This window comes from Cryptomeria japonica, chromosome 3 (genome assembly GCF_030272615.1).
Source record: "Cryptomeria japonica chromosome 3, Sugi_1.0, whole genome shotgun sequence".
In the NCBI taxonomy this organism is placed as follows: Eukaryota; Viridiplantae; Streptophyta; class Pinopsida; order Cupressales; family Cupressaceae; genus Cryptomeria; species Cryptomeria japonica.
The window spans coordinates 401,078,054-401,150,142 of record NC_081407.1 but is presented as its reverse complement, the minus strand read 5'-3'; the positions used below and the strand labels follow the sequence as shown (position 1 = coordinate 401,150,142).

Genomic DNA, 72,089 nt, shown 5'->3' with positions numbered 1-72,089 from the left:
AGGTATGAATTCATCTTACAAGGGTGGGTGTGATTTTATTGGTGTGTTTTTATCAACAAAATATTATTATGTAGTGGATAAACTCGCCATGTTATGATTAAAGACAAATTTGTTTGTAAAGATTACCTCCTTTGAGAAAAGCATAAACTCTTGAGAACCATTGTGTCTCTAAAAGAAAGTCACACTCCTTGAGAGAAATTTAAAGGTATTAATGGAGATTGGAGACTATGGTGAAGATTGTGTGTAGAGTATGTGAAACAAAATCTTATATACTCCACCAATCTTGCATGATTTAAATATACATATGATCAAGACTAGTTTATGGTGAATATATGCATTTAAGGGAGATTTGTATGAATTACTATCATGCCCAAAATTTAACTTAAGGGAAAAACACAACTACATTTTTTTTATCAAACATAAAAATGCACTAATCAAGGCTAATAAAGTAATAAAATCAATCCTCCTTATAATGTCAATTTGATCTTATACCTTAAAAGTTGATTTCAAACTATAATGGAAAGCTCACAATAGTCTAATTTTCCATTCGAAGTCGTTAATACAAAGTGACCAAGTTTATAATTATAAGTTCCTATCTTATCACATATATGTGCTGGATTTATTTAATGTTTCATTACTACAAATTAACACCCTTTATCAAGGGATTGGATTTTTGCATAATGTCAAACCTTTATCACAAGGAGGTATTTTTATTATCAACCAACATTATTGTACTTTATTTAGAAAGTTATCATTTAAAAATTTTGCACAACCACTTCCTTTAGATAAATGAATCAGGGATTTGTACACATCTCTAACCCTTATACTATAAATTCACATGGACTTAATATATAGAATTTATATTCTAACTAATAAAGTTGTTATCTATCTGCACGCACTCCCCACGATGATTCTCGATCAGAATCTGCACCATCCTTGCTCTTTCCTCCTAGCTTCAGAGCTCCAAATCTTCCAAATGGGAGAGTGAAAATGAGCTCTTTTTCACCCACCCACCCCTTTTATACCCCTTTTTTTCCCAAATGGATGTGCATGCTCTCCCTTTTGCACTTACCATGGTCATGTCCCCTTCCCAAGCTTGTATCTTTTGCATTCTAACTTCAATTTCACTTTCGTTCAATTTGTTGGAATCATGGCGTCATTTTCAACAAATTAACCTCTTTTTCTGATTTTTCGATCAATTTCTTGAGGGGGCACCCTTATACCCTATCGTATATGGGGCATGTTTAAATGTGATTTTTCATCAATATATTCTTTGAAACAACGTTCTAAATCACATTGTCTCAAAAAGGGGAAAAATTTAGACACTAATAATCTACATCACCTACATTCTTCATTTTTTAGCCTAATCACGCCTATGATATTCATTATTCATGTGATCCCGTCTCGTTTTGCCTTTTCCATTTTCTATCTAGATCATTCCCTTGTCTTCCCATTTCAAGTTTAGGGTTGCATTTTACCCTTAAATTCATCCCCCTTGCATCATATCTTTCCCTTGTCACTTTTACAGTGACGTTTCACCTAATTGCTTCCTGATTACGATTTTTGCTCCTAATTTGGTCCTCTTGCTTTGCCTTTTCCATTTTTTTTTCTAGATCATTTCCTTGTCCTTCTGCTTCAAGTGTTGAGGTTGCATTTTGACCTCTCCTTTATCCCCTTTGTATTGTATTTTTCCCTTCTCATTCTGGTGATGTCTGTTTTTAACCAAAAACCTTGTCACGATTTTAGGGTTTTTTGCTTTCTTTTTAGGGTTTCGTTGCTTCCCACTTTGCATTTTAGTTTCTATTGAATCCCCTTTCTTGTCTATCCTCATATTTAAGTTTCATATTGACCTCTTCTTCAATCCCATGGCATCGTATTCATCCCCTTTCCACTTGTTGACCCGCTTTGACTTAGTTTACCCACTATTGCTCAGTTTTGCCCAATTTACCCTAATTTTCTGATCTTCATTTAAATCTTCTCATTTTCTGTACAAACCTTCCCCTTCTTTCCAATTTCACTTACTTTAATCTAAATTGACTCAATTTGACCTACTTAAGGTCTCCAGACGTCGGTTTTGCCAATTTGCCCTTTTATGTTTAATTAATTATTCTTTCTCACTAATTATTTTGCATCTTAATCAAACCTCTTCCCCTTTTAATATTAATTAAGTAATATTGCATTATTTATTTAATTTTTATTTATCCCCCTTAATTAAATAATTTTAATTGATTATTAAGGGTTCATTTCTAACCTATAGTTGAATAATTCATTTAAATTATACAATTATCTAATTATGTCTTTGAAATTAAATAAATATCTTTATTTATTTATTTAGTTTTCCCAATTATCTTTTCATTTGAAGATAATATCCACTTTTTTAATTTTAAATTAAAAATATCCTCCTGATTTTTGAAAATGGCAACATTATGTCAAGATTCCTCTTTGCTTTTCGAAAATCTTGATTTTTGGAGAGATCTCATTATTTTTCAATTTTAAATTTGAAAATGAGGTATGTGTCCCAAAAAATATGTTTTTTGCTTATTCATCACTTTTTCCTCCATCTCTTTCATCCTTCCTCAAATGGCAACTTTGTCATGTGTTCAATCTGGTTCGTCTAATAAAAACTCTTTTTGATCTCACCCATCCGTCAAGTCTCCAGTTTTCTATAAATCGGGACCTCTCCTTCAATCATTTCATCTAAATTTTGCATTGTTATTTTGTCAATTTATTTAGCAATCATTTATATTAATTACTATTGTTTTGTTGAAGTAATTATTTAGTTTTAATAATTAATATTGCATAATCATGCATTCCTAGTAAATCTCGCATATAAATTCCTTGTTTTCATCTATTTCATGCACCTGGCATCATGAGAGCGACAACATTATTAGAGATGAAAGGAAGAGCAATGGGGCATCATTGAATATTGGAGGTTTGCATTCATGTTTGCATTTCATTTTTATTTCAATGGTCCTGTTGGTTAGATTAGGAGGGTTTTAGCACGCAATTCTAGTTTCGTGATTAGCTTAAATAAGTTGCATTGGTGTGTTTGGTTTTCAAATTGACTAACCCCCTTTCCTACATCTACAACAGGCATTTACAATATAGTGGCTACAACATTTACATCATAGAACTAAGAGGCATATATAAAATTGTGGTACGATAATTGCATCTTATAGAACATATAGGCATTTATATGTATGTGGTTAGAGTAGAGTTGATACAACATAACAAATAGGAATTTATAGTGTAACTAAAAACTACATATATGCACTTAGTTTAGGACCTTGTTAGTTAGGCTAGCATTAGTAGATTGCAAGAGTTAAACTTGCAAAAGAGAGAGTAGATGAATTTGATGTTTTTGTTACTAATAATGTTGAATTCAATGATTTTGTTAGCAAGAATGATGATCGACTTTGCTTTCTACAAATTGTTTAATTGATATGACATGGCCTTAAACATGTATAAGTATTGTACATCCACGGCAAACTATGGTTTTAATTGATAAAATGATCGATGAAAATGACAATAATTAAAATTCCTTAAAAAATACTATAGACTCATACTAAACCAGCACACAAATGTTTGTTTATTGATGTTTAGGACCATTTAAAGATAAGTTTTAATGTTGAAAGAATCTTACACAATTTGCAAGCACAACTTCAAACCATTGAAAGAAAAAACTTAATCAAGATGCTCTAGACTCCTAGTAATGCCACATAGAAGCAGTCCAATACTTAAACACTGTTGTAGATCACCAATTTAATGGGTTTAAAATTCCATGAAGATGCTAGAAAGCTCTCTACAAAATCTCCCACTATTAAAAGTTTCAAAACTAACTTAACGAACATAGATTTTCTTCAAAGATTTGTTGGTTTTAAAAATATAATAATACCAATGTAGGAAAAATAATATATTTTGATCTCTTAGACAATAAGAGAACATGAAACAAACCAGACTATTGTGGCAAACAATAAGAGAACATGAAACAAACCATACTATTGTGGCAAACAATAAGAAAACATGAAACAAACCAAATTATGTGTTCAATTCTTCCCATGTAAACAGAGTTGGATGTACAAAAGCCCCCATTATTATCTTTGTGTAATCCTGACATTGGGTGAGATCCATTACCATAGAAGCCAACCTGGAAGCAACCAATTTTGTAGTAGCCATCGGATTAGCTGCTATCCATTCATCACCAAGGATAGTCCTCACTGCAAACTCACTATTTGCACACGGTATTGCCAATGAGTCAAATAATCTCAGAGGATGAGTGATAGCATTCTGCCTCGAACCATGATGATCTCCCACCAAGTAGATTCGAAGAGCCATAACCGTCGAATGAGATATGCCAAAAAGGAAAAAATATGCATTGCCAAATGAGATCCAAACCTGAAATTCTGATGAAACATGCTATGAATGACCAGTATATAGAGAGTCGATGAGGGAGTGATGCGATGTATTTTTTGTAACTCATGTAAACCATCACAGATGTATTCATTCCTTGTCCTTAGACCTCCATGAAATTCCTCTGCAAGGGCCTTAATTGGTCACATGTATTTCATGAAATGATGTGAAAGCTTTCAAATGTGTGGGAACCCTGATATTTTTTGTGTTTGAGATCCTACACAGGAATGAAGAGATTGGGAATGCAGCAAAGAGAATCCATGTGTCATGTTTTTCAATTCCACATGTTTATAGTACTTCGACCTTTCCCAAGAAAAGGGATAATTGACCTCTCCCCATGTATGAAGATATCGGTATGTTACCTGGAGCGTGCAAACTTCCAATTTTGACAGACTGATTTCATCTCGTACTTTCGTGCCATCATTATTGAATGTTGAGATGATAAATCCCTCCCACTCTATAGAAATGACCCGCCAGGTTGGAGGTGTCATCGCAACACAATTAGCAATGACTTGGATCACCCTCCAAATAATACAAATGTTTTTAAACCTTTGGCACGAAAGTCTGCCCACCACCCATACCACAAGGCTAATCTGAAGAGAACGTTTAAATTTAAACAACATCTAGTTTCATAAATTGGGGCTTTGGTACAAATTCTGAATTAATCCAATGTTGTGGGGAGTGAGGAAATCTTGCATGCATAACAAACCAAACATTAAACAAATCAATCGGACTAGGAACAGGGTCCCGCATCAGAAATCATTTTTAATCTAAGACACTTGTCTTCCTGGACCTGCACAGGTGATAGAAAATTTCCTCCTCATTTGACTCACATCCCATGTTAGCTAATAAGTCTACTAACTGATTTGCTTTCCTATAATAGTGAACAATGCTATATCCTTGAAAACAAGAAATCTTATCTCTAGCTTCCTGAAGAATATAATTTATATTCCAATTGGGGGCTTGGAATTTTTTTTAAGCTGATATAATATTTGGGGAATCCCCTTCAATTTCTAAATATTTAACCTGCTCCTCAATGGCTAAGTTAATACCAAACAACAAAGCTCTAGCCTCTGCCACGTTATTTGTGCCATCTGGTATTCTTGCATAACCTGCTCAATACTTGGCTTGATTGATCCCTGAGCACACTTCCAATTCCAGACACTCCAAGGTTACCCCTCACAACCCCATCAAAATTTTTCTTAACAAATTTCTTCGAAGGGGGTCTCCATCTCATTCCTTTTCTATTGATTTTCTTTTGAGTATTTACCATCAAACTTCCTTTAAATGGGATTTGCAGGAGTTTCCAACCTGTCCTTAGATCCTTATCCCATGAGGTGAAAGGGGAATCCAACTTTTTGAATTTAGCTATGTGAGCATTGACAAATTCTGAGATTGTTAATTCTAATTTGATAAGCATGTCCTACACACTGTGAAATTCCTTCCTAAAAATGCCCCTATTCCTTTCCCACCAAATGTTCCAAATGAGTATGGTATGAGCCATATCCCAAATAACTGCAAAAAAAAGTATGCAAAGAGCTTTGGCCATGATTCAAAAACTTCTGGTAAAGTAGCTTGTAATGGAGAGTTCCATCCTAGTTTGTTAAGTAGTCATTTCCAACATTCTTGTGCCACTGCACATTCTAAAAGAAGGTGACTAGTTATTTCAATGGACTGTTTACACAACACAATCAAAGGGTTGAGCAATCTTAAGTAGAGCTAACCTATCACTAGTTAGGATTCTACCCTTTAAGGCTAGGCAGGGAAATGATCCTGCCTTTTGTAATCCACATCCCTTCCAACAAAATGATTTGGATGGTTGGTCTATCCCCTGAGATATCAGCTGCTTAAAACCCTCCTTTACTAAATATGCCCCTGATTTAGAAGGAAGCCAAATCAATTTATCTAGTTTCCCTTTGAATAAAATCAATCTATTTCTTAATTCCATGGTTAACAACTATTTTTGCTGAAGTGGGGCAAATATATTGTCTAAATCTTTCCATTTCACCTTCCAAAAGCCATTAACCAGTGAAGGATGGAAATAGTTACTTACAAAATGTCCCCAAGAGGTCTGTAAAACTTCCTTAATGACATCCAAATTTGGAATACTATCCAAAGGCGGATAGCTATTCCATGAATCCTCCCAAAATCTTATTGACCTACCATCATATACAATCCAATTTAAATTAGGCAACAAACTCTCTCTACATTTCAGTATGAAATTCCACATCTTTGACCCTTTTGGAGGATCCAAAACTGTGAAAATTCTTTCTGGTTCTTTTGAATCAAGATGCTTAATTCTGATAATAGCAACCTGGATAGAGGAAGCGTTCGAATACAACTTCTACACAAGCTTAGCCCCTAGAGCAATGTTCCTATCTTCGAAATTAGGTGTACCTGTCCCCCCATAAACTTTGAGAAAATAAACTTTTTCCCAGGCCAATAACTGTATTTTATATTTTGGATCTCTACTGCCCTTCCATAGAAATTTCTTTAGGAGAGATTTCAACTGCTCTTGGATCTTGAATGGCATGGGGAGGACTAATATGATGTAGTTTGGAATTGTTGCCAAGACAAATTTGATCAACAAAATTCTCCCAGCTAGTGATAACCAATTGTTCTTCCAAGAAGTTGCCTTGTTCTTGATAAATGAGACTATAGATTCCCAATGGAAGCCTTTTATCACTCCTGAAAAGAGAGGAACTCCAAGATACGTGCACGGTAAACTAGCTTTCTTGAAGCCCAGAGTATTTATCATTTTTTTTGACAGAAGTGGAGAGCAATTAAATAAGAATGTTTTTGATTTAGTCTCACTCAATTTTTGACCTGAAACCTCACTGTATAAATTGAGGGCTCTTTTAATAACCTTAGCTTCCCTAATTGTAGCCTCCCCAAACAGGACAGTATCACAACCAAATAACGGATGTGTGATAATTATTTGAATTTGAGGAATTTGTATTCCTTTCCATAGGGACAAACCCTGAAAGGCTGAGATCAATCTACTTAGAGCCTCTTCCATGGTGATAAAGAGAGACGGGAACAAAGGATTGCCTTGTCTGACTCCTTGGGAGGACGGAAAGAAACCAACTAGACTACCATTAACCAAAACTGAAAATTTTGCCCCTAACAGACAAGAAAGAATCCATTTACACCATAATTTGGAGAAGCCAAATTTGAGAAGGATTTGATTCAAAAAACTCCAATTGACCCTACCATATGCTTTCAACATGTCAAGCTTAACCATAATTGCTTCTATCTTATGAGTCATTATTGAATGCATGAATTCATGCACTACCAAGGATCCTTCTATTGTTTCTCTACTTGGCACAAAACCTCCTTGCTGCTTGGATATGATCTTAGGAACCAAATGAGCCAATCTGAGAGAGATGGGCTTAGTAATAATTTTGTAGACTGTGTTACAAAGAGAAATAGGTCTAAAATCTGCAAAGGCCTACGGATTAGATAGCTTGGGAATTAATACAATGAGGGTAGTGTTAAATTGTTTTAACATATTACCATGTTTCCTATACTCCTCCACCATCTTCTAGACATCCGACCCCAAAAAGTTCCAACATTTTTGAAAAAATAGGGCAGGGAACCCATCCGATCCTGAGGCTTTATCCGGGTGCATGGAGAATACTGCATTTTTAACTTCCTCCAGAGAAAAAGGTTTCATTAATGATATATTGTCCTAGTGTGTGATTAAGAAAGGTATATGCTGAAGAATGTTTTGAGTCTTTCTTCTTAAATCTTCATCCTCAACAACTGAATTTGAGAAAAGGGAAGAGAAAAAATGAACTGCTTCATCTTGAATTTTCAGAGTATCCATAAGAAATTCCCCTGCATAATTTATAATTTGTGCTATTTGGTTGTTTGGTCTCTTCATTTTTACTGAAGCATGGAAAAACTTTGTGTTCCTGTCCCCTTCTTGTAGCCATGTCTCCCTATATTTTTGTTTCCAGAAAATTTCTTCTCTTTTCAAAAATTCTTGTAATTGAAAATTCAGGAAATTTTGTTGCTTATAAGACTCCTCATTTATGCCATTTTTAATAATGTCTTCATTTAGCAGTTTAATAATGTCCTCCAGCTGATCCTTAGAATGGCAAATATTCTTGAAAACTGAAGTATTCCATTCTTTGATTCTTGCTTTGATCCATTGAAGTTTTTTTTAAAACTGAAACATCCTAGAGCTTGAAGTAAACAAAGCAGTCAGCCACCATTTCTACAACTGAGGAAGGAAGGAGATATCTCTAAACCACATCTTTTGGAATTTGAAAAAAGTAGAACCCTTATTTGTGCTTATAAACAAGGGAATGTCCAGTTGAAGAGCAAAATGATCAGATCCTGATAAAGGTAGGATTTTGGAAAATGGAGTACTAAATGAAGCATTCCAAATAGGATTCACAAAAACCTATCTAAACGCTCTGCAATATGAAAAAAATTGTGTCTTCTGTTTGACCAGGTGAAAGAGCCATTGGTTGGCATATAATCTATAAGGGCATTGGAGGAGATAAAATCATTAAAATATTGCATTGACTTTCAAGGTGGGATGATGCCTCCGGAATTATCCCTTGAAGAAAGGATAGCATTAAAATCCCCTCCCAAGATAATCGGATCCTTTGGGAAATCGAGATAGATTTGGGCAAGATTGTCCCAAACTACTTTCTTCCCACACTTGGCTTCCACAGTATGGCAAGCCCTCCAGAGGCCCCAATGGACTGGGATGCAACATACTTCCACTTTTTCCATCCTTTAAAAGGTTGATCTTCAATGGTTTCTGAGAATTTAGTTTCTTGTATTAAGAAAATATCAGCCCCACAATTCTCTATTTGAGATTTGATAAGGCGCCTTTTGTTAGGAGCATTAATGCCCCTAACATTCCAAGACACTATTCTCATTATTGTCTCAGAGAGTAATCCACTCTCCAAGATCCAAGTTGATCATCTAGTGTAGTCTGAATTCCTACTTTGACCTCCTCTTTGGTTTTTTTGGCTATTCTCTTCTTCTTTGGTGGTCTACCCACTCTCCCTTTAGGCTTGATCATCATAACTACTTTTCTGGATCTCATATGATATATAGAAGATACTCCTACAAGGAGATCTTGATTTTCTCCCTCCTGCTATTCTTTTACTACACCACTACTTTGTTGTTGCAAGTTTCCAAGGATCTCCTCTATTGCTAATGTTGCAAGAGCAGTAAACTTGTGATCTACTATATGCTTGAAAAAACCCTTTAGTAAACTGCAAGAGCATGCTTTTTGGAGCTGATCTATTACAAATTGGTCAAAATGGTCTGGATTACCCTTTAGGAAAGAGGATTTGTAATGTTTTAAAAACAACCTATTATCTTCCAAGGGAGAGATTGGGATTGTAGATATTACATTAGGGCAACAGAAATATGTTATTGACTTATCCACTGAGATGTGATGAAGAAAAGGCTTTGTATCCATGGTATAGCGCTTAGGGGCACTGAGACCCTTCTTCATCTAGAAGCAAAAGTGAGAGAGTTAATGAGACTTTGAAAAAGAGAGTTTGTAATTTCCACCACTTGGCCTTTCTTTCTTATTGTTGTTTTTCCCATCTGAGTATTACTCACCAAGGGCTGAAATATGCCTATTTCATTATTTGGAATCTGACTTCTTTGAACCTCAACCTCCCCTGAAGGGCTGAGAGCGAAAGTGCTGCTAAGTCCTTTCTGCATTACTTCCCCATCTTTCTAACTTACTATTTCAAGTGGGGACTTCTCCTTATTTTCCTCCAGTAAGGGCTCCAATTGTGCTATTTCATTATTTGGATTCTGACTACTTTGAACCTCAACCTCCCCTGAATGGATGCAAGCGGGAATGCTGCTAAACTCTTTTTGCTTTACTTCCTTGTCTTTCTGAGTTACTGTCTCTAGCGGGCGCTTCTCCTGATTTTCCTCCATTAAAGGCTCCAATTGTGTCCCCGCACTATTCAATTTTGAATCAGAAGGAATTTCCTCAACAACTTTTAACGTTTCTAGTATTACTCCTTAAGATTTAGAGGTCAAAGACTCTAGTGTGGATGCTCTATCATGTGGTGGATTTCTACAACACTGAATCACAAGAGAAGAGTGATCTTCACAAACTCTTATATATTGGCAATGAGATCCTTGACAATCTGTAGTTAGATGACCCAGGGAATCTGAGTGCAAGTCCACTATTTTTGGATCCTGAAGAATGAGTTGTTGGTCCCTGTAAAGCGGAAAATCGCGATCGAACCCTAGTTGCTCTCCCCTCTTCCAACTCCAAGGAGAGAGAAGGGAGATTCACTAGGGTTGATGGTTTTCACTTAGGGGAGAGACTTTACATTCAAAAGAGGGGTTGAAACCCACAAGATCCAATCCCACGCAATGCAATATTGGATGCTAAATGCGTTTCAAGGGTTAAGACAGCAAGGCTACCCTCTTTTGTAAAGAATGTGCATAGAGGAATTAAGCTAGGAATGCATAGAAAGTGAGAAAGATTCGCTTATAAACTGAGATAGGAATACAGTATGAAGCTGCGGACCTGGAATTAGCAGTAAAATGTCGATACGGCGCTGTCCTGCAAATTTGAGCGAAAGTTGTCAGGACGATGGCGCCCGGCGCCACGGTCCTCCGAAAAATCAGCGAAACGAAGGGCGATCTGTTCGTCTCTGCACAAGGATTCCAGATCTTCAATTTCAGCCGCGTACCTGCAACCTACACACAGAAAAGCGAAGACGATTGGGGGCTTAGGGATTAGGGGTTTGCCTTTAGGTCAAACCCCGGTTTTGGAATTAACCAAGAAATGAGCAAGAGCTGTAAATGTAAATGACTGTAAAACAAGTACTAATACCTTGTTCTAAGGATGTTTGTATCCTTATGTGCGAAGGTTTAGATGTTGTATGTTGTATGTTGTAGTATTATGTGATCTCCTCTTCAATGGTTGAATCCTTGTCTTGAATGCAACACTTAGCCTTGAATGGAGACTTGAAATGATCAATTGCTTGAAGGAATGCTTGAATGCTTGAATGCTTGAGTATAGTTTCCACGCCTTTTCCATCATATCGAATGAAAGAGGAAAATGTAGTTTATATACTTGTCAATTAGGGCTAATAGACTGATTTTCTCGACCTTAGGCCGACCAGGGAAGATAATTTCCAATTTGCAAACAAAAAGACCCGAGACCCCTTAGGAGACCGGGCCCAAAATAGGACCCAGGGACCAGGGCGCTGGGCGCCATGGTCCTGGGGACCAGGGCGCTGGGCGCTCTGGTCCCACCTCCCGGGACAGCAGGGTGCAAGGAGGTTCAGGCCAGGGTGCTTGAAAAATGCAGTTTTTAGTGTCATAATCAGGTTTCGGGGTCTCCATTTAGGTTGCGTGTTGTGTCACCATCATGAAGACCGAAATGCAGTCGAAATTGCAAGTGTCGCAATTTTAGGATGCTACATTTAGCCCCCACTTTAGCGGGAGTATAGGCGTATGCTCATACTTCTGGTAAAGTACAAGGAAACAATATTGAAAGACTTTCACCACGTCAAGAAGGCAAGACACACCAAGCCCCCAGTGGACTAAGGATCTTACGACTTCGATTGACAAAGTAAAAGGGAAGATCACGAGGGAGAACCATGACTGTTAGTAGTAAGGTTCCCTCACTATGAGTCATGCAAGAAAGATATCAAAAATTTTCAAGGCAAAGCTAAATTTGTCAAGAAATTTTCAAGTATCTTGAAAAGATATGAACGGGATGTATGCCCCCCTACGTTAAAGCGATCGCACACGCCTCACCGGGGGTGATTGCTTTAAAGTAGTGATACATATAAGAAATGAGAAAGGAGCACGTTATCACAAGGTTTTAGCCCCCAAGTGTGAGATAAGCCCAAGGATAATAGACACAAAACACAAAGCACGAGGTGACTTCGCTTTCCTCGGGGTCAGTATGCTGTATGATAAGTCATGTATATATATCATATGTATGTATGCATAATTGTTCTTCATTCCCCAATCAAGGAAGGTCACCTAGAAGAAGGGAACACATGTGTCTTTTGAGTCAACATGAGAGAGACCAAAAGAGATCTCAATGCTTTGCATCGTCCTCAAGTAGACAACACTAAGGACAACAAATAGAAGAATGAGAATAGCACATAGAAGAAGTAACGAAAGAGAGGAGGAGAGAATCTGCTATGCTAATGTAACTAGTCTAGCACGTCATCTACCCCCCGATCTTGCTGATCAATGTTTCAGGAAGGCAGGGAACACGCTAGAGGAGGAACATTCAACACAGCAGATGGAGCTATCACAAGATCCAAACAAGGGCTATGTTCATGTTCCAAGCCACGTTGTTCTTGTCTAGGAGCTAGGATAAGTGCTTTAGAAAATTCAGTAGATAAATGGTTATCAATATCAACAAGTTCATATTCACTATCAGAATGAACAGGAGTAACATTTTCATCATGAATAACATTTTCATCTATATCATCATCAAGATTTATAAAAATAGGATCTTTAACTCGCACAGGATCAAGACCATCATGCATCTTATGTTTAGGAGATTTAGGCTCAATGTCCGGCTGAGGAGAAAATGGAATAATGCTTGTTGAAGGTGTTTTTGGAGATTGCAAAGTTTGAGAAGCAGCTGCTTGAGCCCTAAGACGACGTTTTCGTCGGCGTTCACGTGCAGAATGATTTCGTCTAGTCTTAGTAGGAAGTAAAGAAGATTGAGGAGGAGGAATGTTCTCATCCCTATCACTTGGGTGTTTAGGTTGTGGTCTCTTAGGCTGGATAATAGGAGAAGAAGGTGGTCTCTTCTCTCTATAAAAAGAAGGAGGAACTGCTCCATATAAGGGAGGAATATTTGGTTTAGGAAGGAGACCAAGTCCATCATGACGAGGAGGGATAGGTTTACTTTTAGGAAGTTTATTAGATATAGACATAGTCACATCCATAGGGATGGGTTGGGAATCTTCTTGAGGAAAGACATTAGTTTTATCTTTCAAAGGAAGAACTTCCTTCTCAAGAATGATAGGAATGTCAAGTTTAGGTGTTCTAGGTTCACTTAAAGATAGGATCATATCTGTTTTCCACTTTTGATAAGATTTAAAAAGATGATCACTTCGCGGGAGAAGAGATTGGAATTGTTTAGGCCAAAAGTAATCAAGAGGAACACTAGAGGTTCTTTCAGCTGGTTTAAAGAGGCTATGATTGACAGTAACAACTTCACCATTATGGGGAAATTTCAAACACTTATGAATAGGAGAAGCAATAGCTTTCATGGAAGATAGCCAAGGATAGCCAAGCTTCACACTAAATTGTTCGGAAGATGGAATAATAGCAAAGTTCACATCAAGGGATTTGTTATAGACCTCAATAGGCAATGTAATAGAACCAATTGCAGGAGAAGAAAATGCATCAAATAGTTTCACAACCACATCTGTTTTGTCATAGATCACTTGATTCAATTGCAAAGTAAAAAGAAATTCTTCAGTAATAACATTAACCATGCACGAAGGATCAATAAGCACTCCACGGCAAGGTGTATTCTTGTCTTTTGCAACTATGTATAAAGGACCATCAGGTGCCCTAATGGTTTCACTGGAATCAAATGTGATGGAAGGTTCTTTAGGGTTTTCTTGCTGCTCTACAAAGTTAATCACATTCGGAGCCATGGACACAAGACCATCAGATGAAAAAGAGGAATCATTAGTCTCAATCGCATTAGAGGTATGAGAAGGTAATGGATTAGTGAAAATCTGAAGATTTTGATTAGGAGGAGCTACAGATGTGTTGCCTTTATCATTCACTCCAGAAACAGAGATAGTATTATTATCAATCAAATCTTGAATTTTACCCTTTAAAGAAAAACATTTTTCAGTATCATGCCCAGGCTGACGATGAAATTGACAAAAAGCTTTATTATCAAAATAAGGTGAAGTAATCTTTGCAGGATCAATTTGCCTTATAGGAGGAAGAGTAAGCACATTTTGTTCCAATAACTTATTCATAATACTATGCAATGATTCATTCAAAGGAGTATACTTTCTTTCTTTCTTGAAAAATTTAGAAATAGGAGGCACACCTGATGCTGCATTCACATTGTTGTTGATGATGTTTTCATTGAATTTGATGGAATCTTTGTTCGGTTTAAACTTCCCAAATGGTTGTTGACTGCTATCACCCTTATCACTCGGAGCCATAGGATGTGATTGTTCCATTTGACTCACAGTCAGTTGATAATTGTGAAGAGTTGCACACAACTGTTGGAAAGAAGTAAACTCAGAAAACAGAAGTTTGTCTCGAATATCTTTTTGTAAATTAGAAATAAAGATTCTTTGAATATCATTGTCAGGCACTGGAAAAGAAATTTGAGCATACAAATGCTTATATCTACCAATGAAATCAGTCACTTTTTCTTTAACACCTTGTTTACAATGCATTAAATCAATCAAAGTAACTTTAGGACTTATATTGTTTTGAAATTGTTGAATGAAAGCATTTGCAAGTTGTTCGAAAGAAGTAATAGAATAAGAAGGCAACGAGCAATACCATTGTAGGGCTTTGTCTCTTAATGTTCTAGTGAACAGTTTTGCAAGCAACCTTTGGTCATAAGCAAAATCAGTACAAATTGTTTGAAAGGTCTTAACATGTGTTAGAGGATCACCCTTACCATTATAAAGCTCCAAATGTGGAATTTCAACATGTTTAGGGGGAATAGCTCGAACAATGTCAAGAGAAAGTGGGCTCGCAACATCAAATGTGGGCACACTAAACTTAGATTGATTCATAGAGGCAATTTGTTGCTGTAAAGAAGAGACAGTTTGTGCAAGATTGTTAATGGTCGCTTCAGTCGAAGAGTTCATATTAGATGTGTTAGATTGAGATGGAGGTGTTATGTTATTGAAAGAAGGCAAAGAGTAAGGTGGTGGGACTCTATGATAATTAGTCATAGGAGATGATTGGACAGGAGGAACACTACAAGGAGGAATGGAATGGTTAAACGAATTGCCCCCTTGCGTCATGTTCATTTGTGAAGATGTAATAGGAACACTCATTGAAGGAGTGAATGAAGAAGTCGGATTGAATGAAGGAAGAGGGTTAATTGAAAAGGAAGGATTGCCCCCATGACTAGTGATCACAGGAGGAATGTCTTGTGTAGAAGTAGCCATTATGTTTGATGTAAAGGTAGGTATGCTAGCAATAGAAGTCATCAAAGGAATAGAATGATTGACTTGAGTAGGAGGTTGTGTATAACCTAAAGTTTCAGCACAACTCTTCATAGGCATCACATTCGAATCCACGATGTGTGCAATACCACGCAAAATATCAATTCCATTCTTATCACTTTGAAGCATACGTTTTAGACCCTCAATTAAAGGAAGAGTTTGACTATCGGGGTATTCATGAGACATCCATTGGTGAAAATCATCAAATTGGTTATCCAATTTCGAAAGTTGTTCTACAGAAACCTCATGGAGAGCTTCTTCATCATTAGGAGGATTAGAGGAATTACCCATGTCCTCGTTAAAAAGGCTATTCAAATTAGGTTCCATCTCCTCGGTAATTAAACCTCGGAAAGACTTAATTCTACGGCTTTGTCTAACGGGAATAGTGTAAGTAGGACTTATTGTTGTAAAACTCATGCACTAGAAAGAGAGAGAAGATTTTGAATTTAGAGGTAGCAATTTTCAGTAAAATCAGCCAATCTTCTGGATTTAAGCTGTTAAATGCAATCACAACAGTCTCCCGAAATTTCGGAAAAAATGTCCGGGACCGTGGCGCTCGGAGTGCAACACGGTCCTTGCAACTTTTTTCGAAATTTGCAGGGATGAAAGGTATGATGATTTTAAAGCCAATCTGAAAAAAATTGAGTGATTTTACGATCTGTAGATAGGCCAAATTAAAGTTGCAATCTCAAAATTGAACCCTACCCAGATTGTCGAAAAATGCAAAATTTGAATTTTGAAAAAGAGAGGGAAACTGAAATTTTGAATTTTATGATTTTAGAGGGAATGTCAAGAGCAATGCAAATTTTGAAATTTAAAAATTGACTCAATTTCACGCAAAATTCAATTTTGAAAGCGGAAATCAAAGTTGTTGTAATTAAGCATTTAATTTCAAAAGTCACAAAATGCAAGAATTTGAATAAAGCACTGAAATTTTTAATGAATGCAAACACACTTTTCAGATTTAGGACAGTAAGAACACAATTTTGACACAAAATTTCAGTTTCAATGATTTTTGAATGTGTAAAAGTCTTAATCCAAGCAATTACAAGACCAACTTTGACTGTAATTTTGAAGGTGTTAAAATTGATAAAATCAGCCAAAATTCTGGATTTTAGCAGGAAAATACAGTAAGATCTCGCTCCCGAAATTTTGAAAAAAATGTCAGGGACGATGGCACTCGGAGTGCACACGGTCCTCGCAAATTTTTTCCAAATTTTCAGGGATGAAAGATATTGTGATTTTATTGCGGAATCCAAAGTTACAGCTGATTTGGAGATGTTTTGATCAGTGAAATTGTCGAACAAAGGTTGAATCAAGAAGGTTTCAAAAATTAGGGTTTTGACACTTAACCACTTAATTTTCAAAATTAAAGCACAAATATGAATTGATAATTTGTAATAGAAGGATAGGTCTGAAACAAGCATTAACATTTAAACATTTCACAAGCTTAATTACTAAAAAGAAATTTTAGGGTTTTTATGCAATCACCTCTAAAATTTTGCAAAAGATCAAACATGGAAATGTAATCAATTTTTTCAGATCTAAGCATGAAAAATCAGAAAGGATGTTCACGTCGGGTTCACCAAAATGTAAAGCGGAAAATCGCGATCGAACCCTAGTTGCTCTCCCCTCTTCCAACTCCAAGGAGAGAGAAGGGAGATTCACTAGGGTTGATGGTTTTCACTTAGGGGAGAGACTTTACATTCAAAAGAGGGGTTGAAACCCACAAGATCCAATCCCACGCAATGCAAGATTGGATGCTAAATGCGTTTCAAGGGTTAAGACAGCAAGGCTACCCTCTTTTGTAAAGAATGTGCATAGAGGAATTAAGCTAGGAATGCATAGAAAGTGAGAAAGATTCGCTTATAAACTGAGATAGGAATACAGTATGAAGCTGGGGACCTAGAATTAGCAGTAAAATGTCGATACGGCACTGTCCTACAAATTTGAGCGAAAGTTGTCAGGACGATGGCGCCCGGCGCCACGGTCCTTCGAAAAATCCGCGAAACGAAGGGGGATCTGTTCGTCTCTGCAAAAGGATTCTAGATCTTCAATTTCAGCCGCGTACCTGCAACCTACACACAGAAAAGCGAAGACGATTGGGGGCTTAGGGATTAGGGGTTTGCCTTTAGGTCAAACCCCGGTTTTGGAATTAACCAAGAAATGAGCAAGAGCTGTAAATGTAAATGACTGTAAAACAAGTACTAATACCTTGTTCTAAGGATGTTTGTATCCTTATGTGCGAAGGTTTAGATGTTGTATGTTGTATGTTGTAGTAGTATGTGATCTCCTCTTCAATGGTTGAATCCTTGTCTTGAATGCAACACTTAGCCTTGAATGGAGACTTGAAATGATCAATTGCTTGAAGGAATGCTTGAATGCTTGAATGCTTGAGTATAGTTTCCACGCCTTTTCCATCATATCGAATGAAAGAGGAAAATGTAGTTTATATACTTGTCAATTAGGGCTAATAGACTGATTTTCCCGACCTTAGGCTGACCAGGGAAGATAATTTCCAATTTGCAAACAAAAAGACCCAAGACCCCTTAGGAGACCGGGCCCAAAATAGGACCCAAGGACCAGGGCGCTGGGCGCCATGGTCCTGGGGACCAGGGCGCTGGGCGCTCTGGTCCCACCTCCCGGGACAGCAGGGTGCAAGGAGGTTCAGGCCAGGGTGCTTGAAAAATGCAGTTTTTAGTGTCATAATCAGGTTTCGGGGTCTCCATTCAGGTTGCGTGTTGCGTCGCCATCGTGAAGACCGAAATGCAGTCGAAATTGCAAGTGTCACAATTTTAGGACGCTACAGTCCCATTCCCTAGCTTTCAAAATGATTGAGAAATTCTTAGGAAATGGTTTAGAAAGATCCAATAATAAACATAGCCTTAAAGGAAGTTGTGGATCTTCAAATGGAATTAAATCGTGCTTAACAAAAATCCCCAAATGATTTGCAAAGATTTCTATTAGGTCTAAATCTCTATATTCTATTGGGATCCTTGGGAAAGATATCCAGAATGGCACATATTTAATATCTGTGCCCTAAGGATTAAAATTTGGAGACCAAGGCAATGTGTATAGACCAAACCCCTTGTAGAACCATCCCTTAGATCTATGGATCTTATCTCGACACAACTTTGTAGAAAAAATGGCAATAAAAAACTAAAAACCGTGATCTATAAAAAATATTTCCTTCACTCCCTCCCAATGTTTCTTAACCCATATACATAAATCATAAGATTGAGGAGATAAACCCCAAAACTTACCTATCAATGCTCTTTCATGCAGATCTGAGCTTTGTGAGTCAATGAGGTGATCTGACAATTTTATAAAGACCTTTCCTCTCGCCAGGTCTGAAATCCTAGTCGACTGTACTTCTCCCTTTCTTGATCCAGTTTGATACTCCATTCCATTCAGTTTAGGATATGCGGGAATAGTTATTTCCTTCGTCTTATGGGAATGATTCTTCCTCCAATATTTAGTAAATCCCCTGACATTCTGGATCGGCCTATGAATATTTCCATTTCTATGAAGGCTGTTGTTTAAGTTGAAATCCTCCCCACCATGTCTAGCACTATATCTCTTCGATTGGTTGAAATAGGGTGGATTGAAACTCCCCCCTCCAGATTTGAAATGGGAATCCCATGCCATATGACCAATGGTCGATTTAGGAACACCCATCGAAGGAGACGGTGATTTTTTCTACAAAGGAGTTCTCAAAGAAATATTATTTGGGAATGTGAGTACTCTAGGGTCACCATGTGACATAGAAACCCCCGATCCCCAATGCCCATATCTGTTGTGTAAAGGAATATTGTTAGGGGTTGTCAGACAACTTTGCTTCCTACAAAAAACCTCAGAGCTATCAATGTAGAGACGGTTTAAATACTTCAAATGTTTTTCCTAATGTCAAGGGCTTGTTTTCGTATGGATCTAACTATTCTCGTTAGGATGTCTGTCTTCTTCGCATATATCAAAGATTTCTTGTTTCCCCTTGTTCAACTTTTTCGGCCACATGAATGGTTTCTAGTTTGGTTTGGAAAATTTGTATTTGGTTTGAAATTTTCCGTGGGCCCGATGAAAACTGTCCTTCCTTTCTATATTGCCCTTGTTCTGCCACTGTAGATCATTCCTCTAGCACCCCCTGCTTTGGCCTCTGCCACCATTCCTATGGAAATTTTGAAAAAAAAATTCCACCCAGGGCCATCGGCCAGTTGCAAAGCCCATCCTATATTGGAACGCAAATACTTCATAATTATTCTACATACTTTATAAGTTATTTTCTTCAAAAGAACAAAAAGATAACATTGATTTAGTATAATCTCCATAGTGAAGAAAGGATCCATGGGTTAAATTGTGTTAAATTTTTGGACATCAACTTTTCCAAAAGTAAATTGCCTGACATAATTATTGGATTGTTGTCGTAAGGCATTTAATAAAAGGAATTCACCATGGTGAGGTATTTGATTGATCTTAGATGAATAAAAGGAAGTAACATACAAATCAAAGGTTATCAAAATGGATTGCTCGTAGTTAACAAACTAAGAAGATTACTACTTGATGGTAATCAATGATCTAGCTGTAAGACTTACATTAACGTGATTAGGCATTAGACATATACCCATATAAAGATTGTAGTGAAATTGCATACAAACTGACAATGAAATAAAATGAACAAGAGTGGCTTTTAAAGGAGGCAACATACATTCATACAACTCAAATCTCCCAATAGTAAAATTTTTTAGAGTAATTATGAAGTTACAAAATGATAAGGACCTAAAGATAGAGCAATTGAAAATTTACACTAAAAAGCACCATGACATTGCTAATGTCTAGTTACAACATAAGACTCTTTTGCCATTCTTCAAAATCTACTTGGACATAAGAGATAACCGGAAATATAGAGAAAGGGAGAAAAAGAGAAGTTGAACCAAAAATGAATACAATAAATATAGGTAAACCTAAACCTGTTAATAAATAAATGCATGTGAAGCATGTTACTAATAGTAAACCTTGGAAGTGTCTTAATAAATTTGCTAGTTGACTTGTATCAAGGAATTAAACAATATAAATAAACATATAATTATGTGAAAAAATAACTATATATAAACAACCACAAAAAATACAAGCGCATGCCTCCAATAATGTTCAAATTCAATAGAAATTTTGGTAATTTTTTCAATGCCCTTTAAGTGACCTTAACGTGCCTTTGCAAAAATGTTTTCTCACACGAATGAGAGCAAGATTGCATTTGGTCTACAGTGTTGTTTTGTTGTCAACAATGTAAATGTTTTTCAAATTCCAGTTCAATGATCAAGGTATATATGTAATGTTGTTGTATTTCAATGTAAATGTTTATCACAATATAATTGTTCTGGTGATTAATTATATTCTGAGTATTGTAGGTGGAGATAGAGCATTAATAATTTCGATGTCTTCTCCATTTATCATTGATTGGTATATATAAAAAATAGGGACGATCAAGTGACACCTTGATCGGACATGTCTATGGCCGATCAAGATGCCACTTGATCGTGCCTTTTCATTTGCAATACGTAACCAATCTAATGCCGATATTAATCAGTGTCAATGCGTAACAATGAATTCTGATAACTAATTGGTGGCATTAACAATGAAGCCCGATAACTAATCGGTGGCATTAACAATGAAGCCTGATAACAATTGGGATATCAAGGTTACTGTTTATTGTTAGATTGCAATGTTTATATATTAACATAGATCATGAAATACGATCCTAGCATGATCCTAAATTTAACATCATTTTGCATGATTATAATCGGTAAAATCGATAATGCACCATATATATAAGGAGAGCAATTATAATAGTAATATCAGATGATAGAACAAAGGAATAATAAGTGAAGTCTATTATAGTTTATCAATGAGATAGATGATTGAATGAGAGACTTCATTTATATCTCATTCAATCATTTATCTTACCGAAGCTATCATGTATCAACACTCCCTCTTAGCTCGGGAAGATGAATGACAAACAACATATCTAGCATCACATTTCTCGTGCTGATCAATATCCCATATGTAGTTTTATAATCTCACTCTCCAAAGGATCATATCGCCTAAAACACATGACATGAAGTATCACCTAAACACGTGATACAAGAAGTCATACCACCTAAGCACATGACATGAAGTATCACCTAAACACGTGATACAAGAAGTTAACCACATTAACTTGTGATGGCAAGATATCACCTAAGAACATGATATCAGTATTGCAAAGCAAGCAATACTAAGGATAAATGCATGAGAATAATTAAATCCTCACTTTATCCAAATTGCGGTATGTGCACTAACATTTTCAAATGTTTTTACCACAATATAATCATGGCACGTCCATGACATACCAAGAATCACGCATGATATCTGGTTTGATCATTATAAGATCGTCACCTTATGATGTCTTCATACAAGTGTTCATTATTTGAGAGATTGTTACCTCTTAGAAATGTACATAGGGGGTGGAGCCCATAAAAGTCATAGCACGACAAAGAAGTTTACACATTAAACATCTTATTAATATATAAGTACAGATTACAAAGCAAATTACCTTTCAATCATACCAAGACCTTTTTTGAAGTGCTCAACCTTCACTCTGGAAAGTGATTTGGTAAGAATATATGTTGTTTGATCTCCTATATAAATGTATTCCAACTAGATCACATTCTTGTCTACCATATCTCGCACATAATGGTAAGGAATCTCAATATGCTTGGATCTGTCATGAAACACCGGATTCACTTAAAGTTTTATGCAACTCAGGTTGTCACAATGAATAATTGTAGGTTTCATTGGTTCACCGAATAATCCCACAAGCAACTTCCTAAGTCATACTACCTCTCGAGCAGCCATGGAAGTTGCAATGTATTCGGCCTCAATGGAAATCTGTGCTACTGATGACTACTTTCTATTGATCCAGGATATCATGGTTGAACCTAAACTGAAACAACATCTTGAGGTGTTTTTCCTGTCAGTTATCATTCTAGCCCAATCTGAATCTGTGAATTCGTGTAAATTCAAATCAACTCTCTCATACTTGAGACCAAGCTTTTAGAGTACCTTGTAGGTATCTCATGATATGTTTTACTGCTAACAGGTGTATCTCCTTTGGATCACACATAAAATGACTCAAAGCATTAACTGCATAACAGGTATTTGGTCTCATATTTACCAGATACATCAGGGACCCAGTCATTTGTTTGTATAGAGTAGGATCTATGGGTTGTGATTCTGCTGCTACTTCCTTAAGTTTATGAAGGTTTGTTTCCATTAGAGAAGTTGTAGGTCTGCAGTTTAACATTCCAAATCTCTTCAAAATGTCCAAAGTATACTTACCCTGGTTTAGTATAATGCCATAAAAATTCTGCCATACTTACAATCCTAGGAAATAATGAAGGAGTCCCAAGTCCTTCATCTCAAATTCTTTAGCAAGGTCTTTCTTGCACTGATCTATGAGGTGATCTTCTCCTATGATTATAAAATCATCAACATATAGAATCAATATCAGCATATCACCTTTGTCTTGCTTATAGTAGAGATTTGGATCTGCATCATTCTTTGAGAAGCCTAGCCCTATGAGATAAGTGTCAATTCTTTCATACCAGACCCTGGGAGCCTGTTTAAGCCCATAAAGAGCTTTCTTGAGTCCACACACATGAGACTCTGCATCATGAATCTCAAACCCTTTAGGTTGCTCTAGATATACTACTTCTGCAATCTTTCCATTAAGAAATGTTGTCTTTACATCCATCTGATGTACTTTCCATCCCTTTGTTGTTGCAATGGCTAAGACTACTCTTACTGAGGTGTATCTGGCTACAGGTGCAAAGGTTTCTTCATAAACAATTCCTTCCTTTTGTGAGAAACCTTTGGCTACAAATCTAACCTTGTGTTTCTCAATGCTGCCATCTGCAACATGTTTGATCTTGAAAATCCATTTGGAGGAAACCACAGATTTTCCAGCTGGCCTAGGAACAATCTCCCAAACATCATTTTTCATAATAGACTGATATTCCTCAGACATGGCATTCTTCCATACTTGATGTTTAAGTGCATCAAATACATTGGTAGGTTCGGCTTTTGAAAGATCATTCATGAGGGCAACATAGCTGGTGAATTTATTAGGCCTTTTTCTTTCTCTGAAGGTTCCTGGAGGGGAAACATACTTCTGAGCTTCTACAGTTTTGGTGGCCCATAGTGGTCTTTTCTTGATATTTTCTCTAGTTGGGTTTTGAAACTCACCTTCATTTTCCTCAAGATTCTCCCTCTGAAGCTCAGGGGCAGGATCTTCATCTATGCTAGGGGCAGGAACATGGACTTCAAGTTCCATGGAACTTTGGGCTCTTTTAAAGGCTAAGTCTTCTTCAAAAATTACATCCCTGCTAAGTTCAATATCTCTTTGACCAAGTATATAGATTTTGTAAGCCTTGGAGGTTTCACTATACCCAAAAAGTATTCCCCTTTTTCCAGAAGGCTCTAGTTTTGACCTTTTCTCTTTAGGTACATGAATATAAATAGGGCACCCAAATATCCTAAGATGGCTGATATTTGGCTTTCTTTTAGTAAAAGCTTCCTCAGGGGTTTTGTCTTCAATATGGGAGTGAGGACATCTATTTTGTATATACACGACAATGCTGGTGGATTTTGCCCAAAGATTGCTATTTAGGTTTTGATCAAGGAGCATAGCTTTGGCAGCTTCTGTTTTCCCTGTAGGGTGTCAGGTTAAGACATTGCATAAATGACAGAAGTACATAGAATATATGGAACTCACAAGTGTTCTATTGATTCATGATAAGCCAATACATACAATGATAGCAATATGTCTGACTACAATAGCATGTCCAAAGACTGGAAACAGATACAATATAAAGGAGTTTGGTCAGTTACCAGATACCAACTGCTGACAACCGACGAGTTAACTGTCAACGCTAACACAATTTACCTTAATGCTTAATTACCCGACAACATCATCCCCCCCAAAAAGAAACGTCATCTCCGAACGACAGACAACCAAAATTGGAATGATGTACAAGCAAAACTAAAACCCCAAAACAACAAATTACTGGGATTGGAGTAGAGATGGCGTCCCTGATGGTCCCGTGGATGAGGAAGAGGCCAACTGCTCCCGGAGCTGCAACACCTGCTCTGTGCTCAATATCTGGCCGAGGGCAACCATACCACCTGCGCCTTCTTCTGTACCCAACTCTAGATATGGTACCTCTGTGTGTGAGGCAAAATCCGATATCACCACCTGAACATCGAGAAGATGTCTCCTCCGACTTCGCTCCTGAACTACTCTCGGTGGCCGAATCCGACTCGCTAACAGCGACTACCTAAATCTGGGGCGTCTTCTTCCTACTGAATGGTGCATCCCCTGTGTGTGTATCCAAATGAGTCCAGTAAAAAATCGAGGGCGTGGTAGGTTCAATGTTGTTCTGCGGCTGCCACCCTCACCTTTCTTCTGACACCTGTATACAGACTGTGTCTAGGAATAACCCAATGGCATGGTGGGGCATATAGAATGCCTTGTGCTTTAGTGTGAGGAACTCATGAATGCGGTCTAACAACACCATCCCATTCCATAGCTCGTTCATCAATGCAATCATCGGCACTGTTGTGTCGGAGGCCCTACTAGCTCCTGTGAGACGACTCTTCATCAAATCGAGCAAACACTGCCATGCACCAGGTACTATGTAAGATTTTTTCAGTCCTCGGCCCTTGGGTGCCGTAATCCTGTCCCACTCTGCTCTGGTCAGGTTATCCTGACATATTTGCTGTAGCAGCTAATTTTTCCTCTCGGCAGACATCTTCATTGCATGCTTGTCCACCTTCTTCCCTTCGTCAGGAATGCCAAAAACCCTGGCAAAGTCATCTGGAGCAAAAGACACAGTGTCGTCTATGTGCTGGTACTTGAATGAGGAGGTGCGCAACTCATCATTGTACGATTTTATCATCATGCGCAGGCAAGGCTCAAAATCTCGAATGGCAAATATCGACATCTGAATGGCCCAATGCACTAGTGCCCTTCCTAACTGTGTTTTCACCAAAATGTCATCTGGGGACTGCGCCTCCAACCACCATTGCTTGCACACATTGTCGTTCAACCCCTCGAAAGTGATTGTGTCCTCTATGACTTTCGGCTGCCTTTCTTTCTTGCCTGTATCCGATACAACAACCTTCCCTTTATCCATAGGACAGTTTGGAGATGGTTTCCTGGTTGTCTTCTCTGAATCATGTAGTCTCGTCCTCCAATCCATTTTTTTCAACTGCCTGGCGCTAAACGCCATCAAATGATTTTATTTTTATTTTTTTTCCTACCAAACTTATATCTTTCCTCTCCTGGGCACCTTCACGTGTTCTTTCTTCCGATTGCGATCTCTTATTCCCCTTGTCTCAATAGTGCTTGCTGCAATCCCCTTGCGTCCGTACGACTTGGCCCTGTGTGCCTTGTATGCTTCAAATTTTAGTCTGCTTCCGTGGTCCATACGACCAGTATTTTACTTCTCGAAAAATTTGTTTTCCTCTCGCACCCCTGAATCCGTATGGACTTTTTTTTGACTCTGGCAGCCCCTTGGTTCGTACGGAATTTGTCATACCAAATCCAGTTACTGGCGAAGGTCGTACGGACTTTGCGTCTGAATTCTGTACGGAGTTTCTGTTGTCCACTTTCCGTACGGAAATATTTGGCACTGTCACCAAAAAATTCCGTACGGTTTTGTTCCTCTCCTTGCCACTTTAATTTCGTACGGGCTTTTCCCTTCACTGTTTTTTATTTCTGTACGGAAGGTTTGTCTCCCCGTTGTACTGGATTCCGTACAAAATTCGCTTTTCCTTGATACATATGGGCCTCTGCCTATAAAACATACAGATCCTTTCCTTTGTTGGCACTCCTTCCCGTACTCTAATTTTCATACGGATTTTTCTTCTGAGATCTGTGGAGTGTTATCTATTGACCGTACGGTATTTCCTTTACTTGTGGAATCCGTACAGATCTCTGTCTTTCAGTTTCGTACGGACTTACTATGAACAAGTCCCCCTTAATTCTTCAGCACTTTAAAAAACCCTTAAAAACATTTTTTTAAATTTTTCCAAGTTGTAAAATTTCCTTTTTTTTTTTTGCTCGCCACTTGCAAATTTCCCTTCATTTTCACAAAAATAATAAAGACAAGTTCTTGCAAAAAAATAATGAAAACAATGTGCGTCATGAAGTTTCGTGTGGTTCTGAAGGTTGTAAATTGGCGTTGGCGATGAGGGGCGTTGCCCCTCAACCCCGCCCTGTACCACGACAGGGAGCGCACCTGGGGTGCTGCCCCAGGACCTCGCGAGGGGCGCTGCCCCTTGACCCCGTTGGGGTGTTGGCATCAAACCTCCGTTTGATTTGGTATGTACACTACAAGTTGGGCGGTTTTTTTTATTATTAATTATTTATTTATTGTTTCTTACTTATGTCGTTGGCTCGGTCCTTCTCGCTCATGGTACACCTTCAATTTAGAGCCATTCACTGTGTCCTACACCTCCTGCCCGTCCAGTGTCCATAGCTTGATCACCCTGTTCGCGCCGACCTCGCGAACTTTGAAAGGGCCCAGCCACTTTACCTTGAATTTTTCAGGTTTGATCTTGTTGCGCCCATTAAACTTTAATACAAGTTGCCCTAGGGTAAACCGCATTCTTCGCAAATGATTGTCGTGCCAACTCTTCCGCCTTTATTCTGTCGTCTTTGTCACCCACTGAGCCATCATCCGTCGCTTGTCCAATTTGTTCAAAGCGTACAGTCTCTCTCTCTCAGGCTTTCCATGTTGCCAAGTCAATTATCGATGGCAATTCAGAGACTCGGCACCATGAATTCAACTGGCACCATGGCTTCTTGTCCATACATTAGCTGGAAGGGAGTCTGTCTTGTAGTTACCTTATAAGTCGTTCGGTATGCCCAAAGTACCAATAGTAGGCGCTCCTCCCAATCATCCTTCTCCACTCCGCAAGACTTATAAATCACCGACATGATTATTTTATTGGTCGCCTCGGCCTGCCCGTTCGCCCGCGAATAGTAGGGTCTTGATAAGGAGTGGAAGATTTTGAACTTCGTTGTTAGCAACCGGATTATATGATTTACAAAATGTCCTCCTCTGTCACTCGTCAGTTGGATTGGAATCCCATACCGCGTAATGATTTTTTCATAGATAAATTTTGTTGTATTGACCGTCGAGTTGTCTGGCAAAGCCCATGCCTTGACCCACTTGGTCAAGTATTCTGTCACCACTACAATGTATCTGCACCATCAGGCTCTACTTGGTTTTAATGGTCTGATGAAATCCAATCCCCATCTCTCAAACAGTTCATGGGCATTCGATGGGTTGAGGGGCATAAAATCCCTCTTCAATGGTCGTCTGACCCGTTGGCATGTATCATAGCTCGTCACCCACTCTCTAGCGTCATTATGTAGTGTCGGCCACCACAGTCCTGCCAATAGAACTTTTCTGGTCGTGGTGTCGGGCCCCATGTATCCACCTGCGGGCCCTTCATGTGCTTCCCTTAGGACACCTTGAATTTCCTCTTCCAAGATGCATCACCGTAGGACCTGGTCGGGTCCCATTTTGTACAAGAGGCCATTAATGAGTTGGAATGTTCTGCTCCTCAATACCAGTTTCCTTCTTTCTCTTGGTGGCATCTCCCTCGGAAATCGTGATGTCAACAAGTTTTCCCCCATGCTTGTGTACTAGGCGGGGAGAATGGAGATGCGAAATAAGTGAGCGTCTGGAAAATCTTCATTCACTCCTTCGGCTGGTTCATCTGACTGGATTCTCGATAGTTGGTCAGCTATCACATGGCTCTTCTCGGGTCTTACAATAATGTTGAATGTAAACTCCTGAAGCAGTAGCAGCCATCGGTTGATTCGTCCTTGGATAATTGGCTTGTTTACCAGTAAGTAATGTCGAAATTTTTGGACGGGGTACACCATCCCGAGGGCTTTCCTCTCTGTGGTGCTATAATTTTTCTCTACCTTTGACAAGAGTCGACTTGCAAAGTAGACCGGGTGATCTAGCCCGTGATCGACAACCTGCGCCAGTGTGGCCCCTATGGTGAAATTGGATGCATCAACGTGTACGTGGAACTCTTTATTCCAGTCAGGCTATGTCAGGATTGGCACACCCACCAACCGTGACTTCAGTTCTTAGAAGGCCTCTTCCTGAGTCGTCCCCCATGCGTATCGTTCACCTCTCCTCGTCAGCTTGTCCAGAGGGTAGGATACTTGAGCAAAATTTTGATAAACCGCCTGTAATACCCTATGTGTCCTAGGAAGGATTTGACTCTCGTGACATCTGTCGATGCCTCCATTTCCACTATCACCCGAATCTTGTCTGGGTCAGTCTTGAGTCTAGCCTTACACACTATGTGTCCTAACAGCTTCCCTTGAGGCACCATGAATCTGCATTTTTGGGGATTGAGTGCTAGGCGGGCTTGCCTGCATCTCTCCATGCATTCGCCAAGTCCGGCCAAATGTGCATCCTGGTTACTGTAGATGGACCAGTCGTCAAGAAACGCCCTGAAGTTCCCTACTGACATCTTGTCAAATATGTGAAGGATTTTCCGTTGGAATGTCGTTGGCGCGTTGCATAACCCAAACGGCATTCGGTTATACGTGTACATGCCATCTTCCACTATGAAGGTCATTTTTAATTTGTCCTCTTCGACAATGGATATCTAGTTATACCCAGAAAATCCATCCATAAATGAATAAATTTCATGACCAGCCACTTCCTCCAAGATGCTATCTGTAAATGGTATTGGAAATGGGTCCTTTATGGTGACCACGTTAAGGCATCTGAAATCCATGTAGATTCGGATCTGGTTTGCCTCCTTTTTAAGGGATGTCACTATGGGCGATACCCACTCGCTGGTTTGCACTTTGAAAATAATCTCGGCTTCGAGCATATGCTCGATTTCATCATTCACTCTCGCAGCATAGTTTTTATTCATTATGTACGGCCTCTTCCATACAGGTACGGCCCCAAGTACGAGTGAAATTTGGTGTATGAACAGTTCTGGTGGCACCCCTTTGAGGTCCTTGTACGTCCAGCGAATACATCCTTGTATTCCATGAATATTTTAAACGAGGCGACTTTCAGGACTGGATTCCAGTCGTCACCAACCAGGATGTTCCTTGGCTTTGCTTCCATGCCGAGGTTTGTAGGTTTTACGAACTCTTCATACCGGATTGGTTTCGTCATGTCAAACCTATGTGCTGGTGTCTCGTTGACAAGAGCATCCCCTTCCGTGTATTCCCCGTACACTAGCGGAAATTCATTTCCATCCGGCTCCTCATCAACCTCCAACATGTTGCACCCATACAGCAGCTCGTAGTCTTCTATTTTCCAGTGGAAGAGCCCATTAAGGGAATCAGTCTCATCTTCCAAACATCCTTGGATTCCCAGGACGCCTTCCTCATTTGGTTCCCTTCCGTACTTTCCTTCGTCAACTCCGCCCTCGCCGTCCGATTCCAATTCCGACGCAAGTTCTTCACTCACGAGTTGTGTTTTCAGGTCGATAATAAATTTTCGCCTGGCTTTCTCCATGGACAGCGTGTTAAGCTTCCAGTTGTGATTCGCTCTGGCCGCCACCAACCACCCTCTGCCAAGAATGGCATCATATCCTTTCTTGGCGAGCGGAATCACCACGAAGTTGAGGACAAATGGTTGTGTCCCGATGGTCACTTGTTGCGCCATGAACATTCCAAGAGGTTTGATACCATGTTGATCCACTCCCAGTAAGTTGAAGGTTGACGGCCATAGTGTCGGCTTGCCAAGCTTCTTCCAGGTTTCTTCCGGAAGCACATTCACTCCCGACCCACTGTCGACAATGGTGTCGGTCAAAATGGTGCCAAGTATTCCCATTTCTACCACCGTCGGGTGCCGACCACTATATAGTGTCAACCCCAATGGGTCTGTTGGTGTTCCGCTAGGAACATCCGTATTCCGGGTCACCCGACTCTATGGGGTTACTTGCACAGTACGTAGGAGTGTCGTACATAATTGTGGCATCATTTCAAGGAGGTCCTTCATCTTCACATGTACTTCAATCTGTAGCATTTGATTCAGGATATTTTCCTTAGCCTCAGAGCAGGAAGTACTTGCCGCTTCCTGAGTGTTCCCTTGTGCCAACAATTCCTTCGCCACTTCAACCTTCGCCTCTAGTGCCCACCGCTTCTCTGTGCGAGGGTCTGGGTATGTGGCCTTCTTTGCTTGTGACAATGTGATTGCCAATACCCGTTCCTCCGTCCTATCTATGTTGAGCAGGTTCACTCCCGACTTTGGGCAAGTTCCATCATCGTGGTCTCCAGGCCCACACCATTTGCATAGTTTTTGTGGAGTTTTTTCTAAGGTGCATTCTCTGGCAAAGTGGCCCCATTGATTATAGGCTCGGCACTGGATCATTGGTCGTCCCTTCGCATCATATTGGATCTGGCCCCTATTGTTATTGTAATTATTGGTCTTCCCCCCTCACCGATTGTTCCGGTATCCGCCAGATGATGCATTATTGTTGGCGGTTTGCGAAATTCCGACGGTCAGCTGCTCTTGCGTGAAGAGAACTTGTTGGCTCCTGGTTTTCATATTGTAGGGACATTTCTTTGTCAAATGTCTGGCAATCTGACAAATGTCATAGAAAGCCTTCTTGGGGCAGGACCCCTTGGTGTGTCTGTCACTCCTACAGTCCCTACACCACACGTCATTTTCTTCAATCTTACTTGTACTCCCCTTCATGGCTTTGAATTCTTTCAGCATTCGTTCCATGTCCTTTTGGAGCACGTGCACCTTTTTGCTCAATTCGCCACCGCTGCTGCTTTTCCCATCAGAGTCTTCATCATCGTCGGATGAGTATTTATTACTTTTCTTCTTCTTTGACGTTTTGTGTTCGCTCTCGAGGTCCATCGCCCTATTATAGGCATCGTCATATGACGTTGGGGGTACAATTTTCATCTTCTTCCGTAGGGAGGATTTCAACCCTTCAACGAACCATCGTTTCTTCAACCCATCTGCGGTTTGGCTTTCCATTTTACCTAGTAGTTCTTTCAGCCTCCGGTTGTATGCCCGTACTATCTCCTTGGGACCTTGTTTGGTACTGTCTATCTCGGCTACGATTTTACTGTCATCACGAAGCAACCGAAACTCCTCCTTGAATTCCTTCTGTAGATTGGCCCATGTTGTCACTTTTTGCTTGTCAATGTCGGAGTACCAATCTATGGCAACTCCGCGTAATGTGGCTAGGAACTGTTGTACCCACTCATCCTGGTTCATCACTCCGTTGGCGGACCAAATAGTTTCACATGTACAACAGTGTCGTACGGGGTCTTCCTTGTCGTCCCCTGTGAACTTTGGCAATTTCTGTTTACTTGCCATCCCACCGCTAGGTCTTGCTCCTCTAATGCCTTGTGTGCTTGTACCTGGTGATCCTCCGCCTCCGCCTCTTGCACCGAACCCTCCACTCGTGGGTCCTCCGGAGAAGGTTGGTGACCCTGAACGAACAAATTATCTCCCATACGATACCCTTGTGCTCCCTCGGCACCTTCGGTCGTCTCCCTCCAATTGGTTGTCTCCCTCTGGTTGTCCTCCGAAATGGACAAGTTCTTTAGTAGGTCTCTAGTAGCGTCGATCAGATTTAGATTTTGCCTTGTTTGTTCCACCAACTCTTCGCGATTTCTTATCCTGTGGTGGTATTCTGGAGAACTGTAGAGTTCTCCTTCGGCACCCTCCGTGACTTCTTCTAGGTTCCCTTCGGACAACCCTACAACAGTGCAGAGAGTGTAATTCTCTCTGTCTATCTCTGCCTCCGCAACCTCTGTGACACCTCCTGGGTTCCCTTCGAGCAACCCCTCGGTTGGTCGTCCCTCGACAAGGTACCTTAGCCTACGCCTTCGTTCTATCTGTTGTCTGAGATTCAACGCTCTTTGTGCCACTTCCCATTCGTCACTTTGTATCTTTTTATTTTTGTCTTTATTTAGTATATTGGGCATAAATCACTTCCGTACACAGCAAGCACATACCATGTACACAACCAAACAAAAAAACTTTTATTACTTCATCCCTCGTACATAATGTATGTCACTGACATACTCATTACAATGGGAGTGTTCTTATTTATTCTGGCTGACCGTCGGAGTTCATGTATTGCGCTCCTCTTCTTGGGGTTCCCTAAATTCTCTTAGAATTTGTTGTCGTCAGTTCTTTCGGTAGATGTCTTCCCTTCGGTTCTAGAGAGCCAAAAATCCTTGTGCCAAAAGGTTAGGCAGTTGGCTCATCAACTGATTCACAGCGGGGCTTACTCCAAGCGAACTCCACATAGCATCTTTTGTGACATCTTCGGCAATGGATTCCCTTCGTACGTGTGTTTCAATTGCTGCTTGTAGGATACAGGAGAAATCCTTCGTGAGTGTCTTTTCCCCCTTGAACAATTCATCAGGTTCTCTATCAGGGTCACTTGTTCCTTCTGGTAATGGTTGTCCCATTATCTGTGTGCCATGTAGTACGTCCTTTTCCCGTTGCTCCCAGGTTTTTACTTAGGCAACGGCGCCAAATGTTTTCCCCGTAGGGTGTCAGGTTAGGACATTGCATAAATGACAGAAGTACACAGAATATATGGAACCCACAAGTGTTCTATTGATTCATGATAAGCCAGTACATACAATGATAGCAATATGTCCGACTACAATAGCATGTCCAAAGACTGGAAACAGATACAATATAAAGGAGTCCAGTCAGTTACCAAGTACCAACTACCGACAACCGACGAGTTAACTACCGACGCTAACACAATTTACCTTAATGCTTAATTACCCGACAACAGCTTCTACAATTGTCCTATTTTTCTTCTCAACTACCCCATTTTGTTGAGGATTATAAGGTATAGTAAGCTCCCTCTTAATCCCAACATTTTACAAAAATCCTTAAACAGATCTAAGGTGTATTCCCCCCCATTGTCAGTTCTTAAGGTTTTAGCTTTATTTCCTGGGGAGTTTTCTGTTAGTGATTTAAATTCATTGAATCTATTAAGGATCTCTTCTAATTCTTTACATTTCAAAAAGTAGATCCAAGTCTTTCTAGAGTGGTCATCCACAAATATTACATAATACAAAAATCCTCCTAAAGCGAGTACAGACATAGGTCCACATACATCAAAGTGGACTAATTCTAAAACATTACTTGTTTTCCTAGTACTATCTTGAAAAGAACCCTTGGTATTTTTACCTAGGGCACATCCCTTGCATGCCCCTGAATGATATTGTCTTAACTTGGGTAAACCTGTGACAAGGTTTTCCATAGATGATAAAGCTCTGAAATTCAAGTGCCCTAGTCTTCTATGCCAAACTTCATTAGCATCTACAACTTCATGGATTGGGGCTAGGTTGACCTCTGTGCATAGCTCATACAGTTAGCCTTGTCTTTGACCAATGGTTTTGGCTTTCTTAATGGACGAATTCTTTGGCCAAGCCAACACTTTGTTGTCCATGAAGGTCACCCTATACCCATTATCCTCTAGTGTTGAGATGGAGACTAGGTTCCTCTTGATGCCTGGGACATATAGTACTCTTGTAATCTGTAATGATAAGTCTCACTTCAGTCTGATGGTGTAGGTTCCAATTCCTCTGACTGGATGTGCAGAGTCATCTCCGATTGTCACTTCGTCATCAGTCTCCTCTATCATGGAGTCTAACACTTCTCTAAACCATGTAATATGTCTAGATGAGCCATTGTCAATCAACCATGAGTTAGCTTTGTTTGAAACTTGGTTTGAAAGTGTTAAGTAGAGTACATATTTCTCGTAGTCATCTTCTACCTTTGATTTTCCAGCTTTGGCAAATGTGGCTTGTTGTTTAGCCCTTTCAGGACATTTAGCAACATAGTGCTTGAATTCGTCACACTTGTAACATTGAATATGGGAGAGATCTTTCTTGGAGGTATTCTTGCCTTGACGACCTTTCCTCTTCTTAAATCGTTTCTTCTTGTTTTTCTTATTGGAGTTCGTATTTAGGACTTGGAGATCTTCAGCTATATTCTTTTGTTTGATCCCTTTCTTATTTAACCTTGACTCTTCTTGAAGACAATCTGCTCTTAACCTCTCAAATTTTGGATATTTAGCCCTTGCACTGATACCTTGGATGAACGTTTCCCATATACTAGGCAACCCATCTAGGGCAATGAGTGTTAACTCTTTGCTTTGGATCTCATATACAAGTGTTGCTAGTTCATCCCTTAAGGTTGATATCCGCATGAAGTAGGCATTGACTGACTCCCCTTTGATCATACTTATATGATTTATTTCTCTTTTTAAGGCCAAGGTTCTACTTGCATTGGATATTTCAAATGCATTTTCAAGTACTTTGAACATATGGTAGGTTGTCTCATGTTTCTTTATGATAGGCATAATATTATTCCTCACCCCATCAACTATGATTTTTATGGTATTTTGATTGCCTTCGATCCATGTCATTTTGTCAGGTTCATTCTTAGGTTCTTTAGATTTAGCTTTTACAAATTATTCAACTTTATTCTCTTAGAATCATCTTAATTTTGAACTTCCATGCTGAGAAATTGTTACCTCCTTCGAGCCTATCCTCAAATCTGATAGTGTTGGCCATTTGGAGAAATGTGATGTTAGATATATTCTTGACTTGAATTTTTCACAATTTTGAAAGCCGCAGGTTCGATCTACCGACACTCTGATACCATGTAAATGTTTTTCAAATTCCAATTCAATGATCAAGGTATATATGTAATGTTGTTGTATTTCAATGTAAATGTTTATCACAATATAATTGTTCTAGTGATTAATTATATTGTGTATTGCAAGTGAAGATAGAGCATTAATAATTTCGATGTCTTCTCCATTTATCATCGATTGGTATATAAAAAATAGGGATGATCAAGTGACACCTTGATCGAACATGTCTATGGCCGATCAAGATGCCACTTGATCGTGCCTTTTCATTTGCAATACATAACCAATCTAATGCTGATATTAATCGGTGTCAATGCATAACAATGAAGTCCGATAACTAATCGGTGGCATTAACAATGGAGCCTGATAACTAATCGGTGGCATTAACAATGAAGCCCGATAACAATCGGGATATCAAGGTTACTGATTATTGTTAGATTGCAATGTTTATATATTAACACAGATCGTGAAATACAATCCTAGCATGATCATAAATTTAACATCAGTTTGCATGATTATAATTGGTAAAACCGATAATGCACCATATATACAAGCAGAGCAAATGTAATAGTAATATCAGATGATAGAACAAAGGAATAAAAAGTGAAGTCTATTATAGTCTATCGATGAGATAGATGATTGAATGAGAGACTTCATTTATATCTCATTCAATCATTTATCTTACCGAAGCTATCATGTATCAACAAACAAGTAACCTAAAAACAATTACTAGCATTTGTACTGTTAATTTATTTCTTACATTTATTATTATTTATAAATTAATATTAATATTTTAATTTACCAAGACAAGCACTAATTTGTAATACTTTCTACTGTAGAAAGGAAGCAGTTAAAATTGCCTTTTTGGGTTTTGTAAACAACCTCAACAAATGTGACAAGTTGTGACATCTTCACTCCTTACTGTTATTAACGACCATTAAATGGAAAATTGCTCCACTTAGAATTCATAATTCCTCTGCTATCATCTTTGAAACCTTTACACAAACTAAAGAAAGTATATTTGACATATTAGATATAATGTAGAGTAAAAGAAACAAATGAACAACATATAAACCCTATTAATAACCTCATGAATATATTGAGGCAAACCCTAAGCCTATTAAGGGTTTAAAGAAGCATCTAAAACATTATTAAGCACAATATATGCAGAATTTGTAATGAACAGTGAACCACCTTCGCAATATCATCAACTAACAATAAAACTATTTCTATTAGGTAGTGCCCAATTCATGCAACTTAAACCTACACATAATTGAAGCTCAGTCCAAAAAAACACAAAATTAACTGTCATCTTCAGAATCAAATGGTAACAAATTGTGTTTGGGTGTGGTGGAGAGGGCCCAAACAGGCAAATCAAAAAAGGGCTGTTTGAGGACTTGTTCATGTGAATCACACATCATTTCCGCCAAATTGCAAAGAGTTGTTGCATCCTGGATGAAGGCCTCCTGGACTTCCACCTGCACAAAGAAATTGGAATAATAAACATGCTAAACAAAACTTCAAAGAAAAGGGGTTCAACAGAGAAATTAGTAGACTATGCACCTGCAATAAGAGATCCCTTAAAACAGATTTGCAGCTGTTCCCAGTTTGGGTTTCAGGCACAGCTGGTGAAGGTGTGGGCTCCTTCATTGGGAGATGAGCAGAAGCAGGTGTCCTCTCCAACATCTGAGACAGAGATTCCCAATCTTTTATTTCTTTTTCATATTTTTCCTTGAGCTTTAGCAGGGCCATTTTTTTAGTTTGGCGGCGTTGTTTAATGTATTGGTCATCATTGTGTTTTGATATGGAAGATTCTGTTGGTATTGGTGAATCATAAACACGCTGCTTCTTCCTTCTCTTGTATACAAATCCATCATCATTCACAACCTCCCATTCATCTTCCAAATCCAATGAAGGTTCACTCATATTCTCTGCCACTCAGTCAACATCCAAGCTCAGAAACACACTAAACATAAACAGAAAACTAACGAGAAGCAAAGCATAAATTTGATAAATAAATAGAACAAATAAATGGGTTCAAGAATGCTTTTTTAATAATAACTATTGCCGTTCCAATTGGCACATTTTTTATAGAAATAATTAGATTTTTTGAATGCCTTGAAGGATATGCATTGATGCCAGTGAGTGACATAGTTAAAAGGAGAAACCACAACACTAGATTTTACAAGAAACAAAATAATTATGGTTACTGTTCAATGTCTACTTTTTTATTCAAAAAATATAACATTTTATAGCAACTTTTGTGGTTTCCAGAATTAGAGAAATGGTCAAATGGAACCATGGAAGTGTTAGAAATTATATTTTATTATATTCTGAAAAACATTTTCATGGGTTTTTTATGATGGGATGCAGAGTGCCCAAAATGTAGATGGAAAAATGCCTCAAAAAAAAGCTAACCCAACTGGTCTTTCGCTTATGAATTTCCTATTCTAAACATGGGGATTTAACCAAATTTGCATTTCTTCCTTTATATTACTGGTCAAATATTTTTAAAATTTGATAATGTATAAGACAAGAAATTTGACCACTGCTTGCAAAGAGGTTACTAACAATAAATATTAAAATGAATATATATATATATACACACCCACACCAAAATCCTACACGAAAAGGGTTTGATTAAAGTTATTAAACACACTTAGCCAGGTCATTTGGTTTCTTATTTAGATGTTGAAAACAGCTCGAAGGGCAAAAATCCTTTATATCTTATTCCTTGGTAGGCAAGTTGCAACAGAGAACTTAATGTTCTTCATACAATAAAAGTCAAACATTTTTTGCTTCGTTATAAACAACATAAAAAATTATTTCCATTTAGATATTTATTTTTTAGTTTTCCCCATGTTTCTGTTCCACTTAATTTTCATAATAATATTTACCTATTAATATGTTTTTTCTATTAATAAATGAGGGGATTTTATTGGGGACTCTCACCCTTTGATTCCAAGTGCCCCCCATGGGCAAAAAGCCCGGACACACAGTCTAAGTCAAAACACCACAAAGATCGGAAAGCCAGCCAGGGTGAGCCAAAAGAACCAAAACGGAAAAAACCAAACAATACACCAAAAAATAAACCTAATTAAGCATCTAAAGAATACACAAAATAGCATTAAAAACATGGTATCTATAGCCCTTCATAAACAATTAGCTTGACTAGCTGCTCTAGTCAAGTATAAACAATAGAGACTTCAATCCAATGTTTTCACTTCCAGCTACTTGAAACCTTGAACCTACTACATTGACTTTTAATAGTCAATGATAATCTAATAGCCCATTCCTTCTAGTAAGATGTGTAACCATCTTTTGACATTTTTTATTTCCTTCCTTTTTGTTCTATTCAGAATGATATTCAACTAGTTTGGTATAGCCCATTGTCTGACTTGTTTAAGTTTACTTTCCACAATCTCCATTGGAAGTAGGCATTATCCAGTAGTCATAGATTTTGTCACCTTTACGTAACAATCTGATGTGTCAATTTGGGTTTCAATTTTATTGGTTACTTTCAGAATTCTCCAATCGCATTACCATAAGCACATTTTTTATTTTTCCATTATTATTCTCAATTCCACAAGTCTCCTTTGTTGGCCTAAAATCTTATCCACCAGAATATGTTCATTATTTGATATTTATTTCTTTCTATTTTATTTTTGTTAGAATTATGACTCCAACAGGACGTTACCCTTGCTCTTTTACCTTTAACAGCAACTCAACTAGGAAGCTGCTAAATTTTTTGTTTTGAGTTCAGACTATTGGCAACTTTGTAGTGTCCCTTACTGTTTTCTATTTCATTTCTGAATCAACAAAAACCGAGGTTCAATATCAATGTTATCTTCGGGATAAGTTATGTAACTTGTTTACTTAAAATCTTCTATCCCTATTCTCTTTTGGCAGAAGGATGCCATAAAATTCTACTTAATTGTGAGTTTATTATATAAATTCTTCCTTTAAATTTTCAGCATATATTTGTTTTGGGATTTGGATCTCTAATATTTTCTACTTGTAAGATTAGTGATATTGAGATGAATTGATTTGGCTCTCTAATACTTTTCTAAATGTTTGTAAGATCAGCAACATTGATTGTGATATATTTCTTACAGGAAATCTTTTATTTAATGCATTCCTGCCTTGTCCTATGATGTAGTCAGATATTTCATTTCTAACTTTCTTTCCATTATTATTTTTAACAAATCTTTTCCTAAGTTTCCATAATCGATGTCACATTAGCATCTAGAAAAAACATTTTCATACTCATTTTTTAATGGCATTCTCCCCATTAATTTCCTGACCAATTTCTTAAACTAATTCTTCCTCTAAATATTATTTACAGGTTTACACAGGATTTCTCGATTCAAGAGTCAATTGTGATTTTTTTTCAGTTGGCACCTAATAATTGACTCTGGAAACTAGAAAACCTATATACTAGCAATTTCTGTTGGATGCAATTTATATATAATGACATGATGTCTGCCCCTGCTGTATATATATATATATCCAGATCTCCCTGATCTATGAATTCCATTAGATCTTGGAATCCTTATCTAATTCCAGCAAGGAACAAGTATTGCCTTCACACACTTATAAGCTTATTAATTAAAGACTGACAATGGTAAGTCAGATTTCTGCCTTTTATTGGTTTATTTCCTTATTTAAATCTGAATGCTTATTTTTATTCCTCTTTTCAGATTATCTCTGTCCTATGTTTCCCAGATCAGAACCTCCTTTTATATCTTCAATGGTGGAGGGAAAGGTTACATCTTTCCCTAAAGTTCATGACCCTTGCAAGAGACGCATCTCTTCCTAATTAAGCGCTGCACTAATGATGACTAGTTGGCCCTTTTGACAATTGTAAACCCTTAAACTGGTCGGTTCATCCCTTTTTATAAAATGTAATAATTAAATTCTTTTATTTTTTGCATCTGGGTCAGCTATAATCATACCTTCTTGGTCGGCCCTCTTTTTCAATTTCTTATAATTAATTTCTTCTATCTTTGGTCAGCACTCTCGCATGGAAAACTATTATATTTATATTTCAATGCCTAGGTATTACTTTCTTTTTTGATAGGTAAACGGCAGAGCCAAGAAGTTTGTATTAAAATTTAAAAACTACATACATAAAGGTATCAGAAACTTAAGATCTGAATGTTCAAAATAGATAGGGGCAGTTCCCCAAACTATCCAAATTCATCCCACTGCAAAAAACAGGAATGAGTTTCATAACTATACAGAGCCAACTTAAAATCTTTGAAAGTTTTGTAAGGACAATCTAACTGCCACAAGTCTGATAATATCAACATCAAAACATCTTTGAAGTTTTCCTTTTTTACAAAAAAGAACTCAAAATCATAACTAGCGGCAAGAAATTCATAACTGCTTAGTCCTGTTGAGCACGACCCCTTCCACACGGAAGTCCCCTGCTTCTGCCAGAGGCACCCAAGCGGCACCCAAGCGCCCACAACCCCTACCCCCGCTTGCCTAGGTATTACTTATTAACGTTGCAATTTTGTTTTGCAATGTACTCAGTAAGTAATGCTGCGATGTGTTTCGTAATGCAATGTTCTCATCCGGGGTATGACATGTTTTCTCTCATTTACATGTAAATTAAGTTAATTGATTGGCAAGTTTAAAAGTTGGTTTTTCCATTAAATTTGTAATTTGATCACTAGGGAATGAAATAGCCATCCTAGTTTATAAATTGAGTGGTATCAATGTAGATTATTTCCTTGTGGAATTTGTTGTGATTAAAATTGCATAAACAACACAAATCAAGTGGAAAAGTCCGTTGCCTTATCAAAGAGACAATCTTTCCTAAAAAGAGAACCAAGAAGCATGGATAGTGATGCAAGGTTAGTGATGCAAGGTTCCTCAAGGTAGAGATGATTATTGCCATTCTATCTCAATCAATGAAGACAACACACCGAATGGAGACTCTCATGGAGAAATTATGCTCATTGGAGAGCAAGGGAGCAGCCCAATCCAAAGAACAGGAAAATTCTCATGGTGAAATTAGACATATAGGAAAGCCTCTAAAGGAAGGAAAGAATTGAGATGATACCATTTGAAGGAGATGGGAAGGGGCTTGAGCAATTGGAGGCATGTTTTAATCCATATTCTCTTAATTTGGAAAAAAAATTCCCATGTTAAGTTGGGACTAGTAAGTAATGCTTAGAAATTATTGCCATACTATCTCAATCAATGGAGACAACATGTTGAATGGAGACTCTCAAGGGGAAAACATACTCATTGGAGAGCAAGGGAGCAACCCACTTCAAAGAATAGGCAAATTCTCATGGAAAAATTAGTCCTTCAAGCAAGCCTCAAAAGGAAGGCAAGAATTGAGATGACACCATTTAGAGGAGGTGGGAATAGGTTTGAGAAATAAAAGGTATATTTTAATTTGTATTCTCTTAAATTGGAAGAAAACATTTTACATGTTAGATTTGTTGGCATAACTGATGAAGATAATGATGGGGAGATAGTTGGCATATGGGAAATGTTGATGAGATGAAGATGACTAGTAAAGTTGATGGAGATTGTTGGCTAGATGAAGATGATATAGTTGTAAGTTGTTTGATGACTTTATTTGTGTTGTCATTGATGGCAACCATGTTTTCTTAGTCATCTAAGTCATCTAGACCTACCGGTATAGCCTAACCGGTAGTGAAACCGGTTGACAGCAAGGTAAACAGGAACAGAGCGATGATCAAGAGACTGGTATAGACGATTGGAGAAGAGTTAGATGTTGCGGTTTTATAGGAGTGTTGAAGACAGGAACATGCACCTATGTTCCAAACTGCATCAACAAATTCAGTGTATTGAGTGAGTTATGATTGACTGTTGTGAACTCTGTGAAGAAGAATGAATACCGGTAACAGATCTTTAACCGGTAATGATTTAAGGTTTGGCGGTGGATCTTATCATGTTCATCACTTAGTGATGACGTGTCAGAATCCGTGTGTAATGATAAGATGGTGTTTGAGCACATACAAGGATCAAATTTCTTGGGAAACAACAAAGTGCTTAGTAGAATGTGACAAGGGTTTGATTGGTTATCAAATAGATGTGCGGTGATGTGCGGTGATCATTCAACAGTGGAAATTGTCTAGAAATTTGTTGTAATGATCTGTAATATAAATTCAATGTATCTTGTTGATGTAATTAGGGTTTTGTAGCCGCCCTAACTGAAAAGTGTATTTAGGGCTAGTTGGAGAAGAGATTTTGTGTCGGTGATTTGAGAAGGTGTTGCCGAACCAGATTGAAGTGTCTGCATGTGTGTAGCAGAGTTGTGCTGAAAAGGATCTGTACTAGCAAGCAAGGAAGTGTTGTAATCAGATCATTTGCCCTGTTGTTCCCTAACAGTTACAGCAGTTTGAAATCCCTTAACAAAGTAGATCCTAACAAGTCTTATATTGTAAATCCCTTCACCAGGTGGCTCATTAACTTGACTCCTAACAGAGCTAAGGTAAAATCCCTTGACCGGGTGACTCCTAACAAGGTATTCTCTTAACTGGACATATTGTAAGCTCTTAACCGGGCTAGGCCTTTAACCGGGCGCATTCCAAAAGAGTGCAAATATTTTGTGGGTGCTAATTCCCACCGTGGTTTTTCCCAGTTGGGTTTCCACGTGAAAAATCTATGTGTTCATATGGTGGTTGCATTGTTGATTTGTGCATTTGATATCTTTACCATGTTTGCATATTGATGAACACTTGAGTGAATGGTTTGGTAAATCTACTTATGAAGATTGTTTGAGTAGTTACTGGTACAGTTTTTTGAAGTATTGCACAATTGTTTTACTACTGATTCACAAGCATATGATAGAAGAAGACTGTGGTGGAGAAACATCCAGCAAGGAAACAAGGCATTCTTAGTGAATGTCAGGGGCATTCTCAACGAATGTCAAGGGCATTCTTAGTGAATGTCAGGGACACTCTTAGTGAGTGCTAGGAACATTCTCAGTGAATGTTCGGGGCACTCTTAGCAAGTGCCAGGAGCATTCTTAGTGAGTGCTAAGGACATTCTTAGTGAATGTACGGGATTCTCTTAGTGAGTGTCAAGAACCTAACAATTTAGGTTTCCATGTGTATACCCCGTGTTTGCATATGTTTGCTTCGTGTTTTGTGTGTATTCTTTGTGTCTGTTTCATATCTGATGTATTTTCAGCATGTTTGCTCCATGTGTATTTCCAAAGCCATCTCATATTAAGAATCATTTTGAACACTCCATGATCATTGCTTGAGGACAAGCAATCTTGAGTGGGGGAGACTGTAATGTTCCCAATTTGAAATAAAATTTCATAATAAATGATAATAATAAAATTAAAATATTTAAAATTAAATTAAAATATAAGATAATATAATTAAATATGATTAATTAAAAATTAATTAAGTTAATGAAAAGTCAAAAGACATGAAAGGAAAAGTTGTGACTCCCTCAACAATGAGATATAAAAGGGAGAAGAGAACCTCATTTGAGGGGGAATAATTTGAAAATGAGAGGTGCAGATCTGATTTAAATAATAAGTGCAGATCTGATTATGAGAGGTTGTGTCCCTTTCAAAGGGCACAAATAATGAAGAGTTGCACTCTTTCAAAGGGTGCTAAAGGTGAAAGGGCGTGTCTCTTGCCAAAGGGTATACATGATGAAGTGGTGTGACCTCTCCCTCACATTGAGAGATATAAAGGAAAGGAATCAAAGCATCCAATAACATCACCATGGATTGATAAGATCAGAACTGTTATTATGTTACTAGTAACATCTTTGTTCTTAGTGGTATGCATGGGGATGAGCTGAGTTGTTCATTCACCTTTTGGCATAAAGAGGTTATATATACTTATGTATAGAAAACCGGAAGAACACCACCATCATTGCCCAGTTGGGTGGTTCTATATGCACAGAGTCAGTAAACTAGATCGCATGAATACATGGACTGGTGTCAGGGATGACAGTATATACATAGCATAGTGACAAAGAACTACAACACAAACCACGACAGTACAGTTGCCATTACAAAATCAGTCATAGACACAAATTGCATACTCATATCAATGAATGACACCTTCAGAACTGCTGGTATCATTAACTCTATCAGTCATAGCATATCCTCAATTGTCAAAATTCGGAAAGCTGATCAAGATAAGTGCCACTATTCAAATTAATCTCAGAATTTTATAGTAAAATATATCTAATTCTGATAAAATTGCATTTATTAATATATTACTATTCTAATTTGTGGTTAGAATGGATGTCTTAGGTTTAAATTAAAGGAAATCCCAAGTGGGGACATTACACAAGTAATGCTTTAGAATGGTCTAAAGGTCTCTTGATTTCTATGGTAGTTGGACAACATACTGATTAAGACTAGCAGGTAATGCTTTAGAATGGTCTAAAAGTCTCTTGATTTCTATGGTAGTTGGACAACATACTGGTATTAAATCTTGGGGTAAATTTAGGAAATCGTTTACGAAACATATTTAATGTTAAAATTAGTCTCAGTCGTAACTCTAAACAAAATTGTAATCTGTTTATTAGCGCCCAGAAATTCGATTTTATTATACTTACGATTTAATTGAGATTTATTTAAGTTAGTATTAAAATAACATATTAGTTTGCTATTGTGATGTTTGATTTAAGTAATCCCGCCGGTGTAGAAGGATTGTGGCTCCACACAGGGGTCATGACCCTATGTGGAACCACGTGGTTCCACATAGGATCGCGACCCCTTGTGGAGGCACGATCCAATGAAGACAAGTGATATACATCCGCCACCCTTTGTTGAATAAAAGATCGATAAGTACGATACATGCTGTGAATGGTAGAAGATATAATTGCTTGGTCTTCATATCTGTAGAGGCAAACTGATAAGACATAAAAAATCAGTTTTACATTTCTTTAAATCAAATGCTAACAGTATAAATTCATTGTCTCAGAATTCTGATTGTTCTGAAAGTCATCACAGTCTATTTACATTTACATGGTATCAGAGCCTAACTACTTAAGATCCGAATAGACTAAAAACGAAGTTTACATATCAAATCGAAGATTTCTAAAATGGCGAACACAATCAGATTCGAGGACAAACTCGAAGGAGCAGCAAATTTTGTGGCTTGGAAAGTCAGAATTATGATAGTATTAAAAGAGAACAAAGTAATCAAATTCATAAAAGAAGACAAGCTCGAACCTGAAGACGAAACTGAGAAAACTGTGTGGAATGAAGGAAATGATAAAGCTGTAAAAATCGTGATAGATGCAGTAAGGGATCACATAATACCACTTATATTAAAATATGACAATGCTTATGAAATGTTAAAAACTCTTGAAAGGACGTATGAGATAAACAATCCGAGCAAAACCCTAGCTCTAAAAAGACAATTGAACCACATAAGTATAAATAAAGGTGAAACAATAAACTCATACTTCATGAGGATAGGTTCACTCAAAGATCAACTACAAAAACTTGATTATCATGTCGAGAAGCAAGAACTATCAATGATTACCCTAGACGGATTACCTGAATCCTGGGAATCATTCAAACAAGGCATAAATGCAAGGGATAAATTTACAGAATTTGATCGACTAAGGGATGACTGCCTCCTTGAAGAGTCAAGGCAAATGAAAGGGGAAAATCACAAAACTAAAGATGAGGACCACCACATTCTGAATACCGACTCCCGTAAGAAAGGCAAGAAGAGAAAATCCCATCATGGGAAAAGCTTTCATAAGAAAGACATGTCATAGATGTGATCAGTACGGACACATGTCATTTAATTGTCCTGACAAAGTAAAACAGCAGGCATCATTCGCCAAAGTAGAGAGGAACACAGAACTTGAATCTGAGAAGTTTGTATTATATTCAGCACTATCAAGTCAAGCTTCAAACAAGTCTAACACTTGGGTGATAGGCAGTGGATCGTCAAGACATGTCACCGGATTCAGAGAATTGCTAGACTCAATGGAAGAGGATCAAATGAAGAGGTAACAATAGGGGATGACTATGCACATCCTATAAAAGGTGTCGGGACATGTACAATCAGACTGAAGTCTGGAATCTCAATCCAACTCACCGGGGTACTATTTGTACCAGGCATCAAAAGTTACTTAGTCTCTATCTCTGCACTTGAGGACGACAGATATAGAGTCTCATTCATAGAAGGAAAGGTAATGGCATGGCCAAAAACATCCACCTTCAAAAGAGCACAAGTGATTGGTTACAGACAAGGGCACCTATATGAATTGTGTAATGAGCCAAATCAAACCTTACTTCATGAAGTCATAGATCAAGCAGAAATTTGGCATAGAAGACTAGGGCACTTACATTTTCGTGCTCTACCCTCTATGGAGAAATTAGTCACAGGACTACCTAAACTAAAGCCAATTCATTCAGATGTTTGTAAAGGATGTGCACTAGGGAAAAACACTAAAAGCTCTTTTCCCTGCAGTTCTAGAAAAACCAAAGGAGTACTAGAACTAGTTCACTCTGACTTATGTGGGCCTATGTCTGAACCATCACTAGGAAACGCATTGTACTATGTAATCTTTGTAGACGATTTTTCTAGGAAAACTTGGATTTATTTTCTTAAAAGTAAAGAATCTGAAGATATTCTTAGGAAATTTAAAGAGTTCAAATCTATTACAAAAAATCACTCTGGTAGGAAAATCAAAACTCTTAGGACTGACAATGGTAGGGAATACACATCAAAAGTATTTAAAGAGTTTTGTAAAGATGTTGGGATTAAGAGGGAGTTCACTGTACCCTACAATACTCAACAAAACGGGGTTGCTGAAAGAAAAAATAGAACAATAGTAGAAGCGGCAAGGGCTATGTTGTTAGATCAAAACCTAGAAACTGTACTTTGGGGAGAAGCCACTAATACCGTTGTATACATTCAAAACAGATGTCCTCACTCTCATATTGGTGACAAAACTCCTGAAGAAGTCTTTACTGGAATTAAACCTGATATTAACCATCTCAAAATATTTGGATGTCCTGTTTATATTCATGTACCTAAGGAGAAAAGAACTAAATTAGAACCTACTAGACAGAAAGGGATTTTTGTAGGATATAGTGAAACATCTAAAGCCTACCGAATATTCATCCCTGGTCAAAGACAAATAGAATTAAGCAAAGATGTCATATTTGAGGAAGATATAGCTATTAACAAAACAAGGAGTTCCATCACACCTGAAATCCCAACTAATTCCATTAATTTGGAAGAAGATTCTCTTTCTGAAACTCAGAGGGAGCATCCTGAGGATAACACCTTGGAACTTGAGAACACTACAACAGAGAATCCCAAGAAGAGACCACTATGGGCCACTAAAACAGTACAGGAAGCAGAATCCTTTGCAGCACCTAGAGGAACATTTAGAGAAAGCAAAAGACCTTCAAAGTTTTCTAGCTATGTTACTCTAATGACAGACCTCGTAAATGTTGAACCTTCAAGTGTCGGAGAGGCTCTTAAACAACAAGTATGGAAGGATGCCATGATAGAGGAATATCAATCTATCTTAAAGAATGATGTGTGGAAAATTGTGCCTAGACCTAAAGGAAAATCAGTTGTATCTTCTAAATGGCTCTTTAAAATTAAGCATGCTGCTGATGGCAGTATAGAAAAACATAAGGCAAGATTTGTTGCTCGAGGCTTCTCACAGAAAGAAGGAATTGACTATGAAGAAACATTTGCACCTGTTGCACGATACACTTCTGTTAGAACAATCCTGGCTATAGCAACATCTAAAGGATGGAAAGTTCATCAAATGGATGTAAAAGCTGCATTTTTGAATGGAACAATTGAAGAAGAAGTATATCTAGAGCAACCTGAGGGATTTGAGGTAAATAATGCTAAAACACATGTATGCAAGTTAGAGAAAGCACTGTATGGATTAGAACAAGCTCCCAGAGCATGGTACGAAAGAATTGACAGTTACTTATTAGAGATAGGTTTCTCTAAGAACATTGCTGATCCAAATCTGTATTTCAAAATAATCAAAGGTGAAATGTTGATACTCATATTATATGTAGATGACTTATTAATTACAGGCAAAGATCATCTCATTGCAAAATGCAAACAAGAACTAGCTTCAGAGTTTGAGATGAAGGATTTAGGTCTACTCCATTATTTCCTTGGATTAGAAGTATGGCAAAAACTAGATGGTATTTATCTAAATCAAGGTAAATACGCCATTGACATTCTGAAGAGATTTGGAATGATGAATTGTAAGCCAATGTCATCTCCTATGGAAACAAACCTACATAAACTAAAAGAAGCTATAGCAGATTCCAAATTTGCAGATCCAACATTATACAGACAGATTATTGGATCATTAATGTACCTAGTCAATACCAGACCTGATATATGTTATGCAGTAAATGTACTCAGCCAACACATGGTTGAACCCAAAGAAATACATTTGGTTGCACTAAAGCATATATTGAGATATCTACAAGGTACCTTGGACTATGGACTGCATTATGAACACACTGCATTGAACCTACATGTATACTCTGATTCAGACTGGGCTGGAAGCGTGATAGACAGGAAGAGCACTTCAGGATGCTGTTTCAGCTTAGGATCAGCTATGGTATCTTGGATCTGCAGAAAACAATCATTTGTAGCTCAGAGCTCCACAGAAGCTAAATATATAGTTGCATCCATGGCAGCTAAGGAAGTCGTATGGTTGAGGAAATTGATAGTAGGACTGTTTGGTGAAAGACTGAAGCCTACTATCATTCATTGTGACAATCAGAACTGCATTAAACTTTCAGTGAATCCAGTTTTCCATGATAGATCCAAGCGCATTGAAATCTCATATCACTATGTAAGAGACATGACAGAGAGAAAGGTAATAAGACTGGAATATGTCAATACAGGAGATCAGACAGCTGACATTCTCACCAAACCCCTAGCAAGAGTGAAAATTGATCACTTCAGGAGGTATCTTGGTATGGTTAAAATGTAATTGATGTCTAAAATTTATGTAAACTTCTTGGTCATATATTTGAGTATATGAAGTATGTAACCTTTCCCTGTGTTCATTCCTAAAGGATGACGATTCTTTAGTTAATGAACACTTGTATTTTAACATTGTAAGGTGACGATCTTATAAATGTTTGGAAGATCATATAAACTGAAAATCAGACAATTTGAATATCAGTAATATGATAAGTTATAGTAGACATTATGTAAGCGGATTAATGTCAGTGCACATACTATAACAGGGATATCAAAGTGAGTATATCCTTAGTATCACAGGCTGATACTTAAAACAGGGATATCAAAGTGAGTAGCACAGGCTGATACTTAAAATTGGATATCAAAGTGAGTATATCCTTAGAATCACAGGCTGATTCTTCACACCTAGGTGATGTAATTATCATGAGATTAGTATTGAGCTAAATTAAGTTTTAGGTTTGTACTCCTAAGACTAAGAGGGAGTGTTAAAATTAGTCTCAATCGTAACTCTAAACAAAATCGTAATCTGTTTATTAGCGCCCAGAAATTCGATTTTATTATACTTACGATTTAATTGAGATTTATTTAAGTTAGTATTAAACTAACATATTAGTTTGCTATTGTGATGTTTGATTTAAGTAATCCCGCCGGTGTAGAAGGATCGTGGCTCCACACAGGGGTCACGACCCTATGTGGAACCATGTGGTTCCACATAGGATCACGACCCCCTATGGAGGCACGATCCAATGAAGACAAGTGATATATATCGGCCACCCTTTGTTGAATAAAAGATCGATAAGTACGATACATGTTGTGAATGGTAGAAGATATAATTGCTTGGTTTTCGTATCTACAGAGGCAAACTGATAAGACATAAAAAATCAATTTTACATTTCTTTAAATCAAATGCTAACAATATAAATTCATTGTCTCAGAATTCTGATTGTTCTGAAAGTCATCACAGTCTATTTACATTTACATTTAATCCTAAATGTCAATCAAGGGGTAAATGTATGGAGGTAAGAAAGAGAAAGTACGCATACTGATAGTTCTTCACCATCCCCAAACACAAGTGGAGTGAAAGCCAACACAAAAAAAAGAAGAGAAAAATCAAACCTACTACATATTGTGATCATTGTGGGAAAAATGGTCATGAAGAATCCTCCTATTGGAAATTTTGCATCATAAAAAGTGCTTGTAAACAAAAGAAGGGTAAGAAAACAGCTCCATAGAAAAGGATAAAGAAGTAGGGAAATTGAATGCAATTTGGAAGTGGAATCTAGGATCACTTGCACTATTAAGAAGGTTGGTTGGTTCACTCAAGAAGCAATGTTTAATTCCAAAATTCAAGTTAAGAATGTAAAAATTGATGGATTATTTGATTAATGTTCACAAAAAAACTTGATCGAGGTGCACCACAGTATTTTAGGGGTAGGTGATGGGATGGCAAGGGACGTGCTTTGGGAACATCAATTCTTATATATAATATGTATATATATACATATACATATACATACATGTACAAATATATACACAATTAAAAACTCAGTCTCGGCAAAAACTCGCCAAGGCCCGAAAATGCGACTTAGCAAAAACTTTTAAAAAATCAGCAAAAAACTCAACAACTTAAAAAACCGCTTAAATTTCATTAGAAACGCATTCTTTTTGCAAAATTCAATGAGGAGATGCATCCAATGAGTCAAATAAATAAGTACATAAAAGAAACAAGCTGAGTCTAGTTATATTTGATTGATTTAAATGCAAATTATTACAAAATTGCATCCTCGTGGAATGTTGATGTTTGATAGTTAGAAACAAAATGAAAATAGCAAATTGTCTTTATAAAACTAAAAGTTACACTACATCAAAACATTTTACATCTTCCTCTTCCCAGCTCTACTAAAAATTAGGGGAGAGGTATCTCTAGTCCAAGGAGTTCGTTGTGGCTCTGCCACCTTGCTTAGCATAACAGGTTGTGGCTCAATCTCCATCCTAGATGCAGATATCGTTGGCACTAGCAATGACTCCTCATTATCGTCAACCTCATGCTCTTCAATGTCATCCAAGGTGAACCCAAATCCACCCTCCTCCTCCATTACCTAGCTCTCCAAATCATAGATGCCATCATCGGTAAACAATGGAGGTTGCTCTTGTGCTTTCCAATCGCTGTAAGGATCTATATAATCCAAATCAATTGGACTTGTTGAGGTTAATGTTTCCACTACCTTCCTTATGTGCAACCGAAGATTATATTGCACAAAGACAAGGTCATTGAGGTGTTTTTGGGCTAATTTATTCCTCTTCTTCGTGTGGATGGCCTTGAACAAGCTCCAATCCTGCTCACAACTAGATACACAACAAGGTTGGCATAAGACGCGAAGGGCAAATTTTTGCAGATTTGGGGTATTTCCACCCCAATTTCTCCACCAAGACTCTACAAAATAAAATATTGAAGAGTTAGAAAGAAAAGTCAAAACATATTTTATCAAATTATCAATAGTTATAACTTGTAAGATCAAGATGCAAGTAAAAGACTCCAAAATTCCAAATATCATACCTAGTGTTTGAGTAGTTCTTCCTCTCTTAGCCAAATCTAAAGAGAAGAGCTTACCCCTTTTTTCTATATAATCATCCAATTACACCACAATGCAGTCTCTCACTTCAACATCAAGCATCAGCCTCTGAATGCATGCAGTGCGGCCCTCCATAACCTCTCCACTAGGAATTGAGAAGGAATCTAAGTAGGCAAAGCAAGGGTTGAGGAAGTATCCTACTGCATGGATGGGTTCGTGGAGTTGATTGTTCCACCTCCTATCAATAATTTCCCATATGGGATCAAATTTGAGGTGGCCCCCTTGTAATAACTTTTGATAGCCTCCTTGGCCCTATCCATGGCCTCATAAAGACACCCCATTGGTGTTTGTTCCCCATCTACCAAGCGGAGAACTCTAACTAAGGGCTCCGACAACTACAATTTAAAAATACAAAAACATTAATTTTCACATTTATAATCAAAGACTTGAATTAAAAAGTTAAATATTCAATTTGAACTTTTGAAGTTACCTTCACAATCTTTGAAGTTCTTTGTGCATATAGGTTGTCGAAGACTATGCTTGCAACACTTTCTCCTTCAGGCTTCTTCGAATAGGTTGCATTTAGCCATGCTTGACTCACAAACATTTGTTTCAAAGTTGTCGATGAACCAAGAATGCTTTGCAACATTAAGAAAATCATTGCAAACCTTGTGACACCCAATCTTACCAAACCTTTCCCTTGGGTGTGCTCTCTCATCAAGTTAAGAACCCAAGGGTGTTTGTAGATATATTTTGCAATCCTTCTTTCCTCTACAATTAGAGTCACCTAATCAAGTTTGCATATGTCCTCCAAAAGAAGGTCAAGGACATGTGTTGCACAAGGTGCCCAAAAAAGTGTGGGGTGTTTCTCTTGGAGGATTCTACCAGCTACCACATATGTTGTTGCATTGTCAATTATGATTTGCACCACATTTTCAATTCCAAACTCCATGACAACTCACTACAACATTCGAGCCAAATTTTCTACATTTTTCACTACGTTGGAAGCATCCACTGATTTCAAGTAAACCACATTAGTTTTGAAAGAAACCAAAAAATTAATAATGGTGCGGTTTTTACCATCCGTCCACCCATCAGAAAGAATAGTGCAGCCATATTTTTTTCGATCATTTTTTTGCTCTTCCACCACTTGTTTTGCCCTCTCAGATGCATTCACAAGCAACCTACAAGTACGGAGTGAAATTAAGTACACAAGTTTAATTTTTAAATAAAATATAACTTAAATTCAACAGAAATTTAAAAACTCAACATAAGTTATCAAAATATTTAAATCAACTAAACTAACCTCCCACTCAAGTCTGTGTGAGAAGGTACCTTGTAGCCTTTTCCTACAACTGTGCATGCAATAACCAAATTAAACCAATAAGGATTGTCTGCCACATTGAAAGGGATGTTATTAAACAACCAAAAATCAGCAAATGCAATATCTGCATGCTCATGTGCCTCCCTATTCCATCCAGTTGCCTCCAATGATGGTTGTGCTCCAAGTGTGTTTTTGTGAACAAAATAGTTATCTATAGGAGTCGACAATGATGGTGCTACTGGTGTTGATGCTCTACTAGAAGCAGATGAAGCAGTGCCCATGGTGGTGGTGGATTTGCACATGCGTGGGCCACGAAGAGAGCCCACTATGCTCTGAAGTGCTTGTTCATATGCTTCAAGGTTGACTGAAGCACCTTGAAAAGCAGCTACGGCTGCTTGCATGGCTAGCTTTGACCTCTCCCTTGGCAATTTTCTCTCTTCTACAATTGTGAGTATGGCATTCATCTCTCTTTTTATTTCTTCAATTGTCTTAGGACAGCCCCTGGCATCATGTTTATTGATGCCTGCAAGGTGGTATTGGAGACAATTATGCCTCCATGAAATATTCTTTCACATTTAAGCAAAAAACCGAACTAGGTTCCAATCCTTGATAGGCATACTTCTAAGTGGGGTCTCTAGCTCCTTTAGGACGAGTTCCTACAAATGATGGTGGACGCGCCAACATTGAACTTGAAGCTTCGACTTCTCTATTTGACATTATATATTAATCTGCACATACAAAGTGAAATCACAAGTTAATATTTTAATTAAAAAATTAACAAACTAAATTATTTTAAATGATTATAGATTAGATGAAATCAATAAAAATTTAATCTAATCTAAGATTCTAAACATTTTATTTTTAAAAAAAAGATTCAAGCTAAAAAAAATTGATAAGAGTTCCAAAAATTGTGAAAACAATGAAAAAATTAGAAAAAAATTGTAAAAATAGTAGAAAATCTTATTGTTTGCAATCTAAATCTGATTTAGAATGTTGACCTAATGGCATTGATGTTTTTCAGTGTTCCACGAGGATGCGTCTCCCCCACCCTAGGCCCACATCCCCCTGTCCTCGAAACATGTCCCTAAAGCTTAAGCCCTTTGTCCCCCCATCCCCGAAGCCCATCCTCATGTCCCCCCATCCCCAACGGCCGTGGAACATTGATGTTTTTTGTTAAACCTTGAAGTAGAAAAACAAACCAAAATGTTAAAATTTAAAAAAAAAAAAAAATCAGAAACCCTACCTGAAAATCCAATTTTCTCTTCAAATTCACACCAAATCCTCTTCAAATCTCCAATTTTTCGTTCCAATTAGCTATAATCACACTAAAACACGTCCCAAGTGCTGGAGGAGCAAATACAAGCATAAAAATGAAATTATGTTCACTTTTTGACATTTCAGACCTTTTATGCAACTACAGCCGAGTTTTTTTCCTCAGACTCAACAAGTCTTCTCAAAAAAACACACTAAAAACCTGGAGAGTTTTTTGCAAAAACTCAGGTGCATTTTCGGAGAGTATTGCATATATATATATATATATAAGCATAAAAATAATATTATGTTCACTTTTTGACATTTCAGACCTTTTATGCAACTACGGCCGAGTTTTTTCCTCAGACTAAACAAGTCTTTTCAAAAAAGCACACTAAAAACCTTGAGAGAGTTTTGCAAAAACTCAGGTGCATTTTCGGAGAGTGTATATATGTGTGTGTGTGTGTGTGTGTGTGTGTGTGTGTGTGTGTGTGTGTGTATACACATACACATTCGCACGCATATTTGGGTTGGGTTTGTTTTGGGTTCATTGATACAAAAACATATAAAAATCATCAATATACAAATATTTGCCACTGTAACTAAGTTAAAAACTTCAGAATACTGCATAGTATCATATAATAAACAAAACAACCATAAAGTGATAACTATTAAAATTCGACAATGTCAATTAGTAAGACTCAACTGTCATGATATATATTAAAATTAAAAATTATAATATCGAGTGTCAACAGTAAGGCATCACTGATCAGGCATCAGCATCATATGGGTTTTCAAAAATACCATCATCCCCATCAATATTGGACGATAAAGGTACCAGTATATTAATAGAACCACAAAGAGTAGCACAAGTTTCAATAATAATCTCAAGACAATCCTTTCCAAAATGCGACAAATTCTGACAGTAGGAATAGCTAACCCATCCAATTTCTCAATCTTAAAAGTTGCTTTTGTTGATAATTTGTATCCTAATGTCATCGGGTTTGATTTAAAATCTAGGAAGTTTGAAGTAGTATAACATTCAAAAGAGAATTTATAAAGAAAAAAACCCTCAAAATGAAACAAACACGGGATACATATTCTGTTGCTCAAAACCTGTAAGTTTTTCAATACAAATATACTACCCATAACTATGAACCAGCACAATCCACGTTTAGTCCAACAGTTGATAAAGCTAACCCTAAAGACCCTACTATATAGGTGTCATTTACATCACAATAATTTGAGATACAACAATTACTATCTGCACTGTTAAAAACAAAAGAGTTTTTGACTGAAAAACAGTCATGCAAAGTATTAGACTGTCATGTGCTCAACATCCGTATTATGCTGTAGTAAATATGGAATTTGTCTGGCTAGAGGAGCCTGAGAAGATACAACTCTTCTTGTTGATTTGATTTTGAGCCTCTAATGCTAAGTTCCAAACAATCCATGCTTATAAAGATGCCCCAAAAAAGAATTAAAAACAAAAAACAAAAAATTGGCAGGTTCGTCACAATAGGAGGCAGTGAAGCCAAACTTTGGGACAGGTTTGTCCTAGATGAAACCACAGTTGTTTTGCGAACCCCAGACAAATCCCCTGCCTAACCAAACCTTAATCCATATCCATCCAGATCAAACCTGAACCTCCAGGTCGAGGGAGCTCAACCAGTAACATAGTTCTTAACCATACACATCATATCAAGTAAAGTGAATTTTTTCAAATAAATAGTGGAAATTTTTAGAATTCATGTTAGACTCCATTTTCAATAGACTCATTCAGATGACATTACAGTATCTAGATGTTTTTCATTTTTTAGTTTTAGAAGTAATGAAAATATAAATAGGATGTTATTCTGAACATAGTTTGATGACAAATATGCTAATTTAGTTGCATTAATGATAAGACATTATTCATAATTTCATATAAGCTGCCTCACATATCAACCTTTGAACAAATAGTGCACAACATAGTTGATTACTCAAGAATTGGTGGAAAATTTTAACCTTAAAACTTTTCAACACCCTAAGCCAAATGGTTTGTGTTGCAAGTCTAAACAAGTTTGAAATTGCATCAAAATTTGAATACTTGAATTTTTATTCCTCTCAAGAAGTCAAGCAATTTTAAAAAACAGCACCTCAGTTGAAGTTTGTATGTAAAATGTGTTGGTGTTAAGCCACACCCAGACCGACGATGGACTGGTCCAAGAGGGGCCAGTAGCTCAGTGGTAGAGCACTCCAGCAGGGTATGGAAGGTCCTAGGTTCGAGTCTTAGCTGGTCCATGTCTCAACATGGTATCAGAGCCAGGTCCAGGCTAGGAGCTCCTAGCACACGAGACGTGTGGCTTAAGGGGGGGTGTTGGTGTTAGCCACACCCGGACCGACAATAGACTGGTCCAAGAGGGGCCAGTAGCTCAGTGGTAGAGCACTCCAGCAGCGTATGGAAGGTCCTAGGTTCGAGTCCTAGCTGGTCCATGTCTCAACAAAATGCATGGCTTCTAGAAGTTGAAGGATAAGAAAAGCATCCTCGAGAAATGGACACCCCACTTTGTAGTTTCCTACTCTATCTCCTTTTTCTCTTCCCCGGTGGAGAGAAACATCCCAGTTTATCTTTTCCATCAAGAACAGATGAAAACTCATACTGTCTTCTATTTCCACTAGGAGATGAAAGGTCACACTTGTCTTTTCATTTCCCAAGGCAAGAAGCACCTATTTAAAGCATGAAAAAAGGATTGAATAAAATCAAGGAGTAGGTTAGAGCACTTATGAGTGATCTTAGGGACTGAAAAATGTTGCTTCAGGCTGGATGTGTGCCCAAGAAGCCTAAGATTTTATTTGTCATTGACAATGTGGATTTTTAATGAGTTGTAGCTCACATTTTGCTAAAGTTTTCTCCACATGAGAACTTCTCCAAAGTAAATCCTTTGTCTTCTTAAATTATGCATTGTGTTTTCTCCCATTTACACATTGTAAGTTAAGTTAATTGATTGGCAAGTTTACAACTCTCATTTCTTTCATTACATTTGTCAGTTGGTAACTAGTGTATGGAATATCCATCCTAGTTTATGGATCAATGATCAGGACTTTATTGAAATAAAAGAGGATGAATCCTTACTATAAATAAGCTCACACAAAACTGTAGTGGATTGGTTTTCCATATTCTAGAATCATTTTCATTCGGATGAGCCATATTGAAATGGCCCCCTTTCATACACTTGGACTATGCTTTTGGCAGTGTGATACTCGATTGGATAATATTTACATGACCACAATATTATTTGGGCATTTTTGTCTCAATCTTATAATGTTCTTCAAACAAGCCATATTGCAATGGTCTCCTTTCATACACCTAGACTATGTTTATTGCAGTACTCGATTGGACAATATTTACATCACCCCAACATTAAGTGAGCAATTTTGTTTCAATCTTATTGTGTTCTTCAACCAAATCATACTTCGATTATTTTCCAATGTTTTGCAAGGGTTTTTTAGACAAAACTCGATTGAGTGTTCCCTTCAATTTTAAAATCAATATATTGTTCAATCATAAGCTACCCCCTTCATGGTTGGTGTCAAGCGGGCAAGAATGAGTGGCAAAGGAAAAGCATCACCAAACTAATGGTCCCATACCCACTTCAAGGTGGTTGCATTCAAGTCAGCCAAAACAGTATAAGTAATAAAATAAGCCTAGAAATTGGGCTTCTACTCACATCCTGAGGTTGCGGGACCAACCATAAATTCTCCATTTCTAAACAGAGAAAGCTACTCCCTCCTCCTTGGGCACATTCGTGTCACACAACATTAAGGGACCAAAAAAAGGTTAAAATAGTTCCCAATATAAAAATTTCCACTTAAATGAATACTTTGAACTCTTTGGGTAGGGTACATGCACCTAACGTGGAAAAAAAATATAAGGTATATGGAAAAGTAATTCCCATGTGAGCTTCCAGAAGGGAGATCTCATACACCAAATTAACATCTCACTTGGCAGTTACTTAAAAAACTAAGCATCTCACTTGTCAGTAACTTAAAAAACTAACTTTACCTTTACCTTTACCTATAGGGAACATTACCAAATGTGTTCACTAGAAGAGGTCAATCCCTTAAATACAAGGCAGAGATGATGAGTTCACCAGATGGGTCAATCCCTGTACTACAAACACAGAGATGATTATAGAGAACAACAAATGATCCCGTGCATGTACGTACACACACAATTAATGATGATGTAGAACATCAGTTAGATAGGATAACCAATTTAAATAATTGTCATAAATTTTGGGTTAGGATTGTATTCAATGATCAGGTAAATAAAATTACAATTTTTATGTATTTAATTAAAGGAGTCTGCAAATATGCCAAGATGGGAAGTAAGAAAATTAAAAGTATAAGTATAATCATACATTCCAATTACAACTCCCTTCATTCAAAGCTTTGTCGTGAAAAAATCTCAGTAATGTTTTGCATAAGAATTAAGATTTTGGGTGAACGAAATAACCAAAATCAACATTTCTCTTCTTTCAATGTTTAACCTCCAAATGCTCAATCCAAATTGTCTTCCATCACAAACCAAAATATTGGGATACATGCCTGTTGGAAAATTTAAATCAGACAAATAGGTAAGCCCGAGGAAGAAAACACAAAACAATCCCTAGTTGAGTAATTCAGGACTCACGAGCCTGAAAACATGGTAACAGGGAAATCCACTTCTTCTCTGATACCCAAGGTAGGTGCATTGGCAAGGTTCATTTTAATCCAGCGCATGGTCATGAGGTTGGAACTACAGGGTAAAAAATTTCAACAACACGTGATAAATTCAAAAGAAATTCCTAATAAGGTCTCTTGCGCAAAATTGATATCTAGCTTGGCCGTGACCTAAGAGTAGAACCTTTTATACTTAAAAACATGAAAATCTACTTCCCTTGCAAGCCAATTTGTTGAAATGTGATGGAATGCAACTCTGGGAAGGAGTGAAGTCAAAGATTTTTTTGATTTTTTTTGATACCGAGGGTATCCCCGCGACCCAGCCCAGCGAACAAGGCGAGCTGAGCAGTCAAAGATTTGTTAAAGCATTGCTCTTACAAGACAAATAGCAGAAACGAACTGTAACTCGTTGTTACCAATTTTTGCTCACAGGACAAAAAATTTCTTATTATTAAATAAATTTTAAGTGATATTTAAAATATTGTATAAATGGCCTTGTATTTCTTAATTCCAAGTGATTGTCAAAAAATTAGCCTTTTTGTTTTAAAAATCCTCGTTGAATCCAAAAATAGAGTCATGTACTTAAAGTGCAAGGAGCCAAGTGTTCAAAAAGAGATAATGTTCTAAAGGTTTTTTCCACATTGGAATAAGTCAAAAAGGGGGCTCCCTTGATATTTGGAGGGAAAGTTAAAAGTTTTAAGAGTTGCATGAAGAGTTTTTAGAAGTCCATGTCCTTTGCCACGTAGAAACTCTTTTTATCCTCCATGTAAAGCTCAATGAATTTAGGGTTTTGTTGATAAGAATTGAGTTGCTGCATGAAGAAAGCCCTACATCTCTACAAGTTTTCAGTCTCACTTTCAAGAACAGCCCGTTGCAAATAAGATAGCAGCAAGCTTGATGCAGAAAAGATCAGATATTCGAATGGAAAGCACAGTTCAAGCAGCAGTTTGCATGAGAAGTGAGTTTTCATCATGAACAAGCAGTTTGCATTAAGGATAAAGAGCTGCAATGGTAAAGAAGCAGAGGTTCATGAGTTATAAGTTATAACAGCGCATCACGGGAGAGAAGCATTTCAAGATGAAGGTATCTGCAGTTAAGGATGCAATACAACAGTTACAATGCAAAGAACGCCAAGATCTCATAAAGATTTAGAGGAGAATATTGAAAGAGATCAAGTCTTTCATGAAAAGACTCATGCGTGAGAAGAGAAATCAAAAAGCTTTGTACAACAGTTGAAGACCAAGGAAACAAGGAGTTCAATTCAAAGACTCAATAAGAGGTAGGGTTTTTATCCAGATCCAATACCCTTCACTGCAGACAAACAAATGCTTTGCATTTTTTTTACATTGTTTATTAATGAGCATGTTTTTCTTGTCAAATAAGAGAGAAAGAAAGCCATAGCCTAGCAATATTTTGTTGCAGAGAATTAGAGTAGTCATTTGGAAGCCCAGAATTGCAGGGATATGACAGCCACAAGTCTTTAAAGAGCAGTCATCAAATAAGAGCAAGCTTCATAAAGATATTGGGTCTTACACGACCTTATATAGCCACAAAGCCATCGGAAAAGAACCAAGTCTAAGCAGAAAATGCAGTCATAAAATGATGACAGGGTATGAAAGGCTTCTAGTTTTGAGCAGAACAGTCCTCTTTACAAGGTCAAGAACTCAAAATTTCAGAGCAGCCCTTAATGCTATAAGTTAGTGCCAGCAAAGAACAGTACCATAAATCCATTGATCACAGATCATAAAGCAAAGAATGAGCATCAAACACAGTGATTGAGTTCCTTTGCTTACGAACAAACAAGACAGAGTAAGGCATAAAAAGTATGAGCAAAGAGCGAATATAATGGCCATAATCCTGAGTCAAGACCTAATACCAAAAGGATATAAGCAGACCAATCAAAAGAACAGAGCAATAGATAAGAATGCAGATTGGAATGACAGTGAATACAAAATCATGCATGAAAGGGTATATTGTCAAATAACAGTGATAGCAGATGAAGGACCAAAGTCTTCAAACAAAGTAAGACCTTAAGGATATTGCCTAAGCTTATGAATGAAGACAAAGAACAGTCATCTAGGACTCAAAACCCTACCTAGTATGATAGAGAAGAAGACTGAAAAAGAAAAATGACAGACCATTGAAGGCATTAATGACAGTCTCATAGAGGTCACAATACACCAGGGATAACAAAGGCATAAAGGATAGTCTCAGAGCTAAGGCAGTTCTCAAGCTTCAGATAAAACAGTCATGATTATGACATGTGCCATTGAAAGTACAGGTTCAAGAAGTCATAAATGCAATGATTTAAAACAGTCAAGTATGACTGTCACAACGAAACAAAGAAAGATGAACCTTGTTGCAAAGGATAATCACCATCAGTGCATAAGAGCATATCTCAGACAACAGAAGTATGATTGATAACAGTGACTGTCAAAAGGTAGCAAAACAGTGATAGTGTCAAGACGCTAGCAAGAGGTCAAAGCAAAGTAAATAGGGTTATTATCATAACAAAGGTTCAGACCAAGATACTTTATTTTTTGCCACGGTCCCAAGATCACTGAAGAATTGCAATCACATTAAAACAAGATAGTAGCATGAAGATATGAGTAAAGATCTGAAAGGAGACAGTGAGCAGCTTGAAAGGGTTATTTTTGTAGATTGCCCGACAAAGAGAAATCTTCAATAGCAGTCATCAAAGCAATGGGAAAGACACAAATACAACGGCAACCATTGTTCCTTTATAATGGCTATACAACCCCAAGAATCTTTATATAGAGTTGCCTAAATGTTCAAGGAAATAGACTGGCTATCTCTGTAGGTTGATCACAAAATGAAGGACGATAGGAGATCAAAATGCAGAGAATGCAGTCACAAACAGTGAGTAAAGGTTTCCTTTTGTAGACACAAAGGATAGCTCTTTGAAAATCTATCAGTCACGGGACTGTCAAACAAAGCCACAGATGACAAAGCATAGTCAACACAAAGCACTCACAACAGTGAGCCATTTGGCAAAATACCATGATGTGAGCAGTAAGGTTGTTAAGTACAGTGATGTCATGGGCCAATGCATGGTAGAGCAACCTTCTTGAACAAACCCTAGGACAGTCATTCATGACTATTACATGCTCATCCATCACAGAAAAGAGCAGTCAGTAGTACAAAAATACAGCGGTTTTGACTCACTGTCAAAAGGAAACAATCCTCAATCCTATAGCAATCATGCACAATAGTCTTTACAGAGCAGCAAAAGCTTAATGGCAGCAGTCCACCAATGCTTGTAATTAGAGATAGAGAGGTAATGTAAAGAGGTGGCAGTCATTGATAAGAAAGTTGTTTTGGTTCTTGAGAAGACAAAGTCATACAAATAGCACTATGTCAAAGTTATGCCTAAGCTCCTAAATTATTCACTCAGTTGAGTCAGCAGTCAACCAGTTCAAGAGTGAGTTAGAAGGTCAGAGGTGGAGTTTAGTTCACAAACAGTTATAAGCCCTTAAAGAGGAGGTGTTTTGAGCAAATTTATCAGTTCTACATCAGTCTATGACCCCACCTAGGTGTAGTACTACTTGAGGCTACTTTTGGACCAGTTCGACATGAGTTTCCAGCAGTTCCAAGACTTTTTTTGCATGACTTTCTCTCAAAATCGACCCAAAACTCCATCATGTAAGTTTGAAGATAAAGACAAGGTAGAAAGCAATCGGTTTCAGCTCACTTCAAGGAGGCACTACCACCTCATCAATCAGTTGCTTTTAGGGCTTCTTTTCTATAAGTCCTATTATTTTCTCCTTCTCTCTCTAGTTCTTTCTTCTCTGCATACACACAGCAGAAAAGCATTGTAGCTCACTCTTATTTCATTATTCAAACATTGTAGCAGAAAAATTCCTTTCAATATTCAATAAAAGAGTAGCTTTTCCTTAATTATCTGGTGTTTTGGTACTGTGAATGAATAATTTGATATATTTCACTGTGTTTCTTTCTTGTAAACCTCTGAATATGTCTTATTTGTGCACTATTAAGGCAAAAGATGTCATGTTAGTGCAGATTATAGTTTGTGTTTATTAGTTTCAGGTCAGGCAAGTTTAGGCTGTGAGGCATTGTTTCCTTCCATGCAAATGCTGAAACAGAACCTTTCTATGAAACATTTATGCATTACATGTTTAAATCTGAGTTGTGAACATAAAACCCTCTTTGTTTAAGGCTGATTGTGAGTTGAAGACAATGATCATAATAATTCATTTTGGTGCAACCACCTCCTGTTAGCTTTAGAATTTCATTTTCAGTATTCTCTATTACCTTTCCCCAGTGAAGCTAATAGTTTTAGGAGGTTTTATAAAGGGAACCAGCTTTTCATCTAGAGGTTGATTTCCATTATAGGCAACCCACGGGCCTAGAAATCATCTCATGTTTCACAGGATTGCTGAGTTTTACACTTAGCATTCATGGTGCAATCCTTGTGACAACACATAAGAAAATATTTTATAATTTGCGCCTGGGGCTTCAAAAAAAAATAGATGAAAGGAAATATGCTTCATAAAATATTATTATTAGATTTCGTTATCTAAACGAAGTTAACAGTTATGTTCTGCACACGAACCATGAGAATTTACCTTGATCTATATGGAAGAGGAATTTTTCAACACACCCGAAGCGAAAATAAAACACAATTTTAAGTTGCATTGAGGGCTTTTAACAAACAGACAGAAGCGGTACGATTTATTGAGCTTAGCCAGGATTCAGTTCACGAAGAACGAACATTTTCACACACAAAGAGGTATTCTCTATATTGTGTACCAGTGAGTTGTAGATCAACTTGCATTAGGCAAAAAATTTGGGCTAAAAAAGAGAATGAGAGCAAAAATTAATTGCCATACCTTTTCTTTCTACTTTTTGTTAGAATCGAACACTGGTCTGCCTCGGCTATGTCATATTTTGGTAGTTTGAAAATTCTAGTCCCTGTTTGTAAGTTCTGAAGGGTGGAGGAATGTCAGAAGGGCGTCACTTTGCTCGAACTTGTTTTGCACTGTACTTAGCTCAGGTGCCTTTGTTATATGGAAATGGTTAAAACAGAGGTTTGAAATTAATGATCGGGTTAATTGATTATTTATTTTAATATATTTATTGATGTAATTATATTTTTATTTATTTTTTAATAAGCACAAATATTATTTGAAATTAGTTTTTAATTTTGGCTAGAAAAATAAATTTGAAGTTATATTTGATTTTTTAATGTGTAGATATAATTGGAGGGAAATAATCAATTTAGTAGTTAATTCTATTATTTATTTTTTATTTGATTAGTATGTTGTGAGTTATTTGATAGAATTTAAATTTGACAATGTAATCAAAAGGTATAGAGATTCTAGTCATGAATTTTCTAATGTCTTATATAAATCCACACATCATAATCCTCACACTAATTTTCACAAACTTAGTTCTGAAAGTACTTGCATGTTCACATGTGTAAGTATTTTTATCTAGGATAAAGGTAGACTTGAAAAAAAAAATTATGGATTTGTCATGTTTACAAAGTTTACAACTTCTTTCATAACAAATCAAACTCCATAATCCTTAGACAATTATTTAAAATGTGAAAAATAGAGATGCAAGTGTTTATGATGATAAATCAATGTCGTATTGGTTAAAGCAATTTTGATGCACATCTTATGATGCTCTTGTAGCAAAAATATTATAGATCTATTGATACTTCTTTTAATTAGCATTTTTCCCTCATTTTATAAATACAAAATCTTAGATCCTCAATTTAAAGAATTTGTCAAACAAGCCAATAGATAATGTTCAAACTATTTGAAAGAGTTAGTTTAGGAAGGTGGGAAAGATATTTGAATTATGAGGACAAGTCCCTTAGTGCAATCTTGTCCAAGAGACAAATCTCTATTGTTGTCCTAATCTAAGAAGAAAAGTTCTTAATGGAAGACTAGTCTTCTTTCAAAGATGATGGATAGGAGGCATAGGTAACAAGTTTTGCATTGAAATCAACTTGCATGAAAAATAGGGCAAAGTGAGCATCTAGACAATATATTTACAACACATTCAAAAGTGAGTATTTTCTCCTCTGTCTATAAAAATATTATTTTTTAAAAAATTCTTTTTAACCAAATTTATCTAGAATACAAAGAGCTATAACTACTACAAAAACTAAAACATGACATAAATATAATATTTACTACAATTTTCTAATTAAAACAAAATTAAAAATTTATCCAAATGATAAATTATTTGAATGTAAAATTAAAATTTGTATACAATAAAAACAAAGTAAACAATGTAATGAAATAAGCAGCATATGAATTTATATATTTTTAATTAAAAAATTGTATGATATAGACTGCCAGAAATACTAATTAAAAAATAATAATCTATAGCAAAAAAATTAAAATAAACTCTTCAAATAAATAAACTGGTCAATGACCAATAACAATTTCAATATTTCATGAATTGCCTATTCTTCCTAACATCTTCTACTAATTTCATAACATCAATATTTATAAAACTCCAATAGGTCTGATGGCGAACAAAGGTGAACAAGGGTTTCAATAGAGAAGGTATGGTAGATTTCATCAAGTTGGAGGTCATGGTGCACCATCTCGGGGGGCAGAACCTCGGCTTAGCGTCTACCTGGCAACACTTGGGAGGATCAAAAAAAATGTGTGTCCTACAAGGATTCAAAATAGTTTTGAGGTAGAAACCCTAACGGTTGGAAAGGATTTGAAACATTGATAGCAAGCCCTAGCAATATGAGAAGCAATATAGAAAAGAAGATGTGGAAACCAAAAGACCAAAATAGTAAATAGTCAACACCAAAGGTAAGTATTCAACCCTCCCAAAATAGAGTCATTTATTTTAATCTGGATAACTCGAAATACTTGGACTTAGTTTTCCTCCTACATGAGAAAGCTTTCTTTATGAAATGAGTAGGGGATTGACTTGTATTTAGTAGGGTTTGTAAGTGGTGTGATGGAAATTGGGGTTCTTTGTTTGAGATAAAAATAATGCCAAATGGGTTTTTTCTTGGTAATAGTTGATAATGCAAGGATGAAGTAATCGATTTTGTATAATGGACCTTTTTTCATGGGGAGCATTGATTTTTATATTAAGGAGTAGATTCCCAACTTTGATCCTCTCAAGGCATCTGTTGATGAGGTTTCCAATATGGTTGCACCTCTATGATCATCATAGAGAATATTGTAACCCGAAAACCCTAAAATCATAAGGAACAAGGTGGGAAACTCCATTAGAATGATGAAGCGATTGAGAAAAAGGATTTTAGTATGTATGCTCGAATTTATATTAATTAGAAACCTCACCCTCCCCTTCCCAAAACCATTGAAATCTGATCAAATGAAGGTGGTATGGTGGCAAAAAATAGAAGTAGAAGAGGTGGTGGAACATCGTAAGACTTGTAAAATGACAAGGAATTTGAAGGAAGACTGAACAATTAATAAAGGGGCAAAGAGATTGAGAAAGCTAGTTTTATTAAAAAACTAGAGGCTTTGAGAAAGAATAAAAGGCAATTGAGAGTTGAAGTGAATGGTATCCATTCTAAAGATGAAAAGGAAAAGAATCAGTCTAAGGAGGGGAACTCAAATTTTGGCAATCTGGAAGAGATTGCCCCAAAGGATAAGGAAGATAACTCTCATGAGAAACATTGAGAAATTGATTGTACCATCTCTTGTAGTAAACAATCTAACATGAAGTAAATATTTCTCTAGCAAAGGTAGATATGGATGGTATATATTAAACCCAGATGAGAGAAAAATTATTTTGAGCCTAGTGGGAGAAGCTTTAGAAAAGGTGGAAGCACATTAACAGTTATGAGCAACTCTAGAGTTAAGAAAGTTAGAGACATTGTTACTACTCAGGTACAAGACTATAGTGAACAAGAAGTTAATGTAGATAACCTTTATAAAGACATCATTTTTTCCCTTCAAAAAATACTAAGGCAATAATTAGGAAATCAAGTAATTCCACTTTAAAGTGTTGCAGTAAGGTACAAACAGAGTCTTCGAAGGAGAAAGATAATGAAGATGAGGATGAAATGGGTTGAGAATATGAGGAAGATAATATATAAGTTTAGAATATTTGTCAATCTATAGCAACTTCGGATAAGATAAAAATTGGTGAAAAGAAGTCTAGAGGTAGAAAATCAAACAAAGTAATGTTGGCAATTTGGAGGAATTGATTATGTGTTGCATTGATGTTTGTCATTGATGTCAACACTAGCTTGTTTGATTGTCTACCAGGTTCTGGTAGAGTGATTGGACTGTGATGTTGATCTAGAGATCATCTCTAGTATTCTCAGGTATGTTCTAAGTGGTGGTATTGGTTTGGTTCGGTCATTCATGTGCATGTCACATTTAGTTGGTTCGAGATTTGGTGATCTGGAAGCTATCATATGTTCTAGTAAGCCTTTTGGTTACCGGTAAAGGTTTTACCGGCAGAGCATTGTTGAAGATATTTTGATGGATTCGATAAGTGGTGTTGGTGTGGATTCTAGAAGGTTCTCGGGATGCTGATGGTTATCATGTTCGTGTTTTAGTTGATCGGTGGTGTTGCATTTGGCTTATGATGACCTGTTTTAGGTCTAGTGCTATTTTGTTAGGTTATGGACCGGTTTATGTAATGTGTTGGCAGATGCTCCCGATGTGTTACCGGTTGGATTTATTGTTTGGTTAATGTTGTTTCGGTCTTAGGCTGACTTGGATTATCATTGATTTGCAATTTTATGTAATAGATTTATTGTATTATCTTTTAGGTGGCCGACCTAATTGTTTAGGTCTCAGGTTTGTATAAATATGATGTAAGATCTCTTTGTAGATCATCAATCATGGGTTATGGGATTATCTGTGTGCGAATAAAGTTGTAATAATATGCAGAGGATTTGGTCGATCATAGGTGATTGAATTGAGTTTAAGTAAGAGGTTTAAGACCTCCGACATTGAGCTTAATCAGAATTGTACTTAGGCATAGAAGATGCTCTACTTGCAGTTCACTCTTCTTTACAGATTGTAGTCTGAAGATTTCTTGTAGTCACTGAGGCTCCTTTTGTGATGAGCAGTGCACTCTAGGCAGTGTGCCTTCCTGCATGTGCAGGCCCCTTATATGTAATATTTATTTAGTTGATCAGTGGATAGATATGGTGGGTCTCCAATCCCACCATGGTTTTTCCTCCTTGAGCTTTTCCATGTATAAATATGTGGTGTTATGGTGTGCATCTTTGTGGTTGCATTATTACTTATTGTTATTTTCTTTTATGCATACCGGTTGCTAAGTTGTTGTGTTAATAAGGTTGAAATTAATCATACCGGGAGAACATTGATTCACCCCCCTCCCAGTGTTCTTGGATTCCAACAATTGGTATCAGAGCCTAGTGCCTTAGAGTAAGTCTAACAACTCTGAGGAAGATCATGTATCCAGAATCCATGGAGATGAGTTTGAGGAAAGAACTTGAAGTAGCACTTGAAGACTATGATGTTGAAAGATTGAGGAACATGAAGCTGCAAGATGAGCTGAGATCTGCGAACGAATTCATCTCTACTCTGCAAGAGAGGTTTTCATCCACCCAAGCCAAAAGGAAAGAACTTTGTGATCAATTACAAAATCAGGATGATAAAGAAACAAATACTCTCAAGGAACTATGTCAGAAGTTGAGTCGGTAAAATGGTGTCATGAAGAATGGAATGCAAGCCCTGACCAGGAGGATGTCCAAGGAGATTGAAGATCAATGGAAGAATGAAGAAAATCTTTCCAAATCTCTGAAAGACAAATCTAAAGAATGCATTAGGTTGGCACATGAGAATGATATATTAAGAACCGAATTAGTACAATCTCAGAATAATGAGCAAGAGTTGGAAAGAATGATAACAGTCCTAAGAGGTGATCTGGATTCTGCAAATGAGTACAAAGACAAGTTCAAGGTCAGTTTTGCAAATCTTGATGAGTTATTGAAGAATCAAAGGGACAGTGGAGACACTAGAGGTCTTGGATTTGAGCATGGAGAACGCTTTAGTATTGCAAGTCAGGATGATACATCTGGTCAGAAGAACAATCAGGAGAATCCACCAGTCAACCGGAATCGGAGGTCATCGGTAAGGCAACCCAATGCACATAAATTTAATGGCAGATTCTTTGTTTGCAATAAGTTTGGTCATATGGAAAGTCAATGCAGAAATATAGTCAATCAGAACAATAACTCATTTACCGATCAATGTTTCAATTACAAAAAGTATGGTCATAGAACAACAAATTGTAGAATGAATGTAAAATGTCATGCATGTAGAAAGTTTGGACATATGGCTAATCAATGTAGGTCAATAAATGGTCAAGGTTACAACAAGGCAATTCAAAAGAACAATGTCACTTGCTATGCATGCAACAAAGGAGGACACATTGCTAAATTTTGTAGAAGCAAGAACCTACTGACAGGAAATGACAAATCCAATGAGAAGGGAAAACAAAAGGTTGATGGTATCCAGAAGGAGCATGAGAACAAGTGGATTAGAAAGTGTGAGGATCAACTGACATAATCAAATGCCCCAGATGTTCATCCGGAAGAACCAAGCATTCCTGTACTGGTAGCAGGAAACTCATCCGGTAACTAAGGCATTAGCCTTACGGGGAGGCAAATTGATGACAGATCTTGCATTACCCCCAGTAGTGGTCTGAAAGCTTGTTTCAGACATTGGAGAAGTCAATTTGAAGGTTAATCAGCGAAGATTTGTTGGATCTTGGATCTGGTTTGGTTTACCAATAAGACACTTTATGAGTTATGGTTTGGCCATACACCTTTTGTTAAGTACTTCAAAATATTTGGTAGTAAATGCTATATCCAAAGAGATGATTCCATTGGTAGCAAATGTTATAGATGTTATAACAAAAGATTGCAGAGAATTGTGGAGAGTGCTAATGTCAAGGTGGATGAGCAATATAGAGGTAAAATTAGAACTTATGAGATAGAACCGGAAGTAAAAATAATCATAATTGATCCATTAATGCCTATACCTGAACAAAATGTTGAACCAATTACCCCGGAAGTATTAGAAAATTCAACAGTAACTGAAGATCAGAGCAGAGAAACAGAAAGTCAAAAGACTCCTAAGTATGTAAGGTTGAATCATTCAAAAGATCAGACCATTGGAGACAAGAGCAAAGGAGTGATGACAAGGAGAAGGTTGACGGCTGAAGAGGTATGCTTAATTTCTCAAATTGAACCGGCATCAGTAGTTGAGGCATGTAAGGATGAATGTTGGATGAAAGCTATGGAAGAGGAATTGGATCAAATAGAAAAGAACAACCCATGGACTTTAGTTCCCCAGCTTAAAAATAAGAATGTTATTGGAACTAAATGGGTTTTTAGGAAGATGGACAAGTTGTGAGGAACAAGGCTAGATTGGTCTGCAAAGGATATTCTTAGAAGGAAGTAATTGATTATGATGAAACCTTTTGCTCTAGTAGCTAGGATTTTTTAGATATTTTCAAGGGACAACTGAATATGGTTTGTGGTATCCTAAAGATTATGACTTTACACTATGTGCATATACAAATGCGGATTGGGATGGAGATATAGATGATCGGAAAAGCACATATGATGGAGTTTTCTTTATTGGAAAGAAACTTGTTTCATGGATCAACAAGAAACAGTCATGTACTTCTTTATCTATTGTTGAAGTTGAGTATGTTGCTACTGTACACAAGTTCTATGGATGAAGCAAATGCTAAAAGATATAAGGGTAGATTGTGATGAACCGATAGTTATTCACTATGATAACTCTGCTGCTATTGACATATCAAAGAATTCGGTATTTCATTCTAAGACAAAGCACATATCAATCAAGTATAATTTTTTCAAGGAAAAGGTAGAAGCAAATGAAGTCAGATTGGTTTATGTGAACACTAAAGAGAAAATTGCAGATATCTTCACTAAACCTTTGCCCAAGGAATCATTTGAGTACTTTAGAGACAGATTGGGGGTCTCTGCCCCTCCGGTAGAGACTTAAGTGATGCTAATTGGCATCAGTCCGGTATGCATTATCAGAACTATCATTCATTCTGGATTAATGAATTGATGCTACTACTTAGGGGAAGTAGTCAACTATATGGTTCAGAGGATCTATGGTTTTTCTTTGATTTTTATGTCATATTTCTAGCATTGATGTCAAAGGGGGAGAGATATACATGTGAAAAATAGAGCTTAATAGAGATATTAGTCAAGGGGGGAGGAACATAATTTCAGATTGGTTGTATCCCACTGGGGGAGTTTGGTTTAGGTCTATGGATGGTTAATTGGTAAAAAGATAATTGGTTCAGAGCTTCATTGATATATCATTTGTCGGAGATTGTTGGATGCCTTCCATTGGGGGAGACTTGTTTGGCATTTCTTGGCATTTGGATGTTTTTCACATCTACTGTTGTCATCAATGCCAAAGGGGGAGATTGCTGGCAATTTGGAGGAATTGATTATGTGTTGCATTGATGTTTGTCATTGATGTCAACACTAGCTTGTTTGGTTGTCTATCGGGTTCTGGTAGAGTGGTTGGATTCTGATGTTGATCTGGAGATCATCTCTGGTATTCTCCGATATGTTTCGAGTGGTGGAATTGGTTTGGCTTGGTCATTCATGTGTATGTCACATTCAGTTGGTTTAGGATTTGTTGATTCAAAAGCTATCATATGTTCTAGTAAGTCTTTTGGTTACTAGTAAAGGTTTTACCAACAGAGCTTTGTTGAAGATCTTTTGATGGATTCGGTAAGTGATGTTGGTGCGGCTTTTAGAAGGTTCTCAGGATGCTGATGGTTATCATGTTCATGTTCTGGTTGATCAGTTGTGTTGCATTTGGCTTATGGTGACCTATTTTAGGTCTGGTGCTATTTTGTTAGGTAATGGACAGGTTTATGTAAC

General features: G+C 37.3%; 1 protein-coding gene across 2 annotated transcripts; it reads right to left on the bottom strand.

Annotated features, from left to right (window-relative positions):
- Window positions 1–36,566: 36,566 nt before the first annotated feature.
- Window positions 36,567–64,248, bottom strand: LOC131047915 (uncharacterized). Of its 2 annotated transcripts, XR_009372030.1 has the most exons (4): window positions 64,045–64,248; window positions 53,201–53,946; window positions 52,385–53,078; window positions 51,885–52,289 (listed from the first exon to the last, which is right to left on the bottom strand). XR_009372030.1 is itself a non-coding variant. In XM_057981733.2 (3 exons), exons 2-3 carry the CDS (start codon window positions 37,278–37,280, stop codon window positions 36,656–36,658), a joined length of 540 nt encoding a protein of 179 aa, XP_057837716.1. In that variant the 5' UTR covers window positions 37,281–37,285; window positions 64,045–64,229; the 3' UTR covers window positions 36,567–36,655. The 2 variants fall into 2 exon arrangements, 1 of the variants encoding a protein (XP_057837716.1); XM_057981733.2 differs by lacking the exons at window positions 51,885–52,289; window positions 52,385–53,078; window positions 53,201–53,946 and adding exons at window positions 36,567–36,832; window positions 36,918–37,285 and having other exon boundaries at window positions 64,045–64,229.
- Window positions 64,249–72,089: the final 7,841 nt, after the last annotated feature.

Coding starts and splice junctions, on each gene's coding strand:
- LOC131047915 (XM_057981733.2), bottom strand. CDS start 37,280: ATGAGTGAACCTTCATTGGATTTGGAAGATGAATGGGAGGTTGTGAAT. Junction 36,833..36,917: donor TAAGGGATCTCTTATTGCAG/GTGCATAGTCTA, acceptor TTCTTTGTGCAG/GTGGAAGTCCAGGAGGCCTT.